The sequence below is a fragment of the Carya illinoinensis genome, chromosome 1 (genome assembly GCF_018687715.1).
Source record: "Carya illinoinensis cultivar Pawnee chromosome 1, C.illinoinensisPawnee_v1, whole genome shotgun sequence".
Classification (NCBI taxonomy): domain Eukaryota; kingdom Viridiplantae; phylum Streptophyta; class Magnoliopsida; order Fagales; family Juglandaceae; genus Carya; species Carya illinoinensis.
This window is the reverse complement of record NC_056752.1, coordinates 39,877,619-39,932,166: the sequence shown is the minus strand read 5'-3', so window position 1 is coordinate 39,932,166 and position 54,548 is coordinate 39,877,619. Positions and strand designations below refer to the sequence as shown.

General features: G+C 35.1%; 3 protein-coding genes across 5 annotated transcripts; 2 read left to right on the top strand and 1 right to left on the bottom strand.

Annotated features, from left to right (window-relative positions):
• The first annotated feature begins 18,507 nt into the window (after positions 1-18,507).
• On the top strand, positions 18,508-25,200 carry LOC122318622 (lipoamide acyltransferase component of branched-chain alpha-keto acid dehydrogenase complex, mitochondrial). 3 transcript variants are annotated; one of them, XM_043136165.1, is made up of 8 exons: positions 18,509-19,037; positions 19,696-19,842; positions 20,877-21,002; positions 21,403-21,818; positions 22,308-22,555; positions 23,144-23,232; positions 24,116-24,354; positions 24,749-25,200. In XM_043136165.1, the coding sequence occupies exons 1-8, from the start codon at positions 18,834-18,836 to the stop codon at positions 24,756-24,758; spliced, it is 1,479 nt and encodes a 492-aa protein (XP_042992099.1). In that variant the 5' UTR covers positions 18,509-18,833; the 3' UTR covers positions 24,759-25,200. The 3 variants fall into 3 exon arrangements, with proteins under 3 accessions (XP_042992110.1, XP_042992099.1, XP_042992091.1); XM_043136157.1 differs by having other exon boundaries at positions 18,511-19,037; positions 24,116-24,343; XM_043136176.1 differs by lacking the exon at positions 24,116-24,354 and having other exon boundaries at positions 18,508-19,037.
• A 5,939-nt stretch (positions 25,201-31,139) lies between these two features.
• Positions 31,140-34,869, top strand: LOC122318646 (probable acylpyruvase FAHD1, mitochondrial). The gene is made up of 7 exons (XM_043136207.1): positions 31,140-31,362; positions 31,426-31,591; positions 31,888-31,940; positions 32,797-32,859; positions 33,219-33,269; positions 33,371-33,488; positions 34,551-34,869. The coding sequence occupies exons 1-7, from the start codon at positions 31,258-31,260 to the stop codon at positions 34,664-34,666; spliced, it is 672 nt and encodes a 223-aa protein (XP_042992141.1). The 5' UTR covers positions 31,140-31,257; the 3' UTR covers positions 34,667-34,869.
• An 8,060-nt stretch (positions 34,870-42,929) lies between these two features.
• On the bottom strand, positions 42,930-46,856 carry LOC122318642 (epoxide hydrolase A-like). Its single transcript, XM_043136197.1, has 3 exons — positions 46,210-46,856; positions 44,256-44,497; positions 42,930-43,458 (listed from the first exon to the last, which is right to left on the bottom strand). Exons 1-3 carry the CDS (start codon positions 46,678-46,680, stop codon positions 43,212-43,214), a joined length of 960 nt encoding a protein of 319 aa, XP_042992131.1. The 5' UTR covers positions 46,681-46,856; the 3' UTR covers positions 42,930-43,211.
• Between the last annotated feature and the right edge of the window lie 7,692 nt (positions 46,857-54,548).

The window sequence follows — 54,548 nt, the reverse complement described above, 5'->3', positions numbered from 1 at the left end:
CAAGCAGTGGTAATTGTTGAAAATTATAGAGCTCCTTTACATGCATAAACCCGCACTGATCATACTCTATATTTTCTCTGACTCGATCGTACTAATTATAAAAAAAAAGCCTACGACTTGTATAACTTACAGATGTGTGCGCTTGCATGCTTCTTTCTGCATGATCATCTCGCGCGATTGATGCAAGGTACGAACTAATTGACGCCAAAATATCATGCTAGCTCATACCGGCCATTTCCTAAAGAGTACTAGTACTGGTAATGCTACATATAGTTTTATTTACTATTTTATATATAAGATTTATTTTATCAGTTTTCTTTTTAATTAAATTTAAATTTTAAATTTCAAATTTTGTAATTTTCAGCATATGATCAATAGCCAATACGTCAGCACGTATTGTTATAATGTAAATAAAACTTGTAAGTACAAATAACATTTTTCTTTTCTAAATCTGATGGAGAAATTAAGATTTTAATCTAGCTGCTATATATATATACAGGGATGTTGATAGGAAACTTTTCAAATATTGTTAGTACCAAGTCACTTTCTTCATCATATATATATGGCCTATGAGCAGATGAACGTTGGAAGGGTTGCGGTACCGCTGCGTCCACATCACAGATATTAGATGAGGGTTTAAATTGCATTGGAAGCAAGAAGCTTTTTTGCACATGTTTTCCCGAGATTCCTTGGAAGGATTCACAACCACAGGAATGAATTAATTTGGACTACGCACCGGCCAGTTTGAATAGGAGCTCAAGCTAGCACACACCTTGTCCATAAAAGTTACTACAGCCACCAATTGATCCTTTTCTCATCTTATTTAATCTATATATATACACACATAGATTTCAGCTTCTTTCTTCTGGTAATTGGTTTGATTTCAAGAATGTAATAATTACTTCTCTTTTAAAAAAAGATAAAACACACGACGCATGTCATAAACACATAGAAATTATAAAACTGCCAGCTCTATATATAATAGATGCATGGTTTGGTACGTAGTTTACCGTGGCAGCACACTTTATATTATATCTGCCTCTGTTTCAAACGTGAAAACGTTAGTGCTAACTTCGTCGTTGTTCGATCTTTATATATGATCATGAGGTGGAAATGATTAATTATTTATCGGTTTTCTTTTCGGACGTTGTAGTACGTTCATAATTAACTTGGAATTCTCTTAAACAATGCTGGAATATTCAATGTTACAGCAATTTAATGCGCGTAAGTAGTACAACATGAAGATTTTACCAAGACTTTTATAACAACCTAGCTAGCTTTCTGAGAAATTATAGAGATAATCAGCTCGTTTCTTTGAATTATTCCAGCTTCATTCATACACGTACAGTACTCCCTCGACACGAAACAGCTCACAATATATTTAGAACAACCACTACAGCCAGCTAGCTGATTATCTCTTTCTTGTCACAGTTATATGGGACCATATATGCATGTGCATCGATCTAGATTCACCAATTAATCACTAAAGTACATATCATTCCTCCTGATGACAAATAATACGACCCACTTTTTGATAATCTTGTTGAAAAATTGCATGATCTCAATCACCTTTTCTATTATGTCTAAGATATTGGTATTTCACACCATCATCAAAATGGTTGTTAGGGTGGAAATTATGGTACTCATGTATCAATTAGCATGGTCGGTCGCATCTTCAATCCTTGGTGTACGTTTATCATGATCATCATGATCAGCAGTACTACTGTATAAGTTTTAAAATCCCAGTCTCATATATATATATATATAAATAATTTAATTAAGCCTCAGACAGTAATGTAGGGAAAGAATTAAAACAAGTGAACAACCAACATCTTTCTCACTTCCCACCCCATGAGTGACATAGAGTACTCATGTCCTCTTGTCATTTTACCGGTCAGTCTGATGTCAAATCCCTTCAAAATCTGATAAAGATGGGTAGCACCAATGACCAATCGCATTACAGATCCATTGCTCTATCTAAAAGCTCATGCACAGTACTTTTTCCACAATTTGAACCTGAGATCAGTTGAACTTTGATTGCCTTAATTCTTACATGCCCCCACACACACACATATATGTTGGTTATTTGTTGGTTGATTTCAAACGCATTATATATGGGGGTAAAAGGTTAGTTATTATATATGTGAAAGAAGCTCAAAAAGAAAAGGAAAGATAGAAGAATATTCATGTTTGGATCTACTAATAGTACTGCACCAGTACGAGCTAGCTCAAGTCAAATAGCTAGAAATTAAGCAAAACGAATTGAATTTTGTGTATATATGGATCATGATCTTAGGGTAATAGTCCTTGCATGGCGGGGGCCCCATGGGTTTGACATTTCTTATATACTTGATATAGATGATGATCTAGCTAATATATTAATTTATCTTTTAAGTGTTCGATTTAATTCATGCTAGCTCAATTTGCATTTGTGCTAAACCGTAAATATGAAGATAGTACTCCTATAATGGGAAATCTTGTTGGATAGAATCTTCCTATACTAGATTGCCCACATTTCTTGGTCTCTTCACCTTACAGTGACGAACACTAAATCGAGGCGGCCAGCTAGGTGGATATGTGAGTCAAAAGAAGAAGATAAGAGAGCCATTGACTTTTAACTGTTACCTGTCTACAGAAATATATAAATGGAGCGTGCATGGTACGTTTGAATGCGGATTCTGCATGCAGCTTTAGTACCTAAGCATTTTGACTTCCTTTCTTTTAATGGGAAACAAAGGTCCGTATATAATATATCACCTGAGATATATTATGAAGTGTTTGTTGCAAACATGACAACATTAACATATGGAGGTTTTCAACAGTACGTTCCTGCAGGACCATATCCGCTACAAATTCTGTCTATTATATTTTTTATGAGATCGGAATATATATTTGGAATATTGCAGTTTTATGGCCCAGGCCATGAGAGAGAGAGATCTAGAGAGAGAGAGAGAGAGAGAGAGAGAGAGAGAGAGAGAGCTAATATATATAATTAGGTTATTTTGTATGTACATAGCTAGATAGTCGATCCAATTAGAGAAGATAAATAATTCATTTTCATTCATAGAACTCATACAATGAATGATCTGCTCAGAAGAAAGAAAATTAGAAAAAAGATACAGGAATGACGTTCCAAAATTTATATAATCTCAAGAACGCTAACTCATTGTACAAGACAAATTAATACTCAATTAAATTTCACATATATATATATATATACACTTTTAAAAAAAAAAAAAAAGAGCTGAGATGATCACATGTTCAAGAATAATCTCTTCCTGAATATTATTCAATAACCCTCATTTATAGTGAAGGAATATCGTGTAAAACATTCAAGAAGCACCTGAGTATTTAACAATAATAGCCGAGATCACCTGAGTATATATATACACACACCGGCCTTATATGTGCACATGCATATATATATATATAGTACAACATGATTTTAGATGTGCAGGATTTTTCAATTTTATTTTTCCTTGAAGGTGGTTTCAACAATATTTTGTTGAATAATAAATTTAATTTAGTAAATGTTATATGAAGAGTTGTGTCTTTTGGTAGATTCATGAACTAGAGTGAAAGTTCATCTTGAAAGAAGTAATTCATGTATTTAGAGATTCATGTATTTGGGATATTCATGTATTTGAGATATTCATGTACTTGGGTGTTCATGTACTAGAGAAGTTCATGTATTAGAGTAAATGCTAGGTGAATCTACATGCTTATAAATACCTATGTATGCATTGGCACAAAGTAAGCCACTTGAGAAATAATTTAGTTGGAGAAATTTCAGAAATAGTCTCTCCTCTTTTCCCTTTAGAATAGAATACTAGTTTTTCTCCTCCAACAAACTGGTATCAGAGCAACAATTTTCTAGATCCTGAAATTGCCAACTCATCTTTTACGTTTCAATTTTTGCATTTGAAAAAAGAGAATTATTAGAATTGGTACATTCGAATGAAAACTTTGCTTGGATCTCAAGATACATGGGAGATCGTAGATAAAGGCTATGAGGAGCCTACAAACGAAGTTTTGTTGAGTCTTAATCAAAAGAAGGCTCTGCAAAGGTTGCGGAAGAAGGACCAACAAGCTCTCACACTCATCCATCAATGTTTGGATGAAGCAATGTTTGAGAAAGTGGTCAATGCCACTACTTCCAAGCAAGCATGGGAGATCTAACAAAACTCTTATCTAGGAGTTGATAAAGTGAAGAAAGTAGGCTCCAAATGCTATGGGATGAGTTTGAAGTCCTTCGTACGCAAGAATCTGAGACGATTGCGGATTATTTTTCAAAATTGTTGGCCATTGTGAATCAAATAAGGAGATATAGAGAAAAACTGGAGGATGTCCGGGTGGTTCAGAAGATTCTTCACTCGTTGCATTCAAAGTTTGATTATATTGTGGTGACTATTGTAGAGTCGAAAGACTTGGAGACGATGACAGTTGATCAACTCATGGGATCTCTCCAAGCAAATGAAGAGAGACTCAAGAAGAAGAACCTATTGAGCATGTTCTTGCCACAAAACTCTCTGTAAAAGAGAATGAAGGAGAGCATGATAAAAGTTAACGAGGAAGAGGATGCAGACGAGGATAAGGAAGAGGAAGAAGAGGATGAGAACGAGGAAGAGGCGGACAAAACAATCAAAACGTTAACTATGAAGGTAGAGGTCAACCCTCAAGAAGTCGTGATAGAGGAAATTACTCAAGGCAGAATGGACAACAATATGACAAGTTCAAAATCAAATGCTACAATTGTTAAAAGTATGGTCATTATGTTTCTGAGTGCTAGAATTCTCTTAGCAATACTGGAGAGAAGGCAAATCACATTGAAAATGAGGAAGCGGAGCCCACTTTGCTACTAGCCTTCAAAGGAGGAGAAACTAGCAAATCGAATTTGTAGTATCGTGATAATGCTGCAAGCAATCATATGTGTGGAGACAAAAGCAAGTTCATGGAACTTGACGAATCAGTGAGTTAGAATGTCACTTTTGGAGATTTGTCAAAAATTCCTATCAAATGGAGAGGTATGATTCTAATTTAGTTGAAAAATGGGAGCCATCAATTTATATCAAATGTTTATTATGTTCCAAGTATGAAAATCAACATTTTGAGTTTGTGGCAACTTTTGGAAAAAGACTGTGAGGTTGAAATGAAAAATCATAGTCTTATTCTAAGAGATGAGAAGAAGAATTTGATTGCTAAAGTGTCCATAATAAGCAATAGGATGTTTTTGCTTAATATTCAAACTGATGTGGCTAAGTGCCTCAAAGCTTGTGTGAAAGATACGTCTTGGCTTTGGCATTTGAGGCTTGGGCATGTGAATTTTGGTGGATTGAAGTTGTTGGCTTGAAAGGAGATGGTGAAAGGCTTGCCGCCTATTGATCAATCCGATCAATTTTGCAAAGGGTGTCTTGTTGGCAAATAATTCCTGAAGAGCTTTCCAAAAGAATAATTTACAAGAGCAAGTGAGCTGCTCCAACTTGTTCATGCCAATTTTGTGGACTGATCAATCATTCTTCATTTGTAAAAGTTGATACTTCCTCCTCTTTATTGATGACTTTATTAGAAAAACGTGGGTATATTTTTTGAAAGAAAAATCTGAAGAGTTTGGCACTTTTAAAAAATTCAAACACTTGTTGAAAAGAAAAGTGGCTATGAGATTAAGGCTTTGATATCAAATAGAGGGGGTGAGTTTACATCTAATAAATTTAATGAGTTTTGTGAAGCACATGGGATTCGTCGAGCTTTGATGGTTTCGAGATCACCTCAACAAAATAGAGTGGTTGAAAGAAAGAATAGAATAATTCTCAATATTTCTCGAAGCATGTTGAAGACAAAGAGGATGCCTAAAGAGTTTTGGGCGGAAGCAGTGGATTGTGCTGCTTACTTATCAAACTGTTGTCCTATAAAAAGTGTAGAGAACTTAACTCCCCAAGAAGCATGGAGTGGAAGAAAGCCAAGTGTTTTCCATTTGAGAGTTTTTGGAAGTATTGGCTATGTACATGTGCCCGATCAATAAATATCCAAGCTTGATGATAAAAGCAAGAAGCACATGATCTTCATTGGCTATGATCAAAGATTCAAAGGCTACAAGCTTTATAATCCAAGCACTGGAAAGATAATCGTTAGTAGAGATGTGGAATATGACGAAGAAGGTTCGTGGGATTGGAGTGATCAAGAGAAAGAAAGATATGATTTCTTTCCCTTCCCTAAAGATAAAGATCAAGGAAATGTTGTACAAAAACTCATGACACCTCTTCAATCAACAACAATTCCTAGTACTCCTTCATCATCTTCTTATGAAGGAAGTTCTAGTAAAAGGCAACCCTGAATGAGAAGTCTCCAAGATCTTTATGAGGTAACGGAGAATTTAAGTGATGATCTAACTCTTTTTTGTCACTTTGCCTATTGTGAATCAATAGATTTTGAAGAAGCGATATAAGAGAAAAAGTGGAGAATTGCCATGGATGAGGAGATAAAATCAATCAAGAAGAAGAATGCTAAGGGAGAAGTAGAAAGATTCAAGACAAGATTGGTGGCCAAGAGATATAGCCAACGTCCTTGTATTGATTATAGGGAAATCTTTGCCACTGTTGCACGATTAGAGATGATCTAGATAATTATTTCTCTTGCAGCTCAAAAGAAGTGAAGGATTTATCAAATGGATGTCAAATCCGCTTTCCTGAATGGAATCCTTAGGAAGAAGTTAATGTAGAGCAAACTATGGGTTATATGGTCAAAGGGCAAGAAGAAAAAGTGTTGAAGTTAAAGAAAGCTTTGTATGGCTTAAAACAAGCGCCAAGGGCATGGAATAGTCAAATTGATAAATATTTTTAGGAGAATGGATTCACCAAGTGCCCGCATGAATATGCTCTCTATGATAAGGTGCGTGAAAATAAAGACATTTTGCTTGTTTGCATGCATGTTGATGATTTAATTTTTACTGGAAGCAATCCAAGTATTTATGAAAAATTTAAGAAAGCTATGACAAGAGAATTTAAAATGACTAATATTGGTCTCATGTCTTATTATCTTGGCATTGAGATCAAACAAATGGAGGATGGGATTTTTATCTCTTAAGAAGGTTTTGCAATGGAAATTCTCAAAATATTCAAGATGGAATATTGTCAATCCGTGAGCACCCTGGTTGAATGTGGAGAGAAATTGTCCAAGCATGATGACATAGAGAAGGTAGACTCCACAATGTTCAAGAGCCTTGTTGGAAGTTTGAGATATTTGACTTGCACAAGAGCTGATATACTTTATGGAGTTGGACTTGTTAGCCAATATATGGAGTCACCAAGCACAATGCATTTCAAAGTGGCTAAGAAAAGTCTACGTTATCTGAAAGGTACCATTGATTACGACCTTCTTTATTCATTTTCTAATAAATTTAAGCTTGTGGAGTATAGTGATAGTGATTGGAGACTTGGATGACTAGAAGAGCACTACCGGTTTTGTGTTTTATTTGGGAAATACGGCATTTACTCGGAGTTCTAAGAAGTAACCAATTGAAGCTGAATATGTTGCTGCGACATCTTGTATTTGTCATGTAATTTGGCTGAGAAGGTTATTGAAAGAGCTACTCATGCCACAAGAGGAAACCACGAAGATTTTTGTTGATAACAAGTCGGCACTTGCATTGGCGAAAAATCTGATCTTTCATGATAGAAGCAAGCATATTGATACAAGATTTCATTTTTTTCACGAATGTATTGTCAAGAATGAAGTACAAATCAAATTTGTGAACACCCATGATCAAGTTACAAATATTTTTACAAAACTTCTCAAGTATGATACTTTTAATAAGTTGCTGATGTTGCTCGGAGTTACTAAGAATTAAGTTTACAGGCGGGTGTTGAATAATAAACTTAATTTAGTAAATGTTAGATGAAGAGTTGTGTCTTTTGGTAGATTCATGAACTAAAGTGAAGGTTTATCTTGAAAGAAGCAATTCATGTATTTAGAGATTCATGTATTCGGGATATTCATGTACTTGGGTGTTCATGTACTAGGGAATTTCATGTATTAGAATAATGTTAGGTGAATCTACAAGCCTATAAATACCTATGTATGCATTGGCACAAAGTAAGCAACTTGAGAAATAATTCAGTTAGAGAAATTTCAAAAATAGTCTCTCATCCCTTCCCTCTAGAATAGAATACTAGTTTTTCTCCTCCAACATATTCTAGATTTGGGACTATTTTCAGTCTTCTTTTGCAACTATGGTTGTGCAAAACTTTTGCAGGCTCTTTGGCTGATGTCCACTCTAGATTCGACTTCGATAGAGTCAAAAAGATCGGAGTTCAGAGTCAGAGGTCCTCCAAAAAAAAAAGTTGGAAAGTTGTCTCCAACTCTGATAGGTTTTTTTCATTTCAAAATGTAAAACGACGTTTTGTAATATATTTTATAATGTAAAAAAATGATAATAGGCCAAGTAACCTAATGGTTGGGGGTATTTCTTATTTGTAAACCCACATCATGAGTTTGAGCTTCACCCACAGCCACAAGACCAAATTCATTGAGTTTTTTTTTTTTTTTTTAAGACTCTTAAAACGATATCGTTTAAATCTTCCCATATATTCATATTTTTCTATTTAACTAAGACTAACCCGACTCATTTCATTCTCCTGTCTCTTACTCTTCTTTCTTCTTCTTGATATTGCCCAAGATTTCTTCTTCTTTCTTATTCTCGATACCACTGAATGCGAACTAGTCAGAATATACGGGCTTGGATCGATTTTGGCTGAGATGTATGTTGGAATTTTTGTGTCAAAGACTGAATGGGTCAATACAGTACAAAGGGTTTTGGCTTGGAGCTTGAGCGAATGGATCTGAACTCATGTATTTCTACTTGGGTGTAGACTTGTAGTTTGTTCTTTCTTCTTAATATTCCTAGCGTTTCACCTTTCAAATATGTTTTTCTCATTTAAACTATGATAAGTTTTTTATAAGTTGTGAAATGGTAGAAGTAGGCAGCGGGGGCTAGGTGTGACGCCCCCAAATTTCGTTTGGGATTGGACGGACATTTGAAGCGTCGAGACATGCAACACAAGGTTATCTGCCCCCGTTCATGACATATAAGATGCAATGTTCCTAACATGCATCTAACATTATACAATATTCGCAGCGGATAAATTTTTTTTTAGTAATATTATGCACCAAATTAAAAATATCTCAAATGCTTAAAATATACTTCATATATAAAGACCCATTGAACAACTAAGATCATAACACTAGTCCAAAATGCTTATGATCTAAAAAGTACTAGAGATGCAACTCCATCGTATAAATAGTAATTTACGTTAACTACTATATTAACATTGACGTCGCATCGTCGCTCCGTCAACTGTGTCTAGTTGGTCAGCTCCTGATTCTCTTTCAGGTCCTGTAACAAGATCTACCATTCAGGAGGAATGGTAGTTGGGACTACCACAGTGAGATTTGATTACAAATCTTAGTAAGTTAACAAAAAACTTCCACACAAACTAATCATGCATTGATGACAGTAAAAGCATAATTGCATAATCAAATTCATAAGTAATTAAAGCATAACTTGACGTACAACATAGCATAATTGACATAACTTAAATTGAAACATGAACTGAATTTGAATTGACATGAACTTGATCTGAAACTTGACTTAGTATGAACTTGCTCTGAAACTTGACTTAACATGAACATGATATGAAAATTGACTTATCATGAACTTGTTCTGAAACTTAACTTAACACGAAAAATATATACTCCACAGTTGTTGTGGCCCCATGTATTTTATGTGTAAATACATACTCCATAGTTGTTGTGGCCCCATGTATTCTACACAAACTTGACTTAACATGAAAAATACATACTCCACAGTTGTTGTGGCCCCATGTGTGACGCCCCCAAATTCCGTTTGGAATCAGACGGACATTTGAAGCATCGAGACATGCAACACGAGGTTACATGCCCCCGTTCATGACATATAAGATGCAATATTCCTAACATGTATCTAACATTATGCAATATTCGCAGTGGATAATTTTTTTTTTCTTTAGTAATACTATACACCAAATTCAAAATATCCCAAATGCTTAAAACATACTTCATACATAAAGACCCATTGAACAGATCACAACACTAGTCCAAAATGGTTATGATCCAAAAAGTACTAGAGATGAAACTCCATTATACAAGTAGTAATTTACATTAACTACTATATTAACATTGACGTCGCACCGTCGCTTAGTCAACTGTGTCTAGTTGATCAGTTCCTGATTCTCCTTCAGGTCCTGTAACAAGATCTACCATTCGAGGGGAATGGTAGTTGGGACTACCAAAATGAGATTTGATTACAAATCTCAGTAAGTTAACAAAAAACTTCCACACAAGCTAATGATGCATGGATGACAGTAAAAACATAAATGCATAATCAAATTCTTAAGTAATTAAAGCATAACTTGGCGTACAACATAACATAATTGACATAACTTAAATTGAAACATGAACTGAACTTGACTTGACATGAACTTGATCTGAACTTGACTTAACATGAAAAATGCATACTCCACAATTGTTGTGGTCCCATGTATTCTACACAAACTTGACTTAACATGAAAAATACATACTCCATAGTTGTTGTAGCCCCATGTATTCTACGTGTAAATACATACTCCATAGTTGTTGTGGCCCCATGTATTCTACACAAACTGAATGTACTCAAGATGAAACGTGACTGGAATACAAAAGGACTGAAGCCCTGACGTAACATAACCTGACTTGAACATAACTTGAAATACATGACCAACTTGAGATATAAACATTTCGTAACATGGCATAACATATAATAGACAACATATTTAACATGACATACTTGCAACAGTAAATATTACATGACTTGACATACATGTAATAGATGGTATACTTAGCATGACGTACTTGTAAGGTACAGTAATACATGACAGAATATATTATGTAACAGATAAAAATTGATGACAGAATAAATTCTGTATAATAGACAATTACGTGATAACTTGGCATGGCATAACATATATGATAACACACATACATACACTATAGTTCCTTTACTTAGCACACATACACAGTAGACTGCTAGTAAGTTAAAAACTAACTTACCTCGATCTCCGCGTTTCTTATAAAACTTCAAGTGTGATCACGAGGAACTGTAATTAGTGATTCTAAAAGTTAGAATTAAATCACTAATAATTTAAAATATGGAAAATACTAACTTAAAGAGTAAAATTTTCTTTACATGTGGGAAAATGACCGTTTTACCAATAACTTAAGGATTTTGCATACTAACTCCAAAAGTTTCCAAAATTTACATTCCTCATGTAAATTTTGTCCTAAACTTAAATATCAATTCAGAAAAATTTAAAACAAAACACAATTATGAAAAATACACTATGGCCGAAACATCCATAGGCCATTTCCCTTGATTTTTGTTGCAATTCCTTCCAACTTCAAAACTCATGCTTAAATCAAAATTTTGCAACAAACATCTTCCAATCCTAAGTTCAAAACCATACTTAAAACATCCATTTAGAAAAAGCTAATAATTAACACCAAACTTTTTTGTAAAAAGATCCAAGAATTTCAAAAATCAAATCTTACTTCTAACATATTCATAATATCATCCTAACATCAACTATGCTTTAAATCATCAAACTAAAGTCACCAAAATCACAAAATAACATTTAGAGTTTTTGGTTTTACACTTAGTCCAAAAACAGAAACTTTTTCCTCAACTAGTTTTAATAAATCTCTTGATCTATGACTTATAAATATATGATCTTCAAACCAAACCATCACATGGCTTAAAAAGATGTCCTAAAATATATATAAGCTTCTAATTCAAGATCACATGGTTAGAAATTAACCAAAACATAAATTTCGCCAAGAATATCCACACTTTGGCTTATCTGAATATCTCTTTGCATAAAATTTCATATTTTTGAAACTAACATCAAATATCTTCAAAATAATAATATAACATGTATATAAGATGCTTAGGATCCTACAATAAAATTATCAAAGTCATTGGAATAGGTTTAGACCACCAAAGATTTAAACTTTCTCAAAACAGAAACTGTTTTTCCTCTTCCAATTTCTAAGTTTCTAAATCTAAGAAAATATTTCATCAAAACCTTTAATCATGAAAAAATCCTCAACCAATAATCATATACACATGTTAACAATACTCTATAAAAATTTCGGACCAATATCTATCCATTAGGTTGGTCAAAAACTCCAAGTTATAACATATTCTCCAGTTTATCTCCCAGAATGACCTTTCTATAATTTATACAATATTTGACTGACCAAATTATTTTCAAATGGGACAAATAAGATATCCACATAAACTAGACTCAAAAAGAAACAACTTATATGAAGGAGACTTTATGATAAAATACTTACAAAAGCTTCGAAATGGGTGTGCAAAAGACCTCTTAAAAGCTGTCCGAGAGAGAGTGTTTGATATTCTTTCAATGGAAAGTGTAAATGAAGATAATTTCGTAGAGAGGGGTGGCTGGAGATACTTATGGATGAGATATGGAAGAGATGAGGCTGGAGTGAGAGTTAAGTGTAGGACTCTCTTACCCGAAATGAGAGTTAAGTGTAGGACTCTCTTACCCGGAGTGAAAATGGAGTGTAGGACTCTCTTACCTAATAATATCTACAAAAAATCAACTCAAAATATTTTTATCCAATAATATCCACAAAATTAACTTAAGATATTTTTATCCAAAATATCCACAAAATTTAGTTCAAAATATTTTTATCCAATAATATCTACAGTTTTGAACAGACATTTCGTCCGAAAATATGAAAAAATGTTATTGCGTCATAAGACCTTAAATAACCCTCCGAGTCTAATGGCACAAACCATAATACATTTTGACACTTCTAACTATCTCCAATAATCAAAAACACACTTCAGATACCATAGTAAATAATAACACTAACTATGTAGTTAGATTAAAATCTATACGATTAATGGATTCGTGAAAACTTATGGGGTCTTCATGAGGTTCCTAAAGCTAATAGAAATTTCACAATTAAATTTCTAGCGAGCTGTTACACCATGTATTCTACACACTTAATATGAAACGTGACTGGAATATGAAAGGACTGAAACCCTGACGTAACATAACGTGACTTGAACATAACTTGAAATACATAACCAACTTGAGATAGAAATATTTCGTAACGTGACATAACATATAATAGACAACATATTTAACATGACATACTTACAACAGTGAATATTACATGACTTGACATACATGTAATAGATGGCATACTTAGCATGACGTACTTGTAATGTACAGTAATACATGACAGAATATATTATGTAACAGATAAAAATTGATGACAGAATAAATTCTGTATAATAGACAATTACGTGATAACTTGGCATGGCATGACATATATGATAATACACATACATACACTGTAGTTCCTTTACTTAGCACACATACACAGTAGACTGCTAGTAAGTTAAAAGCTAACTTACCTCGATCTCCACGTTTCTTATAAAACCTCAAGCACGATCACGAGGAACTGTAATTAGTGATTCTAAAAGTTAGCACTAAATCACTAATAACTTGAAATATGGAAAATATTAACTTAAAGAGTAAAATTTTCATTTTACTCTCTACATGTAGGAAAATGATCGTTTTACCCATAACTTAAGGATTTTGCATACTAATTCCAAAAGTCACCAAAATTTACATGCCTCATGTAAATTTTATCCTCAACTCAAATATCAATTTAGAAAAATTTAAAACTAATCACAACTATTAAAACTCCAGAGGGTCGAAATTCCCATATGCTATTTTCATTGATTTTTGTTTCTAACTTATTTTGATTAACCTTTTGATCTATGACTTATAAAGATGTGATCTTCAAACCAAACCATCACATGGTTTAAAAAAATGTCCTAAAACATATATAAGTTTCTAATTCAAGATCACATGGTTAAAAATTAACCAAAACATAAATTTAGCCAAGAACATCCACACTTTGGCTTATTTGAATATCTCTTTACATAAAATTTCATATCTTTGAAACTAATATCAAATATCTTCAAAATAATAATATAACATGTATATAAGATGCTTAGAATCCTCCAATAAAATTATCAAAGTCATTGGAATAGGTTTAAACCACCAAAGAGTTAAACTTTCTCAAAACAGAAATTGTTTTTCCTCTTCCAGTTTCTAAGTTTCTAAATCTAAGAAAATCTTTCATCAAAACCTTTAATCATGCAAAAATCCTCAACCAATAATCATATACACATGTTAACAATACTCCATAAAATTTTCAGACCAATATCTATCTATTAGCTTGGTCAAAAACTTCAAACTATAACATATTCTCCAGTTTATCTCCCAGAATGACCTTTCTATAGTTTACATAGTATTTTACTGACCAAATGGTTTTAAAATGAGACAAATAAGATATCCACGTAAATTAGACTAAAAAATGAACAACTTATATGAAGGAGACTTTATGATAAAACACTTACAAAAGCTTCGAAATGGGTGTACAAAAGAACACCTAAAAGCTGTCCGAGAGAGAGTGTTTGGTATTCTTTCATAGGAAAGTGTAAATGAAGATAATTTCGTGGGGAGGGGTGGCTGGAGATACTTATGGATGAGATATGGAAGAGATGAGGCTGGAGTGAGAGTTAAGTGTAGAGCTCTCTTATCCGAAGTGAGAGTTAAGTGTAGGACTCTCTTACCCGAAGTGAGAGTGGAGTGTAGGACTCTCTTACCTAATAATATCTACAAAAATCAACTCAAGATATTTTTACCCAATAATATCCCCGAAATTAGCTTAAAATATTTTTATCTAATAATATCCACAAAATTAGCTTAAGATATTTTTATCCAATAATATCCACAAAAATTAGCTCAAGATATTTTTATCCAATAATATCCACAATTTTGAATAGACGTTTCGTCCGAAAATATAAAAAAGTGTTATTGCGCTATAAGACCTTAAATAACCCTCCGACTCTAATGGCACAAACCATAATACATTTAGACACTTCTAACTATCTCCAATAATCAAAAACACACTTCTGATACCATAATGAGTAATAACACTAACTATGTAGTTAGACTAAAACCTATATGATTAATGGATTCGTGAAAGCTTATAAAATCTTCACGAAGTTCCTAAAGTCAATAGAAATTTCACAATTGAATTTCTAGCGGACTGTTACACTAGGCACTCAGGGCAGGGATGAAAACCCCTTCCTCCACATGGTGTGGGGTGGGGTGGGGTGTAGGCAAGGGTCCACCCTATCCCGCATCATGCAAGTATCACCCCTATGAAAAGGGATTTGGATTTATGAGGTTTTGCAAATAGGAAGAAGAAAAAGAAGAGCATATCAATGTATTTGCATCTTTCTGCCCTAGCCCAACTCTGACTAAAGCTTCTATTTCGACTTCAAAGTTTTGATTTTGGTTAGAGTTGGAGTTAGAGCCCAACTTCGACTCTGGCTTTTGTCGAAGTCTGACTTTAGAGTTGGGCTTTTTGACTTTGTCAGAGTTGGAGCTCAACTTCAGCTTCATATTTTATTGAAGTTGGAGTTCAAAGTTAGGCTTTCTAACTTTGTCGGAGTTGGAGCCCCAAAATTGGAAAGCCCAGGCCTATATGCAGTAGCATATCAGGAGTTTGAAGACCGCATCGAAAGAGGCAAACTAAGTTGAAGTGATTACTAAGATGTCTAGTCTCATGTCTTTGGTTGAAGGAGCATAAACATAGTACAACTTTTAGCAAAAAAAAAACATGTACAAACCTTGAGAGATCATCAATTATTAGAAAACAGTTGTGAATGATCAACGACAGCAAGAAGATCAGAAGGTTGTGGCAAGACAATATTGTGCATGTATAAGATGGAATATCTAACTTGTAATCCAGAAAAATAAAAGAGAGAGCAAGAAGATCAAGGGGAACTGTGCAGACTTTTTTCTTTAATTTGATAATCAAAGTATAAATTGTAAAACCCTTACAGTGAATACTAAATTTAGTCCATCTTTTAATTAAAAAGAGGTTCATTAAGCAACATCTAGTTATCGATATTATTTCTTAGTTTTAGTAATATGTTATATTGATTCAATGACGTTGTAATATGAGAGTATTTGTCCTCTCTCTCTCTCTCTCTCTCTCTCTCTCTCTCTCTCTCTCTCTCTCTCTCTCTCTCTCTCTCTCTCTCTTAAGGATTGCTTGGATATTGATTTTGATCATACCCCAATCCCCTCATTTAGAAGAGAGATATATTTATGTATCCAAAATAGTTACTTTAATTGATCAAATGTTAGTTATCATATGAGAAGTAATACGTTCACAAAGAGAATTCATAAAAATAAAGTTAAAAACTGATACGATTGGATATGATATGTTATAATTACTTTACAAAAAAAAAAAATCCGATGTATTTACTCCGACAAGGCACGCCAATTTTTAACTTTACTCTTTTTATAGGATGTCCAATTAAATATTTTGCTTGTTACTTATTATATGTAGATCCCTTTTGATTTTCACCCTCTCATCGTTGAATCATTAACCCTAATCCTGTCTTGTCAAACAGCTAAAACATTACAATAACACATCACACATCAAGAGCTCCAATTGATTTATGCAACAAATCTCGTGCATGATTCTATATATACATTATCTTGGCTTCGATGTTGGACAGACAGGAATTGAGACAGGATAACCCCAATTCGATGATAAATCCTATCAAATGGCTTGATCATGGATGATTTAAATCAGTAATTTTCCCATATCTGGCTAAGCATGTAACACATTGTTTAGAAAGGTCGTACTGGAGAAGTTTCAAACTTAATCATGTGAAGGAGATGCATGATATATTCTGTGGATTGGGGAACATGATTGAATTGACATTGACCTAAAGTTTCACCACTTTGTAAAATTTCTTGTTCTGCTTGCCTTTAATCATGAATGGAGGGGGAACTTTGTGGGCATTGTTTGGAAGATCATGTGCAACTCACTTATCACTGTAATATTACACATGACGCATGTTCAAATACAATATCTGCAGATTGATTGATTTGCTTCTCTAATGTGGTTTGTTATGCGTTGTATGTACTAAGATCTGAGATTATAAGCATATAATTTGGTTAATTATACTTGGACCGGATGAAATTACGAGCCCACTTCTAGTGAACGTGGGCTTCTTGGGCCGGGCTAGTTTATTAAGCTTAATCTTAAATCCATCATGAAAAGAACACTCTTTTTTCTTTGATATCGAGCATGCTAATCTACTGTTTTATCTTTGAGAAATAATTTAGCTATAAACAAATTATATACAAGTTGATATGATTTATTGTGATTTATCAGATTATAAAATTAATTTTATTATAAAATATACCTAATAAATTATATGAAACCACGTCAATTTATAAGATTATTTTTATATAATTCTTTTTTCTCTCGTACTGTTAGATTATGACCAAATTAAAATCGAACATATTTGAGTATAGTATTGGAATGGACAACTCAGAATCCAACTCTTTTGAATACATGGCTGATGAACATCACGCGATGGAAAGCAAGCTAAATTGGACGGGGGGACAGCTTAACCGTTAACAGCAACAACTCTATGATCAACCGCATGGTAGGCAACATTTGAATGATTGAATCCCAACAACTGCCACATAAACCATAGTATAACACTTATAACCCTTGTATATTGCCACATCGCTATCTCTTATAAAACACAATGATACCAAAAACAAAAAAAAATACAAACAAACACGTACAACATTAATCCTTATCTTAGTAATTCTAATTTGTATTTTATTATTTTAAGCTATGTTTGGATGATAGAAAATATATATTTGTACTCATTAATCAAAGGGAGAGTTTGGTATCATGAGTTTATTATTAAGTAAGGGAGGTTTCTTCCTCGAATTGGATAAAGGATAGCTGGAAGATTTGAAAAGACGTTCACTAAATAGATATATTAATGTTATTTATCTCAGATTTATTATATGATTAAGAAATAAATCTATTATAACATATCATGTAGCTCATAATTAAAGATAACAAGACGTAAGATTAAATAAAATAATTCTATTCAAAAGCCTTTATATCATTATCTAAAAAAAAAGGGTTTTCACATGACACAATATCCATAATTTTATTTGCAACATAAATTTTAAAATTTAAATTTTATAAATTAAATTATATTACGTGAATTATATTTATAAAAAAAAAAAGCATAAAATCATTAAATATAAGAAATAAAATAAGATGAAATAAATATCTCTGAATTCAAATGCCCCTAAGATTTAAAAAATAAATAAAAAATCATAAATTAAGTGACTAATTTCATGAGTTATCTTAAAAATTTTTAATTTAAATAAACCTTCGTCGTTGGCTAGTTGAAAACGGAAACCTGGAAAAGAACAAGAAAGTGTCGAGCTGGATTGGATAAAATGGGGTAGTGCCTGAGCCTTTTTAATGTTTTGTTTGGACCAGACTAGACAACCTCAGTTCAAATCAGGATTCCGTAAAGCTAATACTGGATTTACGAAACTTAAGATCAATATTGTTTCCGGATAATATTTATTTAATAACGTGATATCTGTTTGTCTCTCTCCCAATAATCGTAGTTTCCCTTTCGCGTTGATTGTTCGGAGTTCGAACGATCGAAATTCAAGACCTCTCAAATCTTTTCACTCAGGACTTGGGACTGTTTTTCCAATAAAAACTCAATAAGTAAGGCTAAATTTATCTTAAACAAGTGGGAAAAAAACGTTGTAGCTCTCTCGTACGGACACCCGCGAATCATGATGGGTCGGAGGATTTTGCAGAAGATTTCTTGGAGCTCCGGTGCGCGGTGGCTGTGGCTGTCTCCGTACGCTTCTCAAGCTATGATCCCTGCTCTGGTTGCCTCGGAGCTCGATCCTCCATTTCAACGGTTCTCCTCCTCTCGGATTGCCTTTTCTACGTCCGCTTTGCTGTCTTTTCGCTCTGCTGCTAATCGAATTTATGTGTGTCCCCTGCCCTTTTAGCACTTAAATTAATCCCGAGTTGTTTTAGCGTACTCTTTGTTTCTTTTGCCTCGTTGCTTTGTTAGTCAATAATAGCTCATGGCACAGTCTATGTCTATGATTACAGTTTAATTTTGGGTTTTTAGGTTAGTGCAATTCAAATTGCGTAGGCGCTGTTTCTTGTATTTTGTCGTTCTTGTGAGGGAATGGTGCCCCAGTACCATATCATCAATTATCACGGCCTTTATGCATTGCTTTCCTGGAGAATGTTGAATTGGCGCTGACACCTCTTGGATGAATTTGTAATTTTTTTTTGGGATGAATAGTAATTGAATAGCTTCCTAAACAGAAACATACATTCTAATTTTCCAAGCTGTTGGTTTAACCTTGATATCAATTGCCATATTGAGGTTCTTTGTTTGATCGATTTGCCACCTGAATAACTTCAGACCTATCCAATTATTTCCATTATTGATCTCGTGCACTGGGCCTTAGTGGTCGGAATGGGTATGTGAAATGGTCCTCAATTAATCAAATCAATCGAGTCGATAAGTCTTAAGTCTTTGAACCGTGATACTGTAGAACTCGCCCACAAATGAAAACATCCTTTTCAACATCTTGTTAGCGTTTCTGATGTCTCCCTTTTCCATTTTTGCAGTTCAATAGTCCATATACTGGGAAGGGATTTTGCTTTTCAAGTCATGCTTTGGCAGAACTTCCAGCTGGTGGGATAGTTGATGTACCGTTAGCTCAAACTGGGGAAGGTATTGCCGAATGCGAACTTCTTAAATGGTTTGTGAAGGAGGTGAGTGAATGATGATAATGTTGCATGTTTATATCTTCTAATTTATTTGGTTGGTAGATATGACAAAGGCTTGGTTGGAGCCGTGGATAGGTGCTGAATTTCTCTTTTTCTTCCATGTTATACTATCAATGCTCTTCTCATGTATTTCCCAACTTTCAGTTGGTTTTTTGTATGTTTACAGAGGCTTGTAGATGTTTGTTAGAATATATGTTGAATGATTAAATTCACCTCTTCCTATCAACTTAGAGGATGCTTGGGGAATGAGATGAGATGAGAATTTTGTGAACAGTAGGGAGATAGTTTGAGTTAAGTATTTATTGAGGTTTGAGAAAGGGGAGAGAAAATTTTGAATAAAAAATATTATAAAGTTAAAATATTGTTAGAATATAATTTTTTAATATTATTTTTGTTTTGAGATTTGAAAAAGTTAAATTGTTTTTTGTTTGAAAATTTGGGAAAGTTATAATTATTAGTTTGAAAAAGTTGTAGTGATTAGTTTGAAAGTATTTGTGTTTGAATATGTTTGGGAAGAAAATGAGATGGGATGGGATGAGATTTAAATTGTTTCCAAACATCCCCTCAAGCTTCTGGGAAAGTTAGTAATTTAACATGGTATTTGAGTAAAAGTAGCCAGTTTCAATCATGGCTCGATATTTTACCCATATTATGATTGAATATTTTTTATGATTGAATATTTTACATGTTGGCTCCCTTATGAGGGGGGAGTTTAGCCTTTGTGTGGGAGTCTATTTTGTGAGAGAGTGATAGAATACATGTTAAAGAGAAGACTTATTTAGTATAAAATATCATATTGAGGTTCTTTCCATGATTTCTTGGGAAATTTAAGGCTTCTTTCTCCTGTTGAAAAATGAAATTTGTCATATTCTGCACTGTTGGTGAAATAGGATAGTCAACCTTGGTCATAAATTGGCTTTTCTGGTTGATTATCTATGCATTTACCTACCATCCATTTAACCTAGCTTATGTTTTGAATAAGTCAGCAGAGATAATTGTTGATACGTTTACCCTGGCAGGGGGATCAAATTGAAGAGTTTCAACCAATTTGTGAAGTTCAAAGTGACAAAGCAACTATAGAAATAACTAGTCGTTACAAAGGAAAAGTTGCTCAGATTCTTTATGTTCCCAGTGACATTGTAAAGGTGAGAATTAAAAATAATACTTTTCGGAACTTAGCCTCTTTCCATTCTTATCTTCACGCAATTTGTGTTCAACCCTACAACTGTTTTTACATATATAGTTTGAAAGTTTCCTGTTTTCTGAGGGGTTGTCAGAGATGCATAGGCAGTTAATTTGGCTTCAATCAGAAACTGTGTTAAACATAACTGCTAGGAAGCAAGGGATAATAAAAATCCCGATTATCTTTTACTTTTTCTGGAAGAGGGTATGGAATGCTGGATTCTTTTAAGTACATTAAGAAGGTTTGAGTAAGTTTTAGAGGCATTGAGGACTTGAAAAGACAGGAAATTATCTGAACTCAGGTCAGCTTTCTTTTTTCTACTTTGATCCTTAAAGAAGATTATGATTCTACTGAAATTCCAGGTTGGAGAAACTCTTTTAAAGATTGTTGTTGAGGAAGCTCAGGTTCCAAACCTGACTTCTGATGTTCCAGAAAACCCCACTCCAACTCATGATGGTATGGAAAAAGCAGTATCACTTGATTCAGAGCCGAGGAAAAATAACATTGGCGGAGTTCTATCAACACCAGCTGTCCGGCATCTTGCAAAGAAATATGGTGTAGATATATATGACATCCTGGGAACTGGTGAAGATGGGAGGGTACTAAAAGAAGACGTGCTCAAATATGCTGTCCACAAAGGAATCATTAAAGATCCATCTGCTTCCTTGACTACTGCTGATGGGGGAAGGCAGTTTCTTGAAGGAGAAGAGGACCATCCCCATGTATCAGCTGAAGTTGGATGGAACTATGGATATGAAGATAAGACAGTTTGCCTAAGGTAATCTTGGATGCAAAATTGAATTTGAAACTCTCCTTTAAAAGATAAGAAAAACAGAGGGACTCTGCCGTATAATCCATAACATGGACAAAACCATGATAAACTTGGCAGTACCAATACTATAGAGGTGTTATAATTCACTTTTGCCTGTCTTGATTTGGTTAAGTGTTGATAGGAATCCGAGCTATTGACCTGTGCAGCCAAAATCTTGCTCATCTTTTTCCTTCTAATGGATGACATGGCATGTGATTGTGGTTTCATGGATCTTCATATAAAATGAAAAGGAAAAGAAATAGTTCTTTACAAGTCTGAGTTTAAGGAGACAAATCTGGCATGAAGTTTAGATTCAGTAGCTGTGTCAATGTGCGCACAACTCCTTATAGCTTGTGACATGTGCAATGAAACGGATTCATGTGGAATGTTTGTGTTAGTAGTGCAATTGTGACAGAGTTAGGGTGATAGGCGAGCTACTTACATTTGTTCTTTCAGGGGCTTCCAGCGATCAATGGTAAAGTCAATGTCCATGGCTGCACAAGTTCCACACTTTCATTTTGTGGATGAGATCAATTGTGATGCACTAGTGAAGCTTAAAGCATCTTTCCAGAATAATAATTCTGATCCAGATGTTAAGCACACTTTCCTTCCATCACTGATTAAGTCTCTTTCAATGGCCTTGAGCAAGTATCCCTTAATGAATAGTTGCTTCAATGAGTCATCACTTGAGGTCATCCTCAAAGGTATATAGACTTGCCATTTCTACTGCTTCTGCGTTTCGGATAAGAACATCTGCTTATATAAATTGAGAAAATTGGCTGCTAATCATATTATGCATCACACAAGCTAATGTAAGAAGACGTTATCACTCAACTTCTACTGTAGGCCATTATTGTATATGTAAAAGTTTTCTTTTCATATGGATTTTCTGGATATAGGACTTGAAAATTGGTGGTGTGAATTATATAAAATTTTGTTTAATTGAGTTTGCTTATTTATATGGTTAAGACTGGTATTAGGCAAGATAGAAAGTAGCAAATCATGTGAAAGTGTTTTTATAATTCCATTAGCCAAAAAGAATGATAAATATAATGTGAGGATTTCACAGGGTTGATACGAAACAGGCAAAATTTTCACTGTTCACCATACTGTTCTCGTTGAACTCCTCCCAGTGGCTCTAGCACCACTCAAAGAGTAACACTTTTATAGTTAATATCCTTAGGCGCTCATCTTGATTACTCCAAAATGATTGAGACTCGAAAGGGCTAGAAATAATTTCATTGCCTTTGTTCGTGGTTTGATACAAGTTGTCTACTTGTTTATTATCATAGGTTCTCACAATATTGGAATTGCCATGGCTACTCCGTATGGTCTTGTTGTACCAAACATCAAGAATGTCCAATCGCTTTCAATTTTGGAGGTTCGTTTTGTGGAGCTTCTTAATTATGCTTCTTTTCCATTCTCCATTATTGACGTGTGAACTTTTTATTCTTCCCACATTCCTTGTTGGTTTCTCCAAGAAACACAGATAACAGTGGGAAACATGATCTTTGCTTGACACTCTGCTATAATTACATTTAGTAAAATTCCTTTTCTTTATAACCAGTCTTTCATTTTTTCGTTACTTTACAAAGACGAGAAAGTTGATTGTCCATCTCATAATCCGCAACTAAGGCAATGAAGTGTTACATTTTCCTTAATGCAATAGTATATATTTTATTGCGCAAACAATTTTGTTCTATATATTTTACATATATAATAGTTTTTATCTTTTTGTATTCACTAGCAATAGATTAATCGGCAGCAACTATCCATAGTATTTGCAATGCAATCAGGATATATTTGGGTTCTACACCTCGTGATTTAACATATCATTTAGTGGCTTATCCACCCTAAAATCATAGTACTCAATAAATTGCTTGAATCAGTGAGCAACCATCAACTGATGATTTGCGAAGGCAACAGAGGCAATTTGCTCAACAGTTGCTTCTGCTGGCATCTCATATGCTGCTGTGCTACTGCGCTTGGGTTATTGCTTGCTTTGACCATAGAATTTTAATAAGGAAACACTATTTAGCTTGGAAATAGTAACTTTGAAATATAGGTTATTGCAATAGGTTGCATTTGCTCCCCCAAATGGGTTTCTTTTTGTGGTCAATGTCCCAATATAATAATACATATGTGCAGTTAATGATGGCATAGTGCCTAATATATTTTCTTCTTCTTCTTCTTCTTACTTCCTTAAACCCGTCATAATCCCATGCTTTACTTTTGATATGCATATTTCCAAATGTGATTTATAGATAACAAAGGAACTATCTAGATTACAACAATTGGCACTGGGTAACAAGCTTAATCCTGTGGATATTTGTGGCGGAACAATTACATTAAGTAATATTGGAGCAATTGGTGGAAAATTTGGTTCTCCACTCCTCAACTTGCCCGAAGTGTCCATTATTGCAATTGGCCGGATTCAGAAAGTTCCACAATTTGCAGATGATGGCAGTATATATCCTGCATCAATCATGACTGTAAGCAATGAGTTATTCATCTGTTCACTCATATCTCCAGAATTAATATACCATAAGACTGATTGCCTACGCCTAGAAAACTCAAGATACTCAAATGATATCATTACAAATCACAGCATACACATTGTTCAATTATTTTACTGAAAGGGAAGGAAGAGATTCTTAGTTTAGATATGTTTTTAGATTTATGGTCTATACAGGCGTTGTAGTTATTGTCCCTTTGCACAGTATGTAGTTCTTTAGCACATACAGATTGATTATGATTTACAAAGAACCGAAATAAATTGGTATGTGATATACACAAGTTTTTGGTAACTATTGCTTTTGTCTGTAACATGTAATGAGCCTTTTAGTTTTGATAGATGAAATAATATGCCCAATCTGAAACGGTATTATCCTTCTCAGGTTAATATAGGTGCAGATCATAGAGTTTTGGATGGGGCAACTGTTGCAAGATTCTGCAGTGAGTGGAAACAATTTATTGAGAAACCGGAGCTGTTCATGTTGCATATGAAATAATGTGTCAAAGAAACTGGAATTAAAGATTCATTCAACTAAAATTGGAAACAACTCCTGCTCTTGTCTGAATATTGAGCACTCAAGTCAAAATGTAGAGCGATCCACACAAATAAGCTGTGGCATTTGCTACTTTGTTTCATAAAGGGGACAAATAAAGGGTGGATTGCAGTGGTGTTGCCATTGTTGCTGCTTGAAGATCACAAGAAGTTTCTATATATGTTCAGCTCAGCTGGCTTTCTCTATGCTTGTATCTGAAAGGATAAAAAGCAGCCAAAACATCTTGTTCAAAACTCACATTAAGTCTTATTGCTTCAAATTTCAATGATGCTTTCCTTGAATGATTTTGGAAACGATAGATGGATAATGGTATCTTCTCAAATGTTGAATAGGCGAAAAAGGTGTTTTCATGGGAAGTGAACACATCCCTCTCCGTACATCCCTCTCCTCCCGCTCTCTCACCTCTTGCGCTTCTTGCCGAGGATGAATTTTTAGTCTTTTTTTCACGCTTTTGTTAGTTCTTCTGCTCGTTCTAGTGTGGCTTTAATTATGGAATCGATTAGGAATGTCATTATAGATAAAAAATGCTTTGAGTTTAAAAAGTTGAGTGAATGGTGGTGAAGGTGCACTAAGAGTAGTTGTCAGGCAGTAAACTACATCTCTTTAGATCAAGCTTCTATAGGATGGTTGGCTGCCATGTTTAAAGAAGGCATAGCTGATGCCGGACCTGCAACTTTCATCAAAACAAGGAGAAGAGGGCCTTAGGTTTTTTTGATCCAGAGGTAGAGGAACTCTTATGGGAGATTTTTATCTATTTTGGAATTTGGCCAAGTAAAACGCCGAGGACTGATTGTTATACCTGAAGGAAGTAAGGGAGAAGGCTGGAGGAATTTTGGGGAGATGCTACAGGATATATCGGCATTGCACTCTGTTCCAAGAGGAAAAAACAGAGGAAGAAATGCAGGGAGGGCCTTACTTCCGCCGCAAGAGCACCGCAACATTTTGTACAAAGAGGCACTATCTTGAGTGCCAAAAATCATAGAATTGGCAGGAGATCTTTCTGATGCGGGTAAAGATCATGAGGGTGTGTCTGATAGCAGGGGAATGTTGGGGCCATTAGTGGGAACTCTGTTGCACGCTATTGCTGAGATGGAGAAGTAGGTGAGTGTCCTACAGTCTAATATGGCTGTACTAAAACGGTGCGTGCAAGAAAGTGTTGTTTGTGAAGTGGGCTTGGGCCATTCAGCAGGCCCATCGGGGTTGATTAAAGAACTGGCCCTTTCCAAAGGCCAGTCACAGGCTCCTCAAGGCATTTCAGGCCTGCAAGCCTCGGGCCCTTCCAAGGCCCAACATGTGAGCCCAACCCCACCCAAAGGCCTGTTCAACGGAGGGATGAGGCCTATCGGGGTGCCAGATCATAAGCTAGCGGGTTTAGACCTGATAAACAACACACGGTTGTCGGAAAGTGGTTAGGAAAAAATGGGTTCATCGGCATTCCTTTCTTAGGCGAAACAGACGGCGCCAATGACCTTGGTAGAGCAAATTCTTCTGGCACGCGATGCAGAGCAAGTTGAAAACTTGCATTTTGCTTCATTTTTTCCAGATCCTGAGACACAGAATAGACCGATGGAGACCCTCGGTGTAGTGCTTAAAACTCTATCGATTCCTCACGCACAGAACAACCCGATTTTGAGTTTTGACTCAACGCACGCCCAACTGGAGATCTCCTCTCCCACGGTTGATCTGTCCCGTGACTCCCACATATTTTCGGAAGTGACCCCTTTAGTTTCTGATAACCATTTTGAAGATGTTTCCCCTGTGGTGGGCCCCATAGCCTCGGATGAACATCTGGATCTGTGTTTGAAAGGTGAGGAAGAGAGGACTTTTGATTTTAGAAGGGAGGCTACAAATTGTGAAGAGCTTTTGCAATTGGTTGGGGATGACTCTGTCATCAGTGTGGTCCCTAATTCTCAACTGGTTTGTGTTGAGGTTGAGAACAATGTGGGTTAGGCGATTGAGTGGGGAGGACTTAAGTTAGTTGGGGATGACTCTGATGGTGGTGATAGGAATCCTTTTCCGTTGAACTGTCTATTACCCAATGAGTTTGAGATGTCAGACTGGGTTTTCAAAAAGGTTAAGGACATCCAGCACGTTGTAGGAATGAAATGTGTGGGCTATGAAGATCAGTTTATGGCACTTCTTACGGCCATAGAGGCGGGCCATGCACAATCAAAGAAACTTGGATCCAAGAAACAAATGGAGCTCAAGAGACTTAATTGGCCTCTGAATAAGGGGAGCTCAAGTCGTGATAAGAGCAAAAGAAAGGATACAGTTGTTTCTTTATGAAGCCAAAAATTGTGTCTTGGAATGTCTGGGGGATGAACGAGCTCAATAAGCGTCTCCGCATAAAAAATTTATTTCGAGAATGGAGGGTAGATATAGTTTACTTACAAGAAACTAAATTGAAGTTGGTGACCAGAAAATTAGTGAGAAGTGTATGGAGCTCCCCATACGTAGATTGGATCTATCTAGCGTCGATTGGGTCCTCAGGGGGTATTCTTGTGATGTGGGATAAAAGGGTGGTGGAGAAAATGGAGAAGTTCATAGGAGAATATTCAATGGCCGTCTCTTTTAAGTCGGTAGAATATAACTTTTTGTAGGCTTTTGCAGGTGTTTATGGGCCAAATGTTGATAACATCATAAGGCTTCTGTGGGAAGAACTTTCAGGCTTACATAGCTGGTGGGATCTCCCTTGGTGCATAGACGGTGACTTTAACGTCGTTAGGTTTCCGAGCGAAAGATCGGGAGATAGTCGTCTAAGCTCAGCCATGTCCGAATTCTCAGATGTCATTTTTTATTTGAACTTGGTGGATCTCCCTCTTGTAGGTGGCCCTTTCACTTGGTCGAATAACCAGACATGGTCTCGTTTGGACTGATTCCTAATATCGCTGAACTAGGAGTGTCACTATCCAGAGGTGTCTCAAAAGAGATTATCACGCCTTTGTTCAAATCATTTTCCCATTTTATTGGATGGGGGCAGTATTTAAGGCGGTAAGCGCTCGTTCAAGTTTGAAAATATGTGGCTCAAAAGTGAGGGCTTAGTGGATAGGGTAAGAAGTTGGTGGTCTACTTATCAGTTTCAGGGTACTCCATTTTATATTTTTGCAGCCAAATTAAAAGCTTTAAAGACTGACTTAAAGCTTTAGAATGCTCAAATCTTTGGAGATGTAGGGTTATGAAAACCATGGTGGAGGAGATCCTGAACTTTGATAGAATCACCGAAGCTAGAGTCCTCACCCTGGAGGAATTAGCGCGTAAGGTAGAACTGGGGTCTGAATTGGAAAGGATACTATCTTTAGAAGCGATTTCCTAACGTCAAAAGTCAAGAACCCTTTGGCTAAAAGAAGGGGACCGAAGTACGAAATATTTCCATAGAGTGGCTAACTCACATAGGAGAAATAATACCATTGATATGCTAAAAATCAATGGTAGATATTGCACAGATGCTCAGGTGATCCGGGAACATGTGGTGAGTTTTTTTAAAAATTTATTTTCCGAACAAGAGGGATGGAGACCAGTTGTGGATGGACTCGGTTTTGATTCTATTGAGCTTCAATCAGCATCCTGGTTAGAAAGAGCTTTTGAAGAAGATGAGGTATTTGAAGTTGTTAGAAAAATGGGAAAGATAAAGCACCAAGACCAGATCGCTTTTCCATGGGATTCTTTCAAACATGTTGGGAGGTTGTAAAAGAGGATATCATGAATGTTTTTAAGGAATTTTTCTCCACATGGAAATTTAAGAAAAGTCTAAGCTCTACGTTCATTGCTCTTATTCCAAAGAAATATGGGGCTTCGGAAGTAAAAGATTTTAGACCCATTAGTCCCATTAATGGGATCTACAAAATCTTGTCTAAGGTTCTAGCTAATAGACTAGGAGAAGTCTTAAGCAAGGTAATTTCAAAATCCCAAAATGCATTTGTAAGGGGTCAACAAATTTTGGATTCTGTGTTAATTGCTAATGAATGTTTGGATAGTAAAATGAAATCTGGTTTGACCGGGACTATGTGCAAGCTAGATATGGAAAAGGTCTATGATCATGTTAATGGGGACTTCCTCCTGTATTTGTTACGAAGATGTGGTTTTGGGGAGAAATGGTGTATGTGGATCAGATGATGTATTTCAACGGAAAAATTTTCAGTTTTGATCAATGGTAGCCCGGAGGGTTTCTTCGATAGTTCCCGAGGTTTACGACAAGGAGACCCTTTGTCCCCCATTCTCTTTGTTATCACCATGGAGGCTCTAAGTAGGATGTTAACAGCTTTAGTGACTAATGGCTTTATGACTGGATTTCCAATGGGTGAAGTGAACAATGGCCTTATCTCTATTTCTCACTTGCTTTTTGCAGATGACACGTTAATTTTTTGTGAGGCAAAGTATGAACACCTTAGGGCGTTGAAGGCCTTTCTTTTATGCTTTGAAGTTGTCTCAGGTTTAAGAGTGAATTTTGATAAGTCAGAATTAGTGCCAGTAGGGAGAGTCAGTGGTACTCAACAGTTGGCTAGCACACTTGGTTGTAAGGTTGCTTCTCTCCCCATGACTTACCTGTGATTACTGTTGGGAGCTACCTCACGATCCTTACCCATTTGGGACTCAGTCATTGAGAAAATAGAAAGAAGATTGGCAGGGTGGAAGAGACTGTATTTGTCGAAAGGCGATCATGTGACTCTTATTAAAAGTACTCTCTCGAACTTACTAACCTATTTTCTATCATTATTTCCTATTCCTACGTGTGTGACGGCACGCATTGAAAAACTTTATAGGGACTTCTTATGGAGTGGGATGGGGGAGGATTTTAAGTTCCACCTAATTAGGTGGGATAAGGTGTGCAGACCACTCTAATAAGGTGGGTTGGAAATAAAGAATTTAAGAATTTTTAACCAGGCACTTCTTGGTAAATGGCTTTGGAGAGACAATATGAACCAGAAGCTCTATGGAAAATAGTATTTGATTGCAGGCATGGTAGAACATGGGGGGTTGGTGTACTGGAGAGGGGACTGAGCCTCATGGGGTGGGACTTTGGAAACACATCAGACAAGAATGGAGAGTGTTTGCTAATCATACTAGATTCATGGTGGGGGATGGGACTTGTATAAAATTTTGGAGGGACATCTGGTGTGGGGAGAAGGCTTTGAAGGAGGCCTTTCCAACTGTGTTTTGAGTGGCTTGCGAGCCAGATGCTTCGGTGGAGGACCTTTTAATTTAATCAGGAGACCAAATTCATTGGAACATTATTTTCAGTAGAGCAGCTCAAGATTGGGAAGTTGATTGTTTTGAGGCTTTTTTCAGCCTACTTTACTCTTGGAAACTAAATGGCTTGCGAGATGATAAATTGTGGTAGACACCTGCGAGTAAAGGAATTTTCTCTGTACGCTCTTTCTACAAGACTCTTATAGCCACACCAAACTCTCACTTCCCTTAGAAAAAATTATGGAGGAATAAGGCACCTCCCAAAGCACTCTTTTTCACTTGGACAGCAGCCCTGGGGAAGATTCTGACTACCGACAATCTCCGAAAGCGTCGGATAATTATTGCGGACTGGTGTTGTATGTATAAGAAAGCCGGTGAGTCAGTGGAACATCTCTTGTTATATTGTGAGACAGCTAAAGCTTTGTGGTGTGAAGTATTCAGCAGAGTTGGATTAAACTGGGTGATGCCTGCTACGGTAGTTGACGTTTTGGCTTGTTGGGTGACACCGGGAGGACTCCCACAGGTTGAAGCAATGTGGAAGATGATTCCTAGCTGCATCATGTTGTGCATTTGGTGAAAGCGCAATGAAAAGACCTTTGAAGATAAGGAGAGGACACTAGAGGAGCTTCGCTCCCTTTTTTTCACTACTTTACTTCTTTGGGCCATTACGTTAGACTTTAATAGTCAAAATGTACACAATTTTCTTCTTTCTTCTGTAGCAAACTAGATAGGTTTTATCTCTTATAATACATCTTGTATACTTGAGTTTTGCTTATTCTTATTAATATTCCTGTTTACCTATTAAAAAAAAATGTTTTTGGTGACGAACGCATCGGGATTGTTTTTTTATCTTCGGTCAGGCGCTCGTTTTAATTCATGCACAATATAAGCTAGAGTTCTGCATGTGATCATGGGCCTAAGCCCAAAATAGCCGATAGCTACCCGTTCTCATTTGGTCAGGTCTGGGTTTGCATTGTGGGCCCAAGTAGGATAATTATTATTTAAAAAAAAAATCATTGGCCCAGCCTAACACAGCGACTAAAATTGACGGAGACAACATACGGAGACAGGAGCTGAGGGCGGGCGCTGGTTTCTGACATTTCTCGTAGGCTGCTTAAAGTTGTAGACGTATAGGCGAAGTGTTTTGGGAGATGGCAACGGCGTATCAGCAGCTATTGAGCGTGGGCACTAAGATCGTCGCTGTGGGCAGAAACTACGCTGCTCATGCCAAAGAACTCGGCAACGCCGTCCCCAAGGTCACCCCTCCCTCCCTTTCCTTTGCTCCCTTGAATTGAATTAGACGTTGTTTTTGTTAATAGGAGCCGGTTTTGTTTCTGAAACCCACGTCGTCCTACTTGGAAAATGGAGGAACAATCCAAATCCCCCACCCCTGGGGGTCTCTGGATCATGAGGTCGAGCTTGCGGTCGTGATCGGCCAGAAAGCTCGCGATGTTCCTGAAGCCACTGCCATGGACTTTGTTGCCGGTACCTTCTTAAATTCAAACCTTCAATGTATTCATAAAACTTCATTTTTCTGTCATTGGATTTTGCATGAACCAATAAATATTTTATTTAATAAATAAAACCACTAAATAATTTTTTTTTTATTGATTTTTGATAAGTAAGTAAAAGTAAAACCACTAAATATTATGATCACAATTTTCCTAATTTTCTACGAATTTATTTATCTGCATGATTATTTATTGAGTTCTTCTACTTTATGGAGTATGTTTGTTTTGATAGTTTTTTAAATTAAATAGCTTAACGTTTCGATGACCCAGGATACGCTCTGGCACTGGATATGACTGCCAGGGAAATTCAAGCTTCTGCGAAGGTTCACTTTTCGATCTTGTAAAATATTAATTAGGATTAGGATCTCTAGAATTTTATGGTTACTCTAAGGTAGAGCTCTCTGAATCATAGTGATTATCGTTAGTTAGATTGTTCCTATTTTACCACCTCTTCATGCAATTCTTCCTTGACTGAGTTTTAACATTCTTATTGCTAGTAGTTGTAGTTCTTTCTTTACTGGTAATTGGATGTTTAGCATTAAGAAAAGTTTGTCACATCTTCATGTGGATGAAATGAATATGATAGTCGAGTTTTTGCCACAAGCATGTTAACATAGTAAAAAGCAATATCGTGGCACCCAGATTGAGTTTAGGAAGTTGGTGTTTACTTTATAGAGATTTAGTTAGTCAATGGGATCCCACATTGGAGAGAGAATTTTTTATGGTTTATAATGGTTCCAATGAGCTCCAATAGTTATAGTGACTGGTTCTTTCAGTGTTACCAGATTGTGGATAGCCAGGGTGGTGTTTTCTACATTGTCTGAGATAAAAAGTTCTTACGGTTTAGAATGATTCCAATGAGCTCCAATCATTGGCTTGTCCTTTTGAAGTATAAGCCCAAATGCGGCTTGAGCTTTCTTTGGTCATTACAATAAAAAGGTTGATGCACAGTTTAAAGAGATTTAGCAAGATTTTATGTATTCCTTTACTCTTGCCACAAGTTGTATGCAAATCTAACGGAGTTAGTGTGAGCTGAGTAAACCGAGAATGGCATGGCCGCATGAGGCTGTTGCAGAATCTTTTATTTTCTTACAGGATTAACTCATGCAAAATCACATCCATGTACTGCTTCTCTCTTGCAAACTTAATGTGGTTTTTATTTCTTGGTAAATGTGCCAGTCTGCAGGTCTTCCATGGACAGTAGCTAAAGGGCAAGACACCTTCACCCCAATCAGTTCAGTTGTAAGAAATGAACTGTACTTTTTTCAATTCCTCTATTTCTGCTGATATTGTTCTAAATTGGATCAGAAGTTTTTTTTAGATCAAACAGGTGCACTCAGCACATGCGGAGATGAGAAGTTACTAATACTATTATATATTAGAAAGAGAAATGCTATTAGAGTGCGCAAATGCCGCACACTACTTTTGAAAAAAGTGAGTAAATATGGGAACCACATGAAAAAATTAATTTTTTAATGGTGGACCCTACTCTTTTTTTAAATGAGTGTGCAGCGCTTGCAGAACCCATGATTGCATGCACTACTCTTCCTCTCCATGAACTTTTGCACTTTCTTATTTGAATCTCCAAAATATATATGCAGCTGCCCAAGGCAATGGTGCCAGACCCTGACAACTTAGAATTGTGGTTAAAGGTTCAAAATCTTCATTCTTGAATTTCTTTTTGACTTCACCAAATGTTTAGTTTCTAGTCATTCCAAATTACTTCAGGTTGACTGGATTTGGCTCATCACAGGTTGATGGAGAAGTACGACAGAAGGGCTTCACCAAGGATATGATGTTTAAGATCCCATTTCTCATTAGCCATATTAGTTCTATCATGACACTTCTGGAAGGAGATGTCATCCTAACAGGTATTGCCTGGTCATTGTTTCTGCTACAGTTTTTGAACTATAATTATTTAAACAATATCTGTAGAATTCTATTTCCTGAGTGAAATTGAGATGTTGATTAACAACTTATCCCATTATATTGAACTTGTGCAGCTCAAACCTCTTTTTTTTTTTTTTTTTTTTACTCTGGCATAGTTCAAACCTCAATTTGAAAACTGATGCTATTGGTACAAAAACATCATGAAAAGACAAAATTACTTTTAAAAGGATAGTTTTTTAATATCAAGAATAATTTTCTCTGTTCGTGCATGTTTCCATCCTAGCTGACAACTGTTTTTGACAAAGGAGTAAACTGACACTGAATTTAAAAATGAGGTCTGAGTTGGTTTGAGTTAAATTTTTTAACATAACAATAAATGGTAGTTCCTTAGCAGAAAGTGTCATTTACCGTGTGTTTTGTTCTACTGGAATTTGGAGATCTTTATATGTAAGTTTTAGTTTGGATGGTTAAGATTGCTCGTTAAATGGCCCATATAGAAGATGATATTCTATTCTTTTAGTTATTGGTATATAGGAGGCGGATGTTTAGGCTCACCTTGAATGTCTTTCTTAGAATTGATTTTGTCAAGACTTTAGAAACCATGTAAAATGGAATGATGTGTTCTTATCATAAAATGCTAATGCCGACTTATCTGTATATATCACAAACTTAAACAAAACGTGTTGCAACAGAATGTTAATCTTCTTTAACTTCTTATTAGCTTTACTAATCCCCTCTTTACTTTTGCACAACGTCACTTTCCTTGTCACATTTTCTTGCAATAATTTTCCTTGAGCTGCTCTTATTGCAAAGAAATTGTATGCCTTTAAAAGTAGCAGTATTGTTATTTAGAGTACCGCAGCCAATTCTGATTACGAAAATGATGCCATGGCATGATTTCTGCTGATCATGTTTAAACCAAGTAGAATTTTTCCCCCCAGTACAAAAATGAAAGGTAAATATTTTTCTGAGTTATCAACCTCTCTAAGACAAGAATGTAGAATGAGGTCCCAATCATTGTGTTGTTCATGCTGTTTGTGCAGGCACTCCCCAAGGTGTTGGCCCGGTGAAAGCAGGTCAAAAGATAACCGCTGGCATAACCAACCTTCTGGACGTTTACTTCAATATTGAAAAACGGCAAAAGCTTGGAAGTTCTTGATCACTCCCAGCAGCAGCCATTATCCCTCTGTGACTCCACCACATGAGGGCTGCCTCAGTTGTTAGTTTTATATACGCTGTCGCCTTCACATGAGGGCTCTTTTTCTTTTGAAGCTGTTCACAGGACACACCATTTGAACACTTGTTTTGAAAGACAACCAAACAGTCCGAAATAAATAGTTTCAGAAAGCAGAATAATTACCATTTTCTCTCGTTTTATATGAATGAGTAGATTTCACCAATGTTTAGCAGCTTGTGCATTCTGTCTCCCCAAAATGAAGACGAGCACTACCACGGTTTATGATATTTGCCATCACCAATTCACGTACATGGAAGGGCGCAGTTTTTTCCTACACACGGAAGAGTGCATCGATTGATTGAGATGGTGATTATCTTTGCTAAGCAATAATGACAAGAAGGGTAAATAATTTTTTAATGCCAAAAATCGTACAACAGGTCCAACTGGGAGAAAGTCATTCTTGATTCTTGGGTACAATGTTAGTTGGAGCCTTAACGAAGCGATCTGAAGTCCATGGTGGCTATTCAAGATGTCAATATATTACCCATACGTGCATCCATAACAATAAAGAGAAAAAGAATATTGAAAATATAAATAGAAATCAAGACATACAAATTTACGAGATTCGGCCAAGGGCATACGACCATGGATCATTTGGAGGGAAAATCTACTATAATGTAGATATTTTATAGTCTCAGGATCTCTCATGTCTCTATGTACAATGATAGTCGAGACTTTTTTTCTATTAAATATATCTCTAGAACTCTCATTGTGAGATTGAAGATCCTTTTGATCCTATCATATCCCTTTTTTTTATTAAGGTCTTTGGGAGTAGTGAGAAATAGCACCTTTTATGTCTCCTCACCCCTTGCATGTATGACTTTCCTTCTTCAGCTTTCTCTTTTTTCCCGTCAATTCTTCATATTTCTCAAACACCCTTCTTTTCCGTTTTGTCTTGTTCCCTACTAAGGATAAGGAAGATGTAGAAGATAAAGATGTTGTAGAAGCCACAAGAGTAGGGGGGAGATCGGTCCGGTCCGGTCCGGTTCCGGGGGGTTTGATGGACCGGACCGGACCTATTCGGTCCAGGGATTCCCTACCCTGGACCGGACCGAATCTCAATGGAACCGGGCGGTCCGGTCCCATTCGGGACGGTCCGGTCCGGTCGGTCCAATCGGTCCGACCGGACTCCAAATGGGCCAATGGCCCAATTTTTTTCTTACATCAATTTCGGCCCAACAGTTAAAATCCACTAATAATTTATCTAATTTGAAGCCCAAAATACCAAAAAAATACTTAGAAAGAAAAATAAAAATAACCATTAAAAAAAATTATCTATATACAATAAATTTGAATAAAATATTTTACTACCAAATGAAGAAAAATTTCTATATACGTTCCAAACAATTTAAAGATCAATCAATTATAGTATATACTATTTAATATTTATCATATATCTAAAAAAGGAAAGAAAGCTCTTCTAACAAGAGAAAAATATAGCAAAAATCGATTTTCATGTATCTTACTTTACATACATGATACATGGTACATCAAATTATTACAATCTGCATTCTAAAAGGCCAGAAAAATAAAAATCCATTCCCAAGCAATCTGCAAGCATATTTAAAAAATTCAAACCTGCAAGCATATTTAAAAACTAAAAATTAAAAAGTCTTAAAAAAAAGAACTATCAAAGATTAGAAGTTATATTTAATAATTTACATCAAAAGCACTGATGCACAGTGCACTATAACAGACTAACACTAGCATAAATTACGTAAAAAATAAAAAAAAGACCAACAGTAGCATCTAAAAGTTAACATAATTACATCAAAACAAAATACAAATTATACAATTAGGTAATTGTTTAATCAGTCCCTGACTATTAGCAAATTCCTCACGATCAATTTCTCCATCAAGGTTGAGATCACGATTCACAGATCTGCAGATAAAAAAGTAAAAAACCAAGGCGTTAACCTATTGGTGAACATAATAAAAATCAACCTTTAAACATTAGGTTAGTCTGTTATAAAATAAATCAACTCAGTTGGTGCAGCATTTGAGTTGGTACAAAACAAGATGATATTGGTGAACATAAAATAAATCAACCTTTAGTTAGCCTTTTACACAAGCTGTAACTGAGTCTTTTTACCATGCACTTCTTCAAAGTGCAGCAATTAATGACACAAGGCCTAGATAAGATGGTTTTAGGAGAGGATTAATGACACAAGGCCTTGATATGTACAGAATCACTATAAAACAAGATGTTTATTGAGTTTAACTTGTGAATTTTTCAAGTATTAAAGTCCAAATATAATAGAGAAGCAGATTTTACAAACAAATCACATCTAGAAAGAAATAAAATTGGGAAAAATAAATATAGATTTTAAACAGAATTCATGTCTTACATGATTACATCAACATTGGGTTAAGACTCGGTAGCCATTTCATTTGATCCTTCTGCAGAATAAGCCAATTCCCCAACAAGTTCTCCTTCAATCCATAAAAATTTAATACAAAACAAATGAAATAAAGTTAAAATAATATAGAAGATAAAACAAAATATACCACAAAATAAATCAAAGTTAATTGATTACATACCCATATCTATCTGCTTCTCAAATTCCTCCACTTCATCCATTAAAGTCCTAAGGCTTATTGGAGTAGAGGAAGAACGGAGCCAATTTTGTGCACATATGAGAGCCTCAACCATCATCGGATTTAAACTACTTCGGAAAGGGTCAAGTACACGACCTGCAGTGCTGAATGTAGATTCAGAGGCCACAGTAGATACCGGTATTGCAAGTACATCACGTGCAACCTTTGAAAGTATGCGATATCTAACTGAATTCACCTTCCACCAATTTAGTAGGTCAAAATTATCACCTTCATCCTCACATTTTTCAGCTAGATATCTATCAACCTCTGACCTGCTTTCCAAAGAGTCTTCTGACTGTAACTCTTGCTTAAATTGGGCCATCAATGCAGCATGTCTATTCGTAGACTGAGTTGTGGAAGGACTCGCATCTTCACATGGGGAACTTGTGCGTTGAGGAGAACTCCCTTCTTCATTTTGGATGTATGCCTCATACATGCGGATAAATGCATTTTTCACCTTCCAACTCATATCAATGATTTTTGATTGATCATATGCATACATTTTTCTCAACCCAAAGTCAAGATATCGCATCTTGTAACGAGGATCAAGAACAATCCCAACGTACAACAGCATATTCTGATTATCCATATTCTCCCAATACTTTTCAAACTTTCTCTTCATATTTGAGGCCATTAATCCCACCACGGGACTTCCTTCTTCACACTCTATGTTAATGGCATTTTTAATATTCACCAACTCCGAAAAAAAGGTATTGCAAGTTACATACTCACCCCCCGAGAAGCGTAAAGTTGCATCATGAAATAATGCAAGAAACTTCTCAAACAACCGTACCTTATCCCAATCGGATGCATTGGGAGGCCCTAACTTCTTTGACTTTCTTCTAGTTACCACATCACCTTCATCATCGTCATCATCATCATCTCCAATACTACTTAAAAAGCACATATCTTCTTCCTCCAACCGATCAAAAGCTTTTCTAAATTTCCCAGCCCTCTCCAACATAAGATAGGTGGAGTTCCACCTAGTTGGTACATCTAGGCAAACATGACTTTTGCATTTAATCTCTTCCAATGCCACACACTTCTTAAATGTATCCCACCTTTGAGGGGAGGATTTAACATACTTCACAACACCCCTCACCTTCGCAATAGACTCCTCATACTCTTTCAATCCCTCACGCACAATTAAATTTAGAATGTGTGCACAACATCGAACATGCAAGAATTCATGTTCCAAGACCGTATCCCTCCTATACTTGGTTTTTTTTTTCAAATAAGAAATGGCCCCATTATTAGAACTTGCATTATCAAGAGTGATAGCAAGTATTTTCGGTCGCCCCCAATCATGCAAACACAACTCTATGCCCTTACCAAGTGTATCACCCTTGTGATTTTCAACCAAAGAAAAGGAAAGAATCCTCTTATGTAGCTTCCAGTCATCATCAATAAAATGTGCTGTAAGACACATATAATTAAGATTTTGCACGGATGTCCATGTATCCGTGGTGAGGGAAATTCGTTGCCCTCGAAGAGCACTTTTTAATTTTATTTTTTCACTGATAAACAAATTAAAACAATCCTTCGCAATCGTCCAACGGGATGGAATCCCTACCCACTTAGGGCAAACCACAAGCATAAACTTTCTAAAACCCTCCCCTTCAACAAACCTAAATGGCAACTCATCAACAATAATCATCTCTGTCAAGGCTTGTCGGCAAGCCTCAACACTAAATGAAATGGGCACAAGTCCCCCACCACCACTACCTCCCTCCATTTTCCAACCTAGAGTCGTCTGGGACTTATCCGTATTCTTAAATAGACCTTTCTTACATTGCTTCTCAATGTGATGCTTCATAGACTTTGTACCATTGATCTTTGTATCACACGCATACGAAGCACCACAGTAATTACATGCAGCCCTAGGTTTAGTGGGATCCCCTTTTGATATTCTTGTAAAGTGATCCCAAACCATTGACCTAACTCTACCACTTTGTGACCCACCAATGTTAGATTTATCACTTACATTGGGTGGGGGTGGGGGTGGGGGCGGAGGCATACCAGGGCTTTGTATTGACTCTTGCACCTCATTGGTTGAAGTTGACGAATCCATCTAGAAAAATAAACAACCAACAATTAGTGTAATAAGTTTTTCTAGAACAATTGGCTGTCCGTAGCCTGGAAACAACCCTAATATCCACCACTATCCAACACACAAACAACCCTAATATCCATCCAGGCATCCACATTGGCTTCATCAAAGCCATCTTCAAAAATTGATGAAAAGTACAAGTTTTCCATAAATCTAAGACCTTTCTATCCATAATCCCACATTGGATTAGCCATTTGATTCATCAAAATGATAATATAAATTTATTTTTATAATAATAATTTTATAAAAAAAATAAGATTTTTCAATTCGCTCGAGCGGAATGTCGAGCGAGAGTCGAGCGCTCAACTCTGCCTGAGTTCGCTCGAGCGGAATGTCAAGCGAGAGTCGAGCGCTCAACTCTGCCTGATTTCGCTCGAGCGGAATGTCAAGCGAGAGTCGAGCGCTCAACTCTGCCTGATTTCGCTCGAGCAGAATGTCGAGCGAGAGTCGAGCGCTCAACTCTGCCTGAGTTCGCTTGAGCTGAAAGTCGAGCGAGCGTCGAGCGCTCCACTCTGCCTGGGTTCGCTCGAGCGGCAAGTACGCGAGGCTCGAGCGAACCCATCTGTTTTCCAGAAATGGGCACAAGTCGCCAATGCTCTAAAATCCACAACTATCCAGCACACAAACAAGCCTAATATCCACAACTATCAAGCAAATTAACAAAAATAATAACTAATAGGTAAGATATAAAAATAATAGAGAGAGAGAGAGAGAGAGAGAGAGAGAGAGAGGCACCTCGTTTGAGATGCGACGGAGGGGCAAGTGGGCAACGGCACAGCGTCGGCAATGGGTTACGGCTTGGAGGGGATGCGCACGGCACGAGGCTAGGATCTGTAGAATCAAGTGAGCGTCGACTGAGAGTTGAGAGAGAAAGTGAAGAGTGAAGACTGAAGGAGGAGTGGAGGGAATCGGGGGGAGGGGGGGGGAAAGGGAAATTATGTGCTGAAACGACGCCGTTTCAGCACATAATTTCAGAAAAAAATATATGGGTTGCGTGAAACGGCGCCGTTTCACCCAACCCATATAACTTCTTCTAAAATCTAATTCTAAACAATAAAAAAAAAATTAATAAGTTGGTAAAAATATATTTAAGTTAGTAAAAATAAAATTAGGTAAACTATTTAATGTGTATTATTTAATTAAATCATTAAAAAAATCACTAGTTAATTGTTAATTTAGTTAATTATTAGTTATTACTAACTTAGAGAGTTTTTTTTTGTTTTTGAAATTTACTAACTTAGTAATAGTAATTTACTATTATACTAATACTATTAGTCTATTAGTAATTTAGTATATAGTAAATTAGTAATATTTATTAACTTATTTACTATAGTCTAATAACTAGATAGTCTAGATGTAATAACTAGTAACTAATAATATTAATATGTAATAACACTAGTTAGTAGTTACACTAGTACTAATAGATAATAACTTAAATATATTAATTTAATATATAACTAATAGTATACTATAATTACTATTATATATATTAGTAATTTACTATATACTAAATTACTAATAGACTATTATACTAATATAGTAATACTATTAGTCTATTAATATATAGTAAATTAGTAATATTTATTAACTTATTTATTATAAGTTTATAAATTATAACTAATAACTAGATGTAAATATCATGTAATACTAATAACTAGTAGTCATTTATTAATATAGACGGTTAGTGATTTAGTCTTAGTCTTAGTAAGTTAGTATAAATATTATTATATTAGTATTATTGTATTAGTATAAAATTATATATATTAATAATTAGTATGATAAATATTAGCCTATTAGGTAAGATAAAAATTATAAATAATTATAGATTATATACAATTATAAATAATTATATACAATTATAAAAATTATAAATAATTATATATAATTATAATTATTATATAAATAATAAAATATATTAATATTCATTCGGTTCGGTTCGGTCCGGTCCGGGGCAAAACCCCCCTGAACCGGGACCGAACCGAAACCTGTCGGTCCAGAGAAAATAGGACCGAAACCGACCGGACATTCTACCGGTTCGGTTCGGTCCGGACCGAAACTGCCGGTCCGGTCGGTTTTGCCGGTCCGGACCGTCCGATACTCTCCCCTACACAAGAGACTAGAAATTCAATTCTAGTAGACTTAGTTATCTAGTTAGAATTTGTTCTGTTATTATTTCTTTCTTACCGTTTTGTTGTGAGTTCTACTACTACTATGCTTGTAATTCTCTATTAATAAAATAGTCAACACACTAGAGGGGTGGTTAATATTTTCCTCAACATGGTATCAAGAGCCTAAGACTAACGTCACATATGGCAAATCCCAATACACCTATATCAGAGACTAACGTCTCTTCTCCCTTTCTTCACCCACCCGTATTTACATCAAACACCTTCCATGAACCTACTACTTCTTTCCCAAACTTCACTCCATCAAGCTTACACAAGACAATTACCTGCTATGGAAAGCGCAGGTTGTCCCATATCTCAAAGGTCAATATCTTTTTGCCTTCGTTGATGGGTCATCTGTCTACCCTTCACCCATGATCACCACCACCACCAACCAAATAGTGGCCAATCCTGCATAAAGGCAGTGGATCATGCAACATCAATTGGTTCTTTCTACTCTAAATTCCTCCCTCTCATAAACCGTGCTAGCCCACATTACAAAGTGCCAAACTTCTCCTCAAGTCTGGTCGACATTAGAATAGATGTTCACTTCCACATCCCATGCTCGTTCAATGAATCTCCATTACCAATTAGCCACGCTCAAGAAAGGTAGTTCCTCAATCTCGGATTATTTTCACAAATTCACTACCCTTGCTGATACGTTAGTTGCTGCTGATCAACCTCTCAATGGCTTCAATCATTATTGCAAGAACTTGGCCTTAAAGTCTCAGACCCTCCTATCTTATGGTGTGACAACATAAGAGCCACATATTTATCAATAAATCCAATTTTTCATGCTTGTACAAAGCATATAGAAATTGATTTTAACTTTGTGCGAAAATATGGTAGCCAAGAAACTTATTGAAGTAAAGTTTTTATCCTCCAAAGATCAACTAGCAGATTTCTTAACAAAGCCCCTCTCTTCATTCAGGTTTGTGGCACTTGTTTTGCTATTATTTCTTTCTTATCATTTTGTTATGACTTATGAGTTCTCCTACTACTCTGCTTGTAATTCTCTATTAATAAGATAGTCAACACATTGGAGTAGTGGTTGATATTTTCCTCAACATTTCTTTCTTCCATTTTCTCACTTGCATCCTAATGATGGCTCTTTGATGGATTAGGCCTGGTATATCTAACCTGCTATTTTTATCCCTTCCATAATCATTCAAAAGTCACTTTTCAAAAAAAATAATAATAATAACCATTCAAAAGTCAAACCTTTCACATTATGTTGGCAAGTGGAATTACCAAAATACCTTATATTTTACACCAAATAGATAGTTATCAATTTAACTGAAAATGAAGAGGATTCAAAATCCCAAGCAAACTAATTCCTTGATATGCATATAACTACAAATCAAACCATATTAAACATTGGAGATTCATATAAGTAAGGCTTAGAAAGTTCCGGGAAATATAGCCGGCCGACACATTAATTTATTGACATGTGTAGAGTATCAACTACTTATTGCAGAAAGGCAGAGCAAACACACTGACAGCCACACAACACAAATAGCCCAGTAGGGGATCAGAGAACAAGAAGCCAATGAGCCAACATCAGGGTGGGTGGGTGGGGGGGTGAAAACGCAAATCAGAATGTCTGAAAGAAATCATAAATGTGTTTGGTGATCTCATCAGGTCGCTCCTCGTGGAGAAAGTGTCCAGCTCCTTCCACTACAATTACGTCCTGCAGAAATGGCACGTATTTCTTGAACCCACCCTTATGTATGTATTCCTTGGTGCCTGGAGCGTTATAGGTCAGGTCAAGGTCTCCAACAATGAACTTCGCCGGAACTTTTACTTGGGTCCCAGTCCACGGGGCGGTGAGTTCCCAGTTTCTGCAAAGAGCGTTGTTTGTCACAGTGCTAAGAATAATTGGAATAGTTGTTCATATGAAGTGTGAGAATTTAGCCTTGGATCTGTAAAGAAGACTGTTTTCTCAATGATTCTATTCTGTTAACTTGAGAACCCACAATTGAATCAATTCACTGATATGTCTAAAAGATTATCTATATGAAACCTCCCAATTGATACAACCAGTGCACTGCTCATGCGAAAACCTTTCGCATCAGCTACTATGAAAATTGTTAATGTTTTGATTTTTTATAAACTATATTGTATCCCGCAACAAATAGTATCTCTACACACCAACTTGTATGCGGTAGAACTCATGCATTTAATTCGAAGTACCAATAAATTGACCATTGGCCTACTTTGGTTAAAGTGTCCCCCCACAGTACTTGGTATTAGAGCAATGGTGGTTTTCGTTTTAGATTTTATCATCTCTAGTTACATTTCAAATGATGCGGCGCATTTTAAATAATTTTGTATGTAAACCACTTGAATAGACAGTCAACAAATGTAACTGAAAATGATAAAATTTAAATAAAGAATAACATTTTCTTGATACTATCCGAAGGTATTTGAGTGGCAAAAACATTGGTTGAGAGTGGCACACAAAAGGTCATTGGAGATCAAGAGGTTAATTGAACCATATCTGGTTTCATCAATCTTGAAGTGGCTATCAGGCTATATATAGCTGTTGTTGCATTACATACATACATACATACATACATATATATATAATGAGCCTAAAATTGATGCAAAATTCAGCCAGAGTTTGAAGGTAACGTACAGGTCTAAATTTCTGTAGTAGTTGACAGACCCGGTGAAGCCTGTCTTCTCATATTTGCTGGCATAGTAATTAACGTCTTCCTCAGACAACCAAGAGGGCAAGACAATTGGAGTGTCTGGTGGAGGCACAAAGCCTTTACCTTTAGGAAAATAAAGTGGACCTGGATTCCGGTACGTTAGAAACTCCTTGAGAACAGTTGCAGTACCCATCTGGGCAAACTCAGCTTCTATATCTCCAGGCTCCTACGCACATGCAGTATGTATAATAAAGCAACACGTCCATTAAGGTTAGTCAAAACAGAGACTACGTGCACTTGAAAGAGCAAATGCTTCTGCATTAGATCATCATTTTCTAATGTCAACTCATGTATCATCATGTGTATTGCTCATATATATATATATATATATGACATCTCCCGCATATGACAAGAACAGTTCATACCAATCAAAAACAGATTGCGCGCGCCAAAGTTTAAGAGTGTTTAGTATTGGTTGGCTTAATTCCTTCATGACTAGGCAAAAACTACATGTTGATCAAGAAAGAGCATTGCTCCTGCATTAATTTTGTTTATAAATTGATAGATATGCAGGGTCAAAGGTGACACCTTTTTTTTCAACTATTTTCCTAACCAGATTTCAATACCCTCCTTTGATGATATTGAATCCCCATCATGTAGATCATGCCTAGACAACAAAGACTGAAGAACCTACCATAAAGAAGCAGATTACCTCTGTTTCTTTTTGGGGACTTGGATCAGGAAACGTCTGGTACTAACTTTTAATTCCAATCAACCACATCAACCCTTTTAAATTGCCTATAAAGTTTTCTAAACTTCATCCTGGAAGAAGATTAGCAAGGCGTGTATGAGGGAATTCATTCCTATTTGAGAAATGCTTCACCAAAACATGTGGCAAAAGCTGTCTTTTGACTGTTCATAGAAACACTTGAAATTGATCAGAGAAGTTCTGCTGCCACAAAATAATCTCATAAAAATAAAATCAAGAACTAATATAATTTCGTATGATACATTATATCTATTTTATAATAAAAATATATTTACAATCTAACTTATCACATCAAACCATGCAAGTTTATGAATTTACTTTTATGTAATCTATTTTCAATAAAACATTTTTTTTTTAATGATTTTTCCAATGCATGGTCAACAAACCTAAATGCCAAACGCTAGAAACAGGGACAGGAACATCACCGTATCTAATGATCGATGCAGACGAACGTCAAAAAGCTTATTGATTTAAGAGAACTAATATTATTTATTAGCTTGGATGCATGACTTTTCCCTGAGAATATACTAATTTAGTCAGTTCATTATAATAATCTCTCTAAAGCAACGGGAAAAGTTCAGGATAAACTGAGAAAGGGAGATCAATATATTAACTAACACATTGAAGATAAATTGTAAATGAGTGCTTACTGTACAAATGATTAAACACCCCGACACGGAGCAGAGCAAACCCGACTATAAAAACATGCCAGAACGATAGATAAGCTACTTAATTATTTGCTTACAGAAAAAATCATAAGAATTTTCTAAATATAATATTAATATTAAAATAATATTTCTGGTATAAAAAAATATTTATTCCCGAACTTCACTGCTGAGACTCAGATTCAGAATTCCCAATACTCTCGGGAAATTCCCTGGGCCATATTGAGAGTACTTGATTTTCTCGTACAATCTTCTTCAAACTGTGGGACGAAAAATCACTGCTAAAGTGCTAATATTTGGAGATTACGAAAAAAACAAGCAAGTATAATAAAGAAAATTGAAGGTCAACGTGCGTGCTCGTATGACAATTAACAGGAGGGCTTGAGAGAAGATAAGCAAATCACGATATTCATGAAGCAAAACCATAAAAGCCACCAAACAAAATAAATGAATTTTCAAAGCAGAGACACAGCGCACAGAAAAAAGTTATAAAATGAAGAGAACCTGAAATCTGCAAATGTAATAGTCATGTCCGTAAAGAGCTCTCAAGGACTCTAGAGGCTTCCTTTGAGGGTTCCTGGGAGTAAACACCACGCTCAAGTTGACCAGGGCCTTCACCTTGTCCGGCCTGAACAGGCACAGAGCCCAGGCGATGAGCGCGCCCCAATCGTGACCCACCACGAAGACCTTGTCCTGGTCGGCGGCCACGGCGTCGAGGAGCGCAACGAGGTCGCCCACCACGTGGAGGCTTGTGTAGCTGGTGGGCGATGCCGGGGCGTCCGTGTCGCCGTAGCCACGGAGATCCGGAGCCAAGGCTCGGAAACCGAGGGAAGCAAATGCTACGATCTGGTGCCGCCACGAGTACCAGAGCTCGGGGAAACCGTGTAGGAAGAGAATCACTGGGCCCTTGCCTTTCTCTGCTATGTGCATGTTTATGCCATTCACGTTCAAAACTCTGTGCTCTATGCCTTCCATCTCTATCTCTCTCTCTCTCTCTCTTATGGTGGCAGAAAGACTACCGTTTGCTTCCTAAGAAACATAGAACGGAAAACGACGGGAGAAGTTATAAGCTGGAGAGGTCGGCGACAGGACTGGAATATGTGAGCAGTTTTAATAACTAGTGCACTGGAAGATGTGGGGGGGGGGGGGGGGGGGGGGGAATACATGGGGATGAGGGAAGAGTACTCCAGATAGCGGAGAATATAAATAATAGTGCCATATTATAAAAGATTTCTATAAAAATAAAATTTATAAACTGTATCAATTCATGTCATATTAATACTAATTTATAAATTTAATTTCATAAATTCTTTTTATGTTGAAAATATTTTTCTATAAATATTCTCAACAGCTTTCTATTGAATCAAAAAATATAATAAATAAAATTTGAAATTTTTTTTTTAAAATATGGAAATTGTTTTTCAAACACAATCGAAGAAAAAAGATGTGGATAAATGGAATTCTCTTGGACCCTTAGATGCAAAATAGCTAACCATATTTTCCAAATATGATTTCTATTGATTTTCTTTGTTTTTAAAAAAAAATTATTTTACACATTTATTACTATATATGATTCGATTTTTCTCTCTCCTCTCTTATGCTTGGTTCCACTCTTATTTTATAAGCATTGCACTCTAATATTATTCTCAGTTGATGCAATAAAAAAGATAAAAGAAAAAATAAATTCTCATTTATTGCAAATATTATAAGTTTATCAGTAGTGAATAAATAATAGATAAGCCGTTGTATATATAGTGTTTGCAAAAATCATTAATTAAAATAAATAAAGTAATTAATTTAAACTTTTCAATAATAATTATTTAATTTATATTGATTATTTATGTAAAATTATAACCTATTATTAAACTATATATACACCTTTTCATTTTACTTTACAACGAAAACATTTTAAGTATTTAAAAAGATAATTTAAAATAATGTTCTCAACACAATTCATGTTATTTTATCTTTATTAATAATGTATGTATATATATATAATATGTAAAGATATTAATTACAAAAAGATAAATTAATTTGGTAATTTTATTAAAATTTATGTATAAAATTATAAAATACATAATCTATATCGCATCAAAATTAATTAACTCGTGAGCAAGTTCGGACTTCTTCAAAATATTAATTACAAAAGACAAATTATGTTGGTTTTTCTTTCACTCTTATCAGTTTGGAATTTCTGCGACGTGATCCACGAAAAGAAGTGATCTATCTATCAGCTTTGCCTCAAAAAAAAAAAAAAAAGGACAAAAAAAAGAAGGACCCATCGCTTGTTACCTTTATGATCAGAGGCATTGATATGGTACTGATTCTTTATTGAAGGTATAACCTATAAAGTTTTGGGTATACAGGAATTATTAAAATGATTATAGATTATATCATTAACATAACAGCATGATTGAGTTCATCTAACTATAAGTTCAACTTCCTTTTTGGATAAAACAAGTAGTATTTAGATTTCTAAATTCAATTTTTTGATTATCAGAGTCGTTCTACTTACAAGTTAGGTACGAATGATATTCATTCACATCATGGACACAACAAAATTTAATTTATAAAATTCAAATTGTTTAAAAAAATTGTAAGTCAAGTTGTGACATATCAATAGTATAAAAGATATCATGTATTCTCTACATCCGTCAATTCTTGTAAATAAAACTTTTTTATTAACTAGGTCTTAGCCTCAACAAAAAGGGGGCAGGAGTTATGAAATTAATCTAGATTAATTGAATTTTAAGAGTTAAATTCACGAAAACATCAAACTCAAACCGAGTTTTGGTATTAGGAGAAGAGTAAAGCTAGCATGCAGCCCAGCTTACCCGCTAGCTCATTTTGAATTATATATTTTTTTATCTTTTTTCTTTTTAAATTTTTAATAGAAATAAATATTTTAAAAAATAAAAAAATATATATAGCAATATATTAAAAATTACTTTCTTAAAAAATAACAAAAAAGAAAAAATTGGTGAGCGGCCAATAAGAACGGTGCATTTGGTGGGGCAAAGTAGATTTCTTGATTAGGAGAATTGCGTGCATCATTACTAAATATGTAGCAGTCAAATAAGGGGCTATATACGGTACCATTACTTCTTGCAAAATGCATGGACGTCATGTTTCTCGATTCAAAATGCCCATCATTTGGGAGTGGCCAGATCTAGAGCATGCGTGAATATTGGTAATTTACCCCTGGATTTAACATGTCTGGCACACACATGCATGCCACATGGGATGCCCCTTTTTGGTTTTTACGATGCAACAGATATATCTCATATATAATAATAAGAGTGTTAAATTGGTCAATGGACCAATGTATTTCCCCCTCTCAACTTAATCTTAACTACTCATATATTTTATTTTATTTTTATTTAATAATTAAGAAATTAATTATTAATAACAAATTTATATATATTTTAAAAATACTCAAAAAAAAAAAAAGACGGCCGAGTAGTACTATCCATAATAATATACTAATTATTAGAGCATTCACATCCGTATCTCTATCTCCATTCCTATAATTTAACTTAAAATCACATTTTCTCAAATTTTTTCTTAAATTTTATTCATCTTTTAAAAACCTCCTACATCTCATTCCCCATTTCTATCTCTATTCTATTAAATAATATTTCTCTATTCTATTTTATTACTTTTTTCTCTCTCTTCCATTTACAATCTTAACTAATAACTCTTTTGTCTTATTATCTTTTTTTTTCAAATATCAATTTCTATTAAATTTTTTTACGGTTTTGACTATCAAATACAGTATTTTTTTAACCGAAATTCGTATTATAAAAATAGTAATTTTTTATTTAATTAGTGAATTTTCTAACGTGATGACCATATTTTATAATTTAGTATTCTTTATCCGTTCTTTTAATGATAATACCTAGTCACGTATTGAATATAAAATTTCCACTCATTTTTTTAACGGTAACATTTTTGTTTTTTATCCAACGGTAACATTTTTTATCTTTTCTCAAACGATAACTTTTTTTGTCTTCTCTCAAACGGTAACATTTTTCATCCTATATTTAACGGTAACTTTTTCCTCCATAAATACGCATATTGCTAACATTCACACTCTCACAAACGCTTCTTTTATTTGATCTATAGAACCGAATTTCAATAGTCTCCCCTGATCTCCCACTTCTTTCATCAAATGGATCGTACTTTCTTTCGCAAATTGTTGACATACATATTCTTTGAAGATGATAGCGATATTGTTCTTAATGAGGAGACCGATGGACAGTCCTCGAGGCATCGTAACAATCGCCAATGTCATAAGTTTATTCGGCGTGATCATATTCAGGGGCACGAGCGACTATTTCGCGATTATTTTGCAGAAAATCCAATATATCCCTCGAATCTATTTCGAATGAGATTTCGGATGAGCCGTCCCCTATTTCTTCGTATTCTAAATGAGGTAGAGTCTTACGAGCCGTATTTCGTCCAGAGAAGAGATAATGCCGAAAGACTTGGTTTATCTTCTATGCAAGAGATAATTGCAGCACTTAGAATGATGGCGTATGGAGTGACTGGAGATTTTATGGATGAATACATACGTATTGGTGAAAGCACCGCAATGGAGAGCCTCAAAAAATTCTCTGAGACAATAGTAAGTGTTTTTTCAGATGAATATCTGCGGTCTCCAAATGCCAACGATATTACCCGATTGCTTGCTATAGCTGAACAACGAGGATTCACAGGAATGCTGGGAAGCATTGACTGCATGCATTGGAAGTGAAAAAATTGTCCCGCAGTCTGGAAATGTATGTACTCTGGCCACATCCGTGAACCCACTATTATTTTAGAAGCAGTTGATTCATATGATCTCTGGATATGGCATACATTTTTTGGTATGCCCGGTTCACATAACGACATTAATGTTCTAGAGAGATATTTTATTTTCACGGAGCTTGCCCAAGAGCGTACTCTTCCAGTCAATTACACAATCAATGGCAATAACTACACTATGGGGTATTACCTTGCTGACGGTATTTATTCCAAGTGGCGAACTTTTATGAAGACGATTCCGTCACCAAGAGGGAATAAGAAGAAAAATTTTGTGAAAGCATAAGAATCTGCAAGAAAAGATGTCGAGCGTGCATTCGAGGTTCTTCAACAACGATTTGCTATTATTCGTGGACCTTTCCAAATGTTCAAAGTGAAGGAACTAACAAATATAATGAAAGCATGTGTTATTCTACATAATATAATCATTGAAGACAAGCGTGATGATAGTAAGAGTCTGAACATTGAGTATGATCAACTTGATGATGATCTCCCTGAATTGTCGCGTAATCATACAATAAATATTCAACTAATAGTTTAGCACAATAAATATTTAACTAAATTTAGTACTCTGAAAGTTACAATTTATTTTCCAGAAATGTGACAATTCGGACAAGAGAGAGTTTAACATTAGCATTATTACTGAGATGTAGAAACACTTCCCTAGCAATATAAATAACAATGACAGAGCATGAATGTAAGGGTGAAACATTGATATATGTATTACTTCTAAAAACTAAATTTATTTGTTGAGAGTCTAGCATAACTAGAGCTAAACAACAATCAACCACCAAGTCTCATTTCAACCATCCATTACAACTAAGTTCAAAATGATAAAACTCCATATTGTCACAATTACAATGGGTCTGCACAGACCAACCCATTAAAATGGCATTCAAAACCAACAGATTTATAAGTATATATAGAAGAGTAAGCTTGGTCCAACTGCAGTTGATACAATATCCAATCAACCAAAACATATGGACTGAGTAGTCCTGAAAGAAAAGAAATGGCAATATGTATCCAAAAAAAAAATAAGGTTTAGATATCCAGCCCCCAATAGATAGATACTAAATTCACAATCTCACCCTACTTGGTACACCTAAATGAGATATCAAATATCAAAAAAGGAGCTAATATTGCACGGCATCAAGTCATAACATACATCACAGAAAATCTCAGTGCAGTTCCACCACAAAACTCAGTACAATGCCAATACAAGTTGAAGATTTATCAACTTGCCAAACCCAGAACTGGAACACGCAACTACAGAAACATGGGTTGCCAAAAAATTCCACCCAATTGCACAAAAAATTCCTTGCTATTGCAGTGTTTTTTAGCAGAAAATTCCTTGCTATTGCACAAAAAATTTCAGCCCCAAAGTCCAACAACCATTTCAGTCCTTCAACAGATCCCCATCCCCATATGTAATCTCATAGCAATGGTAATCGAAACAACCAATTCAAAGCAACCCATAACTGAAACAACAAATTCAGAAAGACCCAAATCGAAGCATCAATTTTAGAGTAACCCAAATCCAAACTCAATTGATTTATCAACGATTTTGAGCAAGAATAGCTAGGGTTTTTAGACTGTTAATACATACATATTTGATCTATATTTTTTGCAAGAATCAATCTCCAAATACATGCAACCATGGAGGAAACCGAGTGAGGGATATGAAATAAGAATGCAGAAGCTCGGTGGCCAACCATGGAGGATCCTGATTGAAACAAAGTCCAACCATTTTCAGATGCCGAAACTCAAAATATGCAAGAGAGAATATGAGAATCCTGCCATGGAGGAAACCGAAAGGGAAGAAAATCACTTACAATCGTTGCGGATTGGTCCGATGGCTAGGGAGGAGGTGAAATCGCGAGGGGACCCAACCGTCAAGAGCAAGAACCGCGGGACAAGAGAGAGAAAATCAAATTTAAGGATGTACAGTCGATGCACAAATATGGAGATTTACTGTACAAATCGGAAACCCAAACCCCATTTTAGGGAACAGGATGGAGGAGCCAAATTGGGAAAAACCCTATAATTTTTTTCAAATTATAAGGAAAGTATCGATATGCAGATGCTGATGAGGATGCACTTATTCAATTATATATAAAATCACTTCAGTTTCAATTATTATTTACAAGTCAAATGGTTGGGATTTTATAATATTAACATTTATAGCTTTAAGTTGATACAGACACAAAGGAATGAATATAGAAATATAAATAAGAGATTAATAGAATGGTGAAATAGAAGTTATTGAGATTGATAGAGATAATAGTGATATCATCTTAAGAGAAATGCTACAATAACAAAAAGATTACATAAAATCAATCCCACAAACTGATATGATTTTATATGATTTATTAAATCTACTTAAAAGTAACTTTACAATCTGATGAATCACATCAAACTATATCAGTTTGTAAGATTACTTTTTTATAATTCCTTTGCGGCTTAGGAATATTTCTCTTATCCTAATTGGGTGACATGATAAATTACTATAACAAATACTAATATATAGTTAAACTAATCAGTAATCACTATAACTTTAACTAATATATATTAATATTAATATAGGTTATACTAAATCACTATAGCTAATATTAATATGTAGTTATACTAATACTAATATTATTATATAGTTATACTAATCACTGATTTACTATAACTAAAGCAATATAACTATATATAGTATTAATATCACTTTGACCATATATGCTATTAATATCACTATTAGTATAGTATATAGTATTAGTAATAATTTAGTATCAATGTATTATTATATTCAGTAATGTATAACATATATTATTAGTATTAGTATATATTAATATATCATAAGAGCTATAGCATAATAGATGTATAATAGTATAGTTAACTTAATATATTAGTATTATTATCGCTATTAGTATAGTATATAGAATTAGTAATAATTTATATCAAACTTTTTTATGACACATTGGCACTTGATTAAAACTAGAAAACCAAATTGAACAAGACCAGAATTGATAAAATCGAAAGTATCGGTTTTGAAAAGTAAACGATGAGGTATTAATTTTTAAAAATGTAAAATTAGTATATATTGATTCGGTTTTAAAATTTATATAAAATCAGACTAGACCGGTTACGTACCTAATATAAAGCAAAAGTTGATCTTTTTGTTTCGAGTGATGATATTTTGGGTTTGAGGATAGCACGTGGGTATTGGGGGTCTGAACCAGCAATTGATATCATGGGGGTGGAGGGACTTCTGAGATGCCGAACATATTTTGTCCCTTAAGATAGGGAATTGATTATGCTCGTGAATTGATGAAGATGTAACCGTCGCGTCATCGTTTTGATAAAAGTGAATAAAATAATAAAATTTATATAAAAAAAATTAATTTTTTAATAATAAATTATACTCTTTTTTAAAACGATTATACAACGTTTATGTATTTCACAATTATATATAGAATTATTCTAATATTATTACATTTACGTTTACATTTATAGTCACAGTATTATTTACAAAATGATCAATATAATTGTAGAAATAAAGTTGGAAAGGATGACCCATTAGAAATAATATTTAAAAATAACATTTAAAAATATTTTATCTAATTTTAACTTTTATTTATCTTAATTCATTATTTAAACCTATCAATTAGCAGGTCAACTCTATGGAACATGGAGGCTTGATATTCGGCTGAATATCATGATGACAGCTTGATCGTCGGATGCGCTGTCATGATTTGTCAAAGAGGGTATCTTGGCGTGATCTTAGGCGATACTGATTTTATCATCATTAAATATAAAGAAAAAATCTATATAACTTCCCAACATCTTAACATCTCATTTTTTTTTTTAATTTTTTAATTTTTTTTTTGAATTTATTCTTTTTAAATTAATTTAATTATTTTATTCATTATTTATATATTAAATATTTGATAAAAAATAAAATAATAAAAATTAAAAAAAATAGAGTATTAGAATATTGAAAGGTTGTGTAGCAAAATCCAAATATAAAAATGTTAATAGATAGAATTTCATTTTTT

What these genes read in the sequence shown, in the direction of transcription:
- LOC122318622 (XM_043136157.1), top strand. Translation starts at nt 18,834, where the DNA reads ATGATGGGTCGGAGGATTTTGCAGAAGATTTCTTGGAGCTCCGGTGCG. An exon ending in CTGCTGCTAATCGAATTTAT is followed by an intron (nt 19,038 to 19,695) that starts GTGTGTCCCCTG and finishes CCATTTTTGCAG; the next exon opens with TTCAATAGTCCATATACTGG. An exon ending in GATAAGACAGTTTGCCTAAG is followed by an intron (nt 21,819 to 22,307) that starts GTAATCTTGGAT and finishes TTGTTCTTTCAG; the next exon opens with GGGCTTCCAGCGATCAATGG.
- LOC122318646 (XM_043136207.1), top strand. Translation starts at nt 31,258, where the DNA reads ATGGCAACGGCGTATCAGCAGCTATTGAGCGTGGGCACTAAGATCGTC. An exon ending in TCACCCCAATCAGTTCAGTT is followed by an intron (nt 32,860 to 33,218) that starts GTAAGAAATGAA and finishes ATATATATGCAG; the next exon opens with CTGCCCAAGGCAATGGTGCC. An exon ending in ACTTAGAATTGTGGTTAAAG is followed by an intron (nt 33,270 to 33,370) that starts GTTCAAAATCTT and finishes GGCTCATCACAG; the next exon opens with GTTGATGGAGAAGTACGACA.
- LOC122318642 (XM_043136197.1), bottom strand. Translation starts at nt 46,680, where the DNA reads ATGGAAGGCATAGAGCACAGAGTTTTGAACGTGAATGGCATAAACATG. An exon ending in ATTACATTTGCAGATTTCAG is followed by an intron (nt 44,498 to 46,209) that starts GTTCTCTTCATT and finishes GCATGTGCGTAG; the next exon opens with GAGCCTGGAGATATAGAAGC. An exon ending in TACTACAGAAATTTAGACCT is followed by an intron (nt 43,459 to 44,255) that starts GTACGTTACCTT and finishes CGCTCTTTGCAG; the next exon opens with AAACTGGGAACTCACCGCCC.